General features: G+C 44.1%; 2 protein-coding genes across 11 annotated transcripts; both read right to left on the bottom strand.

Annotated features, from left to right (window-relative positions):
• Positions 1–9,004: 9,004 nt before the first annotated feature.
• LOC118389774 (hepatitis A virus cellular receptor 2 homolog) lies at positions 9,005–16,206 on the bottom strand. Of its 7 annotated transcripts, XM_052529388.1 has the most exons (10): positions 13,879–14,150; positions 13,383–13,606; positions 12,689–13,259; positions 12,479–12,630; positions 11,516–12,442; positions 11,064–11,126; positions 10,225–10,301; positions 9,984–10,095; positions 9,707–9,740; positions 9,005–9,532 (listed from the first exon to the last, which is right to left on the bottom strand). In XM_052529388.1, exons 5-10 carry the CDS (start codon positions 11,820–11,822, stop codon positions 9,448–9,450), a joined length of 678 nt encoding a protein of 225 aa, XP_052385348.1. In that variant the 5' UTR covers positions 11,823–12,442; positions 12,479–12,630; positions 12,689–13,259; positions 13,383–13,606; positions 13,879–14,150; the 3' UTR covers positions 9,005–9,447. The 7 variants fall into 7 exon arrangements, with proteins under 7 accessions (XP_052385348.1, XP_052385353.1, XP_052385354.1 ...); XM_052529393.1 differs by lacking the exons at positions 13,383–13,606; positions 13,879–14,150 and adding an exon at positions 15,462–16,206 and having other exon boundaries at positions 12,689–12,963; XM_052529394.1 differs by lacking the exons at positions 13,383–13,606; positions 13,879–14,150 and adding an exon at positions 15,715–16,206 and having other exon boundaries at positions 12,689–13,324.
• A 3,902-nt stretch (positions 16,207–20,108) lies between these two features.
• Positions 20,109–36,243, bottom strand: LOC118389773 (hepatitis A virus cellular receptor 1 homolog). Of its 4 annotated transcripts, none has more exons than XM_035779619.2 (9): positions 36,205–36,239; positions 36,007–36,083; positions 30,222–30,967; positions 29,781–30,119; positions 29,563–29,637; positions 29,374–29,435; positions 29,191–29,278; positions 29,074–29,110; positions 20,109–20,340 (listed from the first exon to the last, which is right to left on the bottom strand). In XM_035779619.2, the coding sequence occupies exons 3-9, from the start codon at positions 30,268–30,270 to the stop codon at positions 20,319–20,321; spliced, it is 672 nt and encodes a 223-aa protein (XP_035635512.1). In that variant the 5' UTR covers positions 30,271–30,967; positions 36,007–36,083; positions 36,205–36,239; the 3' UTR covers positions 20,109–20,318. The 4 variants fall into 4 exon arrangements, with proteins under 4 accessions (XP_035635512.1, XP_035635513.1, XP_035635511.1 ...); XM_035779620.2 differs by having other exon boundaries at positions 20,109–20,381; positions 36,205–36,238; XM_035779618.2 differs by lacking the exon at positions 20,109–20,340 and adding an exon at positions 21,809–22,771 and having other exon boundaries at positions 36,205–36,226.
• Positions 36,244–69,539: the final 33,296 nt, after the last annotated feature.

Genomic DNA, 69,539 nt, shown 5'->3' with positions numbered 1-69,539 from the left:
CCAATAAAATGTGATTTAATTGTGATATGTGGTTGTCTCACCTAACTATCTGAAGATGAATCCCCTGTAAAACGATCTGGATAACATCATCTACTAAATTACTAAAATGTCAAAACCCCTTTTCAAATATTAACGTCACAAATGTATAATTTGCACAGTTCTTTAAAAAATATATACATTTGTCACATTTGATTGTGTAAAAACCTGACAGTACCACTTACTTATCTGAGAATGAGGCGGATATGTAGCGTTTTGCAACAAAACATGAAATAGATTCCGAACCAATACACTACAGGTCAAACGTTTTAAAACACCAACTCATTCAAACGTTTTAAAACACCAACTCATTCAAACGTTTTAAAACACCAACTCATTCAAGGGTTTTTCTTTATTTTTTACTTTTTTTCTACATTGTAGAATAATAGTGAAGACATCAAAACTATTAAATAACACATATGGAATCATGTAGTAACCAACAAAGTGTTAAACAAATCGAAATATATTTTATATATATATAGTAGCCAAAGGGTGGCTACTTCTTCAAAGTAGCCATCCTTTGCCTTGATGACACCCTTAGAATTCTCTCAACCAGCTTCATGGGGTAGTCACCTGGAATGCATTTCAATTAACAGGTGTGCCTTGTCAAAAGTACATTTGCGGAATTTCTTTCCTTCTTAATGCGTTTTAGCCAATCAGTTGTGTTGTGACAGAAGATAGACCTATTTGGTAAAAGATCATGGAGACGTATTCTCGTGGGTGTACCAAGCAAGAAGGCAGTAACTGTTGTCTAGGGTCAGAGGTCATGTCAGAGGTCAGGGTCAATATGAATCAAACATTACCTCAGAGTAAGACAACAGATAACCACATTTCCACTGATCTGCCTACAATTAATTAACTCTTTCATATGTTCTTAAACAGTAAAATGCTAATTTACAAACATTTCTGAAAATAGATATGTAGCATTTTGGAATGAAACTCTTAATTTATTTGATCAATCTGATCGCTCAATGATGTGTACACGTTATAAGAGTATGAAGTGTAATACTGTAATTCTGCATTAAAAAGTATGTCAACAAGTATATGCTTTTGGAAGAGAAGAGAGGGAAACACCTTTTTCCATGCTGAAGAGTTGGGTCAGTGACCTACACGTTACAAAGCTCAATGTGGTGGTGCAACAGAACAGACCGGTGTGGTGACTGTGGCCTAGCTCCACTCCAGCAGGTGTCGGGTTATCTCAGGGAAGTGCTCTATCCGGATATATATCCTGGTGTGTCTTGAGAGGACAACTCACCCTCAAACACCTCATAGGGACAGTCAGTTGATATGCTATCGCTATCACACTATTTTTTAAACACATCAAATCCTGTGTTTCTATGTCAAACAGTTTTGTTAGATTTCAGTCTTCCGTGACGTATATAAAGTGTAATGTTGGGATGCAAGTGCAAAATGTAATACATTTCAACTCTATATCTGACATGGTACAGGTGTCTTCTTTTTTTTAAGACCATAACCATGTGTGTGAGGTCTATACTTTTATTTAAAAGTAGATTTGTTTAAGACTACCAAGAAACACGGTGTGACCCTGACTTAGCCCCCAAAAGGTTAAAGAGAACATGAGACATCTGATTTCCTAAAGCGTTGGAGAGATAATGTAGTCTCATTGTAAGTTTTGTCTTCCCGAGAGACACAGTGGTAGCATTTGTGACTGCCTCAAAAGCTCTACTTGTTAGTTATTATGTGTTGTACAACATTGCGTTCCTCTTGTTAAATCACAATGTTACTTCCTGATGACCTTTGTGTTGTGTCTGTTCCTGATGTATTTGTTTATGATGAGTCAACAAACTGCCCGGCTGAATCTCTCTCATTTAAAGCCACCACTTCAGAGGAACAGAGCACTGCTGCTTTATGCTCAGATTTTGCTTTGACGGCAGATGAAAGAGATTTAATCCTTTGTTCTGATTTATTAAAGTAGAAGGGTATTGACAAATTGATCACACTGAAATAACTGACAAATCCTTATGACATTCATTTTTAAAGAGGAAGTGAAATCCACGTGGAGAGGAAATGAAACCCCATGCAGCTGTCTGCTGATGTTTATGATTCGTTTCATGTGACTATTTGAGAATTTCATTGCTTCCTTGTGTACAGTATGTAACGTAGTCAATGTATTCAGTATGTCAGGTCTGGCATTTCGGTTACTTGAGAGTCAATTACTTTTTTTTATGGTCTCTTTAATCGTCCCCTCCCAATTTTAATTGTAATTTCAATCTGTTCCCTGGCCTCCAATGACTCCAGGCCTCTCCCATCTGGGCTACCAAGTCACATCTGGCTTCTCCTCTGGGCCTCGCTGGGCAGGGTGTGTGTGTGTGTGTTTGCGTGTCTGCTGCTGTGCATGTGTGTGTGTGTGTATGTGCATGTGTGTCTGTTTGTCTGTCTGTCTAGTCCTGTGGCCAGGCTCCCGTTCTCCAATGGGGCCCAGACTAGTTGTGTGGCACATCCTGTCCCTGTTCCCCACTTCCTGTTCCATGTTATTCCATGGTTGATTCCCCACTTCCCTTCATGTGATTCCATGGTTGATTCCCCACTTCCCTTCATGTGATTCCATGGTTGATTCCCCAAGTCCCTTCATGTGATTCTCCACTTCCCTTCATGTGATTCCATGGTTGATTCTCCACTTCCCTTCATGTGATTCCATGGTTGATTCCCCACTTCCCTTCATGTGATTCCATGGTTGATTCCCCACTTCCCTTCATGTGATTCCATGGTTGATTCCCCACTTCCCTTCATGTGATTCCATGGTTGATTCCCCACTTCCCTTCATGTGATTCCATGGTTGATTCCCCACTTCCCTTCATGTGATTCTCCACCGCTCTTCATGTGATTCCATGGTTGATTCCCCACTTCCCTTCATGTGATTCCATGGTTGATTCCCCACTTCCCTTCATGTTATTCCTTGGTTTATTCTCCACTTCCCTTCATGTGATTCCATGGTTGATTCCCCACTTCTCTTCATGTGATTCCAAGGTTGATTCCCCACTTCCCTTCATGTGATTCCATGGTTGATTCCCCACTTCCCTTCATGTGATTCCATGGTTGATTCCCCACTTCTCTTCATGTGATTCCATGGTTGATTCCCCACTTCCCTTCATGTGATTCCATGGTTGATTCCCCACTTCCCTTCATGTGATTCTCCACTTCTCTTCATGTGATTCCATGGTTGATTCCCCACTTCCCTTCATGTGATTCCATGGTTGATTCCCCACTTCCCTTCATGTGATTCCATGGTTGATTCTCCACATCTCTTCATGTGATTCCATGGTTGATTCCCCACTTCCCTTCATGTGATTCCCCACTTCCCTTCATGTTATTCCATGGTTGATTCCCCACTTCCCTTCATGTGATTCCATGGTTGATTCCCCACTTCCCTTCATGTGATTCCATGGTTGATTCCCCACTTCCCTTCATGTGATTCTCCACTTCCCTTCATGTGATTCCATGGTTGATTCCCCACTTCCCTTCATGTGATTCCATGGTTGATTCCCCACTTCCCTTCATGTGATTCCATGGTTGATTCCCCACTTCCCTTCATGTGATTCCATGGTTGATTCCCCACTTCCCTTCATGTGATTCCATGGTTGATTCCCCACTTCCCTTCATGTGATTCCATGGTTGATTCCCCACTTCCCTTCATGTTATTCCATGGTTTATTCTCCACTTCCCTTCATGTGATTCCATGGTTGATTCTCCACTTCTCTTCATGTGATTCCAAGGTTGATTCCCCACTTCCCTTCATGTTATTCCATGGTTTATTCTCCACATCTCTTCATGTGATTCCATGGTTGATTCCCCACTTCCCTTCATGTGATTCTCCACTTCCCTTCATGTGATTCCATGGTTGATTCTCCACTTCCCTTCATGTGATTCCATGGTTGATTCCCCACTTCCCTTCATGTGATTCCATGGTTGATTCCCCACTTCCCTTCATGTGATTCTCCACTTCTCTTCATGTGATTCCATGGTTGATTCCCCACTTCCCTTCATGTGATTCCATGGTTGATTCCCCACTTCCCTTCATGTGATTCTCCACTTCTCTTCATGTGATTCCATGGTTGATTCCCCACTTCCCTTCATGTGATTCCATGGTTGATTCCCCACTTCTCTTCATGTGATTCTCCACTTCTCTTCATGTGATTCCATGGTTGATTCCCCACTTCCCTTCATGTTATTCTCCACTTCCCTTCATGTTATTCCATGGTTGATTCCCCACTTCCCTTCATGTGATTCCATGGTTGATTCCCCACTTCCCTTCATGTGATTCCATGGTTGATTCCCCACTTCCCTTCATGTGATTCCATGGTTGATTCCCCACTTCCCTTCATGTGATTATCCACTTCTCTTCATGTGATTCCCCACTTCCCTTCATGTGATTCCATGGTTGATTCTCCACTTCCCTTCATGTGATTCCATGGTTGATTCTCCACTTCCTTCATGTGATTCCATGGTTGATTCCCCACTTCCCTTCATGTTATTCCATGGTTGATTCCCCATTTCCCTTCATGTGATTCTCCACTTCCCTTCATGTGATTCCATGGTTGATTCCCCACTTCTCTTCATGTGATTCCATGGTTGATTCCCCACTTCCCTTCATGTGATTCTCCCTTCTCTTCATGTGATTCCAAGGTTGATTCCCCAAGTCCCTTCATGTGATTCTCCACCGCTCTTCATGTGATTCCATGGTTGATTCCCCACTTCCCTTCATGTCCATGGTTGATTCCCCACTTCCCTTCATGTTATTCCATGGTTTATTCTCCACTTCCCTTCATGTGATTCCATGGTTGATTCCCCACTTCCCTTCATGTTATTCCATGTTGATTCCATTTCCCTTGTGATTCTCCACTTCCCTTCATGTGATTCCATGGTTGATTCCCCATTTCCCTTCATGTGATTCTCCACTTCCCTTCATTTCCATGGTTGATTCCCCACTTCCCTTCATGTTATTCCATGGTTGATTCCCCATTTCCCTTCATGTGATTCTCCACTTCCCTTCATGTGATTCCATGGTTGATTCCCCACTTCCCTTCATGTTATTCCATGGTTTATTCTCCACTTCCCTTCATGTGATTCCATGGTTGATTCCCCACTTCCCTTCATGTTATTCCATGGTTGATTCCCCACTTCCCTTCATGTGATTCCATGGTTGATTCCCCACTTCCCTTCATGTGATTCCCCACTTCCCTTCATGTGATTCCATGGTTGATTCCCCACTTCCCTTCATGTTATTCCATGGTTGATTCCCCACTTCCCTTCATGTGATTCCATGGTTGATTCCCCACTTCCCTTCATGTGATTCTCCACTTCCCTTCATTCCCCATGGTTGATTCCCAAGTCCCTTCATTGATTCCATGGTTGATTCCCCACTTCATGTGATTCCATGGTTGATTCCCCACTTCCCTTCATGTGATTCCATGGTTGATTCCCACTTCTCTTCATGTGATTCCATGGTTGATTCCCCACTTCCCTTCATGTGATTCCATGTTGATTCCCCACTTCCATGTGATTCCATGTTCTCCACATCTCTTCATGTGATTCCATGGTTGATTCCCCACTTCCCTTCATGTGATTCCATGGTTGATTCCCCACTTCCCTTCATGTTATTCCATGGTTTATTCTCCACATCTCTTCATGTGATTCCATGGTTGATTCCCACTTCCCTTCATGTGATTCCCCACTTCCCTTCATGTTATTCCATGGTTGATTCCCCCACTTCCATGTTATTCCATGGTTGATTCCCCACTTCCCTTCATGTGATTCCATGGTTGATTCCCCACTTCCCTTCATGTGATTCTCCACTTCCCTTCATGTGATTCCATGGTTGATTCCCCACTTCCCTTCATGTGATTCCATGGTTGATTTCTCCACTTCCCTTCATGTGATTCCATGGTTGATTCTCCACTTCCCTTCATGTGATTCCATGGTTGATTCTCCCCACTTCATGTTCATTTGGTTGATTCCCACTTCTCTTCATTCTCCACTCTTCATGTGATTCCATGGTTGATTCCCCACTTCCTTCATTTAATTCTCCACTTCCCTTCATGTGATTCCATGGTTGATTCTCCACTTCCCTTCATGTGATTCCATGGTTGATTCCCCACTTCTCTTCATGTGATTCCAAGGTTGATTCCCCACTTCCCTTCATGTGATTCCATGGTTGATTCCCCACTTCCCTTCATGTGATTCTCCACTTCTCTTCATGTGATTCCCCACTTCCCTTCATGTGATTCCATGGTTGATTCCCCACTTCCCTTCATGTGATTCCATGGTTGATTCCCCACTTCCCTTCATGTGATTCCATGGTTGATTCCCCACTTCCCTTCATGTGATTCCATGGTTGATTCCCCAATTCCCTTCATGTGATTCTCCACTTCCCTTCATGTGATTCCATGGTTGATTCCCCACTTCCCTTCATGTGATTCCATGGTTGATTCCCCACTTCCCTTCATGTGATTCCATGGTTGATTCCCCACTTCCCTTCATGTGATTCCATGGTTGATTCCCCACTTCCCTTCATGTGATTCCATGGTTGATTCCCCACTTCCCTTCATGTGATTCTCCACTTCCCTTCATGTGATTCCATGGTTGATTCTCCACTTCTCTTCATGTGATTCCAAGGTTGATTCCCCACTTCCCTTCATGTGATTCTCCATTCTCTTCATGTGATTCCAAGGTTGATTCCCCAAGTCCCTTCATGTGATTCTCCACCGCTCTTCATGTGATTCCATGGTTGATTCCCCACTTCCCTTCATGTGATTCCATGGTTGATTCCCCACTTCCCTTCATGTTATTCCATGGTTTATTCTCCACATCTCTTCATGTGATTCCATGGTTGATTCCCCACTTCCCTTCATGTGATTCCATGGTTGATTCCCCACTTCCCTTCATGTGATTCCATGGTTGATTCCCCACTTCCCTTCATGTTATTCCATGGTTTATTCTCCACATCTCTTCATGTGATTCCATGGTTGATTCCCCACTTCCCTTCATGTGATTCCATGGTTGATTCCCCACTTCCCTTCATGTGATTCCATGGTTGATTCTCCACTTCCCTTCATGTGATTCCATGGTTGATTCCCCACTTCCCTTCATGTGATTCCATGGTTGATTCCCCACTTCCCTTCATGTTATTCTCCACTTCTCTTCATGTGATTCCATGGTTGATTCCCCACTTCCCTTCATGTGATTCCATGGTTGATTCCCCACTTCCCTTCATGTGATTCCATGGTTGATTCTCCACTTCCCTTCATGTGATTCCATGGTTGATTCCCCACTTCCCTTCATGTGATTCCATGGTTGATTCCCCACTTCCCTTCATGTTATTCCATGGTTGATTCCCCACTTCCCTTCATGTGATTCTCCACTTCCCTTCATGTTATTCCATGGTTGATTCCCCACTTCCCTTCATGTGATTCCATGGTTGATTCCCCACTTCCCTTCATGTGATTCTCCACTTCCCTTCATGTTATTCCATGGTTGATTCCCCACTTCCCTTCATGTTATTCCATGGTTGATTCCCCACTTCCCTTCATGTTATTCCATGGTTGATTCCCCACTTCCCTTCATGTGGTTCCATGGTTGAGCGTTGATTTATCTCCCATCTCTCAGTGGCGGCTGCTGCTGCTGCCCACCTGGCTGCCTGATCTCCTTCCAGTACACGACTGTGTTTCTGCGGATTAATCTGAGGAGCAATGTTTTTGATTCACATAATTCATATAGTTTGCCACTGAGGCTTTTGAGCTCACTCTGATCTGACACATCCAGACAGGAGTTAAATTGGTCGGTATGGCTGTCACAATCACAACCCACTGGGCACGGACGTCAATTCAATGTCTATTCCACGTTGGTTCAATGTAATTTCATTGAAAATAAGTGCAGGACAACGTTGATTCAACCAGTGTGTGTGCAGTGGAAATGAGCTGGATGATAGTAGCCAGATCTGGCAAACATTATAGATCCAACAATGAATCCTAAAAAATTGGGTGAGTATCCTCAACTGATAGGGGCTGCAGGGTAGCCTAGTGGTTAGAGCATTGGACTAGTAACCGAAAGGTTGAAAGTTTAAATCCCTGAGCTGACAAGGTACAAATCTGCCGTTCTGCCCCAGAACAAGGCAGTTAACCCACTGTTCCCAGGCCGTCATTGAAAATAAGAATTTGTTCTTAACTGACTTTCCTAGTTAAATAAAAAACTGTCTAACAGAAGTGCCTTCAGGAGATTTCATGTTCATGGCAAAAGGAAGCATAGGGGAATGTAAAGAAACACACAGCTAAGAAAAATATCCCCAGGGTGACACAAATCCTTCAGTTTTGACATACATTTGACAGGGAGACAAACTTGCACAAACATTGATAGCCTACCGAACGCTCAGTTAAGAGAGTGCTGCCATCATGTGGGCAGAAATAATATTGCATTGCATGTAGTCATGTCCTGACTCCTGACACAAAATCATGCCGATCAAGAATTTACTACCACTGTCATCATAAAACATGTATAAAACTCATAAAGGAGACCATTGATTTATCTTTAAAATAAGTGGCTGTGAATCAGAATTTATCAGGAGAATTTTGCATATCACATTTCCCTCTCTCATTATGCTTCTGCCTTTGTTATAAAAAGAGACAACCGAAGGATCTTTGTTCTCTGTTTTCACAGGTGAGTAGTCTCTGGAAACACCAATAGGGGCGGCAGGTAAGCTAGTGATTAAGAGCGTTGGGCCAGTAACCGAAAGGCTGCTGGTTTAAAATCCCTGAGAGAAATCTGCCAAGGTGGAAAAACGTTCTGCCCTTGAGCAAGCTAGTAAACTCCAAACAACAACTGTTCCCCGGGCGCCGATGACATCGATTAAGGAAGCCCCCACCTCCACCACCTCTTTGATTCAGAGGGGTTGGGTTAAATACGGAAGACACATTTCGGTTAAATGCATTCAGTTGTGCCTAAAATGTTGAATCATGAACAAAATGACTTGTTGGGTTTTTACTTTTAGGTCGTTTTGTTTAATTAGAAAGAGGCATAACTTAGACCGCTTGTGATAACAACCAATACTGTGCATCTAAAAAACATCACACCACTACATAATAACAATATATAAAAAAGGTGAATCCATTTTACATAGGGGGGGGACTCCCATTGATACCATAAGTGAAAGTAGAGCCTCTGAGAGAGATGATCATTCTGACAGCAGCTGTCAGGCAACAGCGATCCGTCCAATAGATAGATGGCTGTTAAAAAGATAGTGAGGACAGCCAGACTGATGTCTGTGTGTCACAGTGGGTGTGTCCCATAAGGCACCCTGTGGGACGCACCCACTGTGACAAAACAGACATCAGTCTGGCTGTCCTCACTATCATGTTAACAGCCGTCAATTGGACAGATCAGCGCTCTGGCTCTTCCACCCTAGTCCAGAGTATAGATGTTCTCCTCCACAGGTCTCCTCATGCGGATCTCATAGATGATGTGAGGCGGCTCTTTGGCTGACAAACTAGAGGGACACAACATCATCACGCATTGATCATTCCTAATCAATGATAAGTAATTGGACTAATTGAAGCCTATACATTCTTCGTTCATTTATATGTCAAATTTGTCTTTGTAATTTAACACAAAAAAAAACAATGTTTACACATCAGTCGTGTTTTATCATGTGTCTGCTTACCAGCCTGTCTTTAAAGCTCTTCTGTGAATCCCTCCTAGAGAAGAAAAGAAATAGTTGAAATCAACTCAAATCTAAGTTTATTCGTCAATATGCATAGGAGGATACAGCATATTCAGCACATTGTAAACACCACAATGAAATACTTACTCTCAATTAGTTAGCGGTAATACACTGCTAAATGGGCAAACATTTCACATCACAGCAAGATGTCTGAATACGTGAGCATTACCACACTGGGCTTTTTCTCGACAGAGGATGTGAGTTTGCAGTTACATACGTTTAAACCCCAATATCACCAAAGCCCCCATTATAAGTAGGAGCAGACTGAGGGAGAGAGAGAGCACTGGGATGTTGATCTGGAGAGAGAAGCTGGGAAGAGGCTCCTCCATCTGGTTACAGAGCACAGAGAGAAGAAGAAGGGTTAAACTCTTGGAGGGATTTGTTAGGCTTTCATATGGTGAGTAATGTTCGGTTATATGCCAGTGGCGTTACTATATAGTAGTGTATAAAATACTCACAAGTGTTTGCGAAGGGAAAAGACTGGTGTTCTGTCTTGGAATGGCTAGATGTGATGATTCAACAGCTCTCCAGTGTTCTAGAAAAGGAGACACCTCACAATGAAGATGTGGAAGGATGGTAAAATCTCCCACTTGGCAGGACATTCTGACGTTCAATCACCCCTGAGACACCATCAACCACTGCTACTTGATTCTCTCGAAATGAAAAGTGTCATTTCAACACTTGCCCCCCATCCCTTTGTTTATGGTTTCCGATGAAATACACGGAGGTCTGCATTGCACTGAGCAGCGCAATGTGATTCAAGATAATACTGCATAGTATAAAACATGTGTTTAAAATGTTTGAGGCTCTTTGTGATTAAACAGCCATAGAAAACGAGTTAGAATCTTGGTCAGAAACTATTCTCTGAGAGGGAAGTGTCCTCATTTTGAAAATGAAAGTTTGTAAGGCATGTAAGGAACTGTTAACATCATTTTTTCCCTCTCCATTTGATTTGTAAGCACACTGAGCAACTTTGCGAGGCAAAAGATCCAGGGAGTTTTGATCATTGATGTCATAACACTGGGAGTGTGAATAAAGGGTGATCGTCCGTTTTCATTCCCATCTAGTTAGGATTTCTCAATGTTTAACCACACATGAATCATCATTACGACCGTCAACACAACCCAAGAGGTTAAGAGGTCAGGCCTAGGTTCCTCTAGGGTTAGCATGAGATTAATACGATCTATTTATTCTATGTCTTTGATCTATTTATTGTACATCTTTGATAGGAAATACACATCTCACATGCATCAGGATCCCATGAGTTCACCCCTTTCTCTATTATACACTGACTCACCTGTGGTGGGAGGAGCTTCTGTAACATGTACAGTGGTGCTTGTTGGCAAAACGGTCACTGGAGCTAAGAAAACAATTCACAAATTCAAAACATACATTTTGGGAGAGTGAATTGCATTATGGGCCAGTTTTGAGTTAATTACGTGCCATACAACATTTAACATTACATTTACATTTAAGTCATTTAGCAGACGCTCTTATCCAGAGCGACTTACAAATTGGTGCATTCACCTTATGACATCCAGTAGAATAGTCACTTTACAATACTGGATCTAAATCTTAAAGGGGGAGGGGGGGTGAGAAGGATTACTTATCCTATCCTACAACAAATAGGACCGGCGTGTTTGTTTTGTGGACGAGAAAGCTAGACTAAGAAAGACTAAGTTAATTGATTCCCATTGTTGCCCAAGAGTGTAGAGTAGTGAAAATAAATTATATCTCGCCACAAATTACCTTTCATGACCCTTAAGTTTTGAATAATTTTTTTGTCGTTGAAAATGCCATCTATGTCCACTCTGCAACAATATGGCCCACCGTCTGTCCGCTTGACGTCGAGAATTCCCAGGTCCATTTCTCCCGCGAGGACATCACCTGCCAGTCTGTACCTGTCCGACACCTTGGAGATGACGCCATGTTTGTCTGTCTGCGCGAGGATGTTGTTGCACCAGAACGTGCCACATTCTCGTCCCCAGCACACGCGGCTCAAACCCAAACGGCTCACTGAATATTGACAGGACAATGTCGCAGTAGCACCTTCCATCACCTTGAATGCTGACACTGAACACCTGGCTGTTGAGCAGGGGGAAATAAACACAGGTATGACAAGGCTATTTCCTCCTTCCAAAGGTTCCGTTCACATCTTAACAACATCCCAAGGTCAACCACGAAACTTTCTCAAAGGGCTATATTTTGTAGCTTGCTACGCATCTCAATTCGGTTGCTATAATCATAGTAAAAGTATGGTAGTCTTCGAAACAGTAGGCCTATGTAGGTATGGAAAAACTAATACACAACCATGTCGAATAACTCAAAGTAACACCAAAACACATTATTGTATGAAAACAGCCATGTATAACGTTGAACAGTTAGACCTACTCAATGTAGCTGTGAACGTTGAACAGTTAGACCTACTCAATGTAGCTGTGAACAGTTAGACCTACTCAATGTAGCTGTGAACGTTGAACAGTTAGACCTACTCAATGTAGCTGTGAACAGTTAGACCTACTCAATGTAGCTGTGAACAGTTAGACCTACTCAATGTAGCTGTGAACGTTGAACAGTTAGACCTACTCAATGTAGCTGCGAACGTTGAACAGTTAGACCTACTCAATGTAGCTGTGAACAGTTAGACCTACTCAATGTAGCTGTGAACAGTTAGGCCTACTCAATGTAGCTGCGGACATGGAACAGTTAGACCTACTCAATGTAGCTGTGAACAGTTAGACCTACTCAATGTAGCTGTGAACAGTTAGACCTACTCAATGTAGCTGTGAACAGTTAGGCCTACTCAATGTAGCTGTGAACGTTGAACAGTTAGACCTACTCAATGTAGCTGTGAACAGTTAGACCTACTCAATGTAGCTGTGAACAGTTAGACATACTCAATGTAGCTGTGAACAGTTAGACCTACTCAATGTAGCTGTGAACAGTTAGACCTACTCAATGTAGCTGTGAACAGTTAGACCTACTCAATGTAGCTGTGAACGTTGAACAGTTAGACCTACTCAATGTAGCTGTGAACAGTTAGACCTACTCAATGTAGCTGTGAACAGTTAGGCCTACTCAATGTAGCTGTGAACAGTTAGACATACTCAATGTAGCTGTGAACAGTTAGACCTACTCAATGTAGCTGTGAACAGTTAGGCCTACTCAATGTAGCTGTGAACGTTGAACAGTTAGACCTACACAAAGTAGCTGTGAACAGTTAGACCTACTCAATGTAGCTGTGAACAGTTAGGCCTACTCAATGTAGCTGCGGAAATGGAACAGTTAGACCTACTCAATGTAGCTGCGAACGTTGAACAGTTAGACCTACTCAATGTAGCTGCGGACATGGAACAGTTAGACCTACTCAATGTAGCTGTGAACGTTGAACAGTTAGAACTACTCAATGTAGCTGTGAACAGTTAGACCTACTGAATGTAGCTGTGAACAGTTAGACCTACTCAATGTAGCTGCGGACATGGAACAGTTAGACCTACTCAATGTAGCTGTGAACGTTGAACAGTTAGACCTACTCAATGTAGCTGTGAACAGTTAGACCTACTCAATGTAGCTGTGAACAGTTAGACCTACTCAATGTAGCTGTGAACAGTTAGACCTACTCAATGTAGCTGTGAACGTCGAACAGTTAGACCTACACAATGTAGCTGTGAACAGTTAGACCTACTCAATGTAGCTGTGAACGTTGAACAGTTAGACCTACACAATGTAGCTGTGAACAGTTAGACCTACTCAATGTAGCTGTGAACAGTTAGGCCTACTCAATGTAGCTGTGAACAGTTAGACCTACTCAATGTAGCTGTGAACGTTGAACAGTTAGACCTACTCAATGTAGCTGTGAACAGTTAGACCTACACAATGTAGCTGTGAACAGTTAGACCTACTCAATGTAGCTGTGAACAGTTAGGCCTACTCAATGTAGCTGTGAACAGTTAGACCTACTCAATGTAATATAATAATAATAATATAATAATAATAATAATAATAATAATAATAATAATAATAATAATAATAATAATAATAATAATATAATAATAATATAATAATAAATAATAATAATACTCAATGTAGCTGTGAACGTTGAACAGTTAGACCTACTCAATGTAGCTGTGAACGTTGAACAGTTAGACCTACTCAATGTAGCTGTGAACAGTTAGACCTACTCAATGTAGCTGTGAACAGTTAGACCTACTCAATGTAGCTGCGAACGTTGAACAGTTAGACCTACTCAATGTAGCTGTGAACAGTTAGACCTACTCAATGTAGCTGTGAACAGTTAGGCCTACTCAATGTAGCTGTGAACAGTTAGACCTACTCAATGTAGCTGTGAACAGTTAGACCTACTCAATGTAGCTGTGAACAGTTAGGCCTACTCAATGTAGCTGTGAACGTTGAACAGTTAGACCTACTCAATGTAGCTGTGAACAGTTAGACCTACTCAATGTAGCTGTGAACAGTTAGACCTACTCAATGTAGCTGTGAACAGTTAGACCTACTCAATGTAGCTGTGAACGTTGAACAGTTAGACCTACTCAATGTAGCTGTGAACAGTTAGACCTACTCAATGTAGCTGTGAACAGTTAGACCTACTCAATGTAGCTGCGGACATGGAACAGTTAGACCTACTCAATGTAGCTGTGAACGTTGAACAGTTAGAACTACTCAATGTAGCTGTGAACAGTTAGACCTACTGAATGTAGCTGTGAACAGTTAGATCTACTCAATGTAGCTGCGGACATGGAACAGTTAGACCTACTCAATGTAGCTGTGAACGTTGAACAGTTAGACCTACTCAATGTAGCTGTGAACAGTTAGACCTACTCAATGTAGCTGTGAACGTTGAACAGTGAGACCTACTCAATGTAGCTGTGAACAGTTAGACCTACTCAATGTAGCTGTGAACAGTTAGACCTACTCAATGTAGCTGTGAACAGTTAGACATACTCAATGTAGCTGTGAACAGTTAGGCCTACTCAATGTAGCTGTGAACGTCGAACAGTTAGACCTACTCAATGTAGCTATGAACAGTTAGACCTACTCAATGTAGCTGTGAACGTTGAACAGTTAGACCTACTCAATGTAGCTGTGAACAGTTAGACCTACACAATGTAGCTGTGAACAGTTAGACCTACTCAATGTAGCTGTGAACAGTTAGGCCTACTCAATGTAGCTGCGGACATGGAACAGTTAGACCTACTCAATGTAGCTGTGAACGTTGAACAGTTAGACCTACTCAATGTAGCTGCGAACGTTGAACAGTTAGACCTACTCAATGTAGCTGTGAACAGTTAGACCTACTCAATGTAGCTGTGAACAGTTAGACCTACTCAATGTAGCTGTGAACAGTTAGACCTACTCAATGTAGCTGCGGACATGGAACAGTTAGACCTACTCAATGTAGCTGTGAACGTTGAACAGTTAGACCTACTCAATGTAGCTGTGAACAGTTAGACCTACTCAATGCAGCTGCGGACATGGAACAGTTAGACCTACTCAATGTAGCTGTGAACGTTGAACAGTTAGAACTACTCAATGTAGCTGTGAACAGTTAGACCTACTGAATGTAGCTGTGAACAGTTAGACCTACTCAATGTAGCTGTGAACAGTTAGACCTACTCAATGTAGCTGTGAACAGTTAGACCTACTCAATGTAGCTGTGAACGTTGAACAGTTAGACCTACACAATGTAGCTGTGAACAGTTAGACCTACTCAATGTAGCTGTGAACAGTTAGGCCTACTCAATGTAGCTGCGGACATGGAACAGTTAGACCTACTCAATGTAGCTGTGAACGTTGAACAGTTAGACCTACTCAATGTAGCTGCGAACGTTGAACAGTTAGACCTACTCAATGTAGCTGTGAACAGTTAGACCTACTCAATGTAGCTGTGAACAGTTAGACCTACTCAATGTAGCTGTGAACAGTTAGACCTACTCAATGTAGCTGCGGACATGGAACAGTTAGACCTACTCAATGTAGCTGTGAACGTTGAACAGTTAGACCTACTCAATGTAGCTGTGAACAGTTAGACCTACTCAATGTAGCTGCGGACATGGAACAGTTAGACCTACTCAATGTAGCTGTGAACGTTGAACAGTTAGAACTACTCAATGTAGCTGTGAACAGTTAGACCTACTGAATGTAGCTGTGAACAGTTAGACCTACTCAATGTAGCTGCGGACATGGAACAGTTAGACCTACTCAATGTAGCTGTGAACGTTGAACAGTTAGACCTACTCAATGTAGCTGTGAACAGTTAGACCTACTCAATGTAGCTGTGAACAGTTAGACCTACTCAATGTAGCTGCGGACAGTTAGACCTACTCAATGTAGCTGTGAACGTTGAACAGTGAGACCTACTCAATGTAGCTGTGAACAGTTAGACCTACTCAATGTAGCTGTGAACAGTTAGACCTACTCAATGTAGCTGTGAACAGTTAGACCTACTCAATGTAGCTGTGAACGTTGAACAGTTAGATCTACTCAATTTAGCTGTGAACAGTTAGACCTACTCAATGTAGCTGCGGACATGGAACAGTTAGACCTACTCAATGTAGCTGTGAACGTTGAACAGTTAGATCTACTCAATTTAGCTGTGAACAGTTAGACCTACTCAATGTAGCTGTGAACGTTGAACAGTTAGACCTACTCAATGTAGCTGTGAACAGTTAGACCTACTCAATGTAGCTGTGAACAGTTAGACCTACTCAATGTAGCTGTGAACAGTTAGACCTACTCAATGTAGCTGTGAACAGTTAGACCTACTCAATGTAGCTGTGAACAGTTAGACCTACTCAATGTAGCTGTGAACGCTGAACAGTTAGACCTACTCAATGTAGCTGTGAACAGTTAGACCTACTCAATGTAGCTGTGAACAGTTAGACCTACTCAATGTAGCTGCGAACAGTTAGACCTACTCAATGTAGCTGTGAACAGTTAGACCTACTCAATGTAGCTGCGGACATGGAACAGTTAGACCTACTCAATGTAGCTGTGAACAGTTAGACCTACTCAATGTAGCTGCGGACAGTTAGACCTACTCAATGTAGCTGTGAACGTTGAACAGTTAGACCTACTAAATGTAGCTGTGAACAGTTAGACCTACTCAATGTAGCTGTGAACGTTGAACAGTTAGACCTACTCAATGTAGCTGTGAATGTTGAACAGTTAGACCTACTCAATGTAGCTGTGAATGTTGAACAGTTAGACCTACTCAATGTAGCTGTGAACGTTGAACAGTTAGACCTACTCAATGTAGCTGTGAATGTTGAACAGTTAGACCTACTCAATGTAGCTGTGAATGTTGAACAGTTAGACCTACTCAATGTAGCTGTGAACAGTTAGACCTACTCAATGTAGCTGTGAACGTTGAACAGTTAGACCTACTAAATGTAGCTGTGAACAGTTAGACCTACTCAATGTAGCTGTGAACAGTTAGACCTACTCAATGTAGCTGTGAACGTTGAACAGTTAGACCTACTCAATGTAGCTGTGAACGTTGAACAGTTAGACCTACTCAATGTAGCTGCGAACAGTTAGACCTACTCAATGTAGCTGTGAACAGTTAGACCTACTCAATGTAGCTGTGAACGTTGAACAGTTAGACCTACTCAATGTAGCTGCGAACAGTTAGACCTACTCAATGTAGCTGTGAACAGTTAGACCTACTCAATGTAGCTGCGGACAGTTAGACCTACTCAATGTAGCTGTGAACGTTGAACAGTTAGACCTACTCAATGTAGCTGCGAACAGTTAGACCTACTCAATGTAGCTGCGAACGTTGAACAATTAGACCTACTCAATGTAGCTGCGGACATCGAACAGTTAGACCTACTCAATGTAGCTGTGAACGTTGAACAGTTAGACCTACTCAATTTAGCTGTGAACAGTTAGACCTACTCAATGTAGCTGTGAACAGTTAGACCTACTCAATGTAGCTGTGAACGTTGAACAGTTAGACCTACTCAATGTAGCTGCGAACAGTTAGACCTACTCAATGTAGCTGTGAACAGTTAGACCTACTCAATGTAGCTGTGAACAGTTAGACCTACTCAATGTAGCTGTGAACGTTGAACAGTTAGACCTACTCAATGTAGCTGCGAACAGTTAGACCTACTCAATGTAGCTGTGAACAGTTAGACCTACTCAATGTAGCTGTGAACGTTGAACAGTTAGACCTACTCAATGTAGCTGCGAACAGTTAGACCTACTCAATGTAGCTGTGAACAGTTAGACCTACTCAATGTAGCTGCGGACAGTTAGACCTACTCAATGTAGCTGTGAACGTTGAACAGTTAGACCTACTCAATGTAGCTGCGAACAGTTAGACCTACTCAATGTAGCTGCGAACAACAGTTAGACCTACTCAATGTAGCTGCGAACGTTGAACAGTTAGACCTACTCAATTTAGCTGTGAACAGTTAGACCTACTCAATGTAGCTGTGAACAGTTAGACCTACTCAATGTAGCTGTGAACGTTGAACAGTTAGACCTACTCAATTTAGCTGTGAACAGTTAGACCTACTCAATGTAGCTGTGAACAGTTAGATCTACTCAATGTAGCTGTGAACAGTTAGACCTACTCAATGTAGCTGCGGACATCGAACAGTTAGACCTACTCAATGTAGCTGTGAACAGTTAGACCTACTCAATGTAGCTGTGAACGTTGAACAGTTAGACCTACTCAATTTAGCTGTGAACAGTTAGACCTACTCAATGTAGCTGTGAACAGTTAGATCTACTCAATGTAGCTGTGAACAGTTAGACCTACTCAATGTAGCTGCGGACATCGAACAGTTAGACCTACTCAATGTAGCTGTGAACGTTGAACAGTTAGACCTACTCAATTTAGCTGTGAACAGTTAGACCTACTCAATGTAGCTGCGAACAGTTAGACCTACTCAATGTAGCTGTGAACAGTTAGACCTACTCAATGTAGCTGTGAACAGTTAGACCTACTCAATGTAGCTGTGAACGTTGAACAGTTAGACCTACTCAATGTAGCTGCGAACAGTTAGACCTACTCAATGTAGCTGTGAACAGTTAGACCTACTCAATGTAGCTGTGAACGTTGAACAGTTAGACCTACTCAATGTAGCTGCGAACAGTTAGACCTACTCAATGTAGCTGTGAACAGTTAGACCTACTCAATGTAGCTGCGGACAGTTAGACCTACTCAATGTAGCTGTGAACGTTGAACAGTTAGACCTACTCAATGTAGCTGCGAACAGTTAGACCTACTCAATGTAGCTGCGAACAGTTAGACCTACTCAATGTAGCTGCGAACGTTGAACAGTTAGACCTACTCAATTTAGCTGTGAACAGTTAGACCTACTCAATGTAGCTGTGAACAGTTAGACCTACTCAATGTAGCTGTGAACGTTGAACAGTTAGACCTACTCAATTTAGCTGTGAACAGTTAGACCTACTCAATGTAGCTGTGAACAGTTAGACCTACTCAATGTAGCTGTGAACAGTTAGACCTACTCAATGTAGCTGCGGACATCGAACAGTTAGACCTACTCAATGTAGCTGTGAACGTTGAACAGTTAGACCTACTCAATTTAGCTGTGAACAGTTAGACCAACTCAATGTAGCTGTGAACAGTTAGACCTACTCAATGTAGCTGTGAACGTTGAACAGTTAGACCTACTCAATGTAGCTGCGAACAGTTAGACCTACTGAATGTAGCTGCGAACGTTGAACAGTTAGACCTACTCAATGTAGCTGCGAACAGTTAGACCTACTCAATGTAGCTGTGAACAGTTAGACCTACTCAATGTAGCTGTGAACAGTTAAACCTACTCAATGTAGCTGTGAACGGTGAACAGTTAGACCTACTCAATGTAGCTGCGAACGTTGAACAGTTAGACCTACTCAATGTAGCTGCGAACGTTGAACAGTTAGACCTACTCAATGTAGCTGTGAACGTTGAACAGTTAGACCTACTCAATGTAGCTGTGAACAGTTAGACCTACTCAATGTAGCTGCGGACAGTTAGACCTACTCAATCTAGCTGCGAACGTTGAACAGTTAGACCTACTCAATGTAGCTGTGAACAGTTCGACCTACTCAATGTAGCTGCGGACAGTACACCTCCAGCCAAGGCCAAAGCTGCCAACCTGTCTAGAACAAAGCCGTTGGAGACCCGTGTCACTCTTGTTGTAAACAAAGGACACACAAAGAGTGAGGCTGTTTCTGTGGTGTTAGTCAGATTGTGGGGGCGGGGCATCCAACTCGAACTACACCCATGTAACCAATCATTCAACAGCCTAAACTCCAATTATTTGTACTTGTTTTAGAAAACGTTTCCTTGCCTGAAAATGTTAGGAGGACGAGGATCCAACGACGGGGGGAAAACGGTCCAGAACTAGCAGCCATCTTGTGTATCCAGTGTGGAGGAGTCGAGGGTGTGTGCTGGGAATGGGCAGGGTGGCTCAGAGACAGGGCATCTGAATGGGCAGCTGTGTTCTCGTGGGGGCCACTGCTGGTGACATCTCCAGGCAGGACAGCCACAGCCACTGTGACCCCTCTGCTAACCTCCTCCTATGGCAGGGCTGGGATCGAAGAAAAGGCCCATTGTTGATGGAATTTTCATCTGCATATACCAGAGTAAACAAACTGATGATTTAGGAGGCTCATCTCCCAGGGTACACAATGTGTTTTTAAAAGCTAACCCGTAGCCAAAGGTTCCCAAAATAGCCAGTTCCCAAAATCCTTAAATTGATGTTGTAAGGCTTTTAGTAGTTTTTAACAATGTATTAGTGGAAAAACAATTGTGTAGCCAATGAAGAATTAGACACATTAGAATTTCAAGTTAGAATTTTTATTATCATGCAACAGATTGGGTTTGAACAAGACAATATACCCCAAAATTGGGTAAAGAAGACCATTTTCCGAAGAATGTCACGATTATGTGTGACTTTTCATTGCCTTTGTATGCCTGGGTGATGTTGCAGATGGGTGTAGCTAAATGTCCTGGTTAGAGGACATGGAGAGCATAGAAAACCATAGCACACTTCCTGCTAAGTCATTGCTTTTCATTTCATCAGGCATTAAAGCTGATGCCATTTTTATTTTGGTCACTTTTAGGCTATTACATAAAAAAATGATCTGGTCATCATAATCAATTGAAACATACACTGTTAACAAATCCAATGAAATGTAATTGGTGACATACACATGGTTAGCAGATGTTATTGGTGACATGCACATGGTTAGGAGATGTTATTGGTGACATGCACATGGTTAGCAGATGTTATTGGTGACATGCACATGGTTAGCAGATGTTATTGGTGACATACACATGACTAGCAGATGTTATTGGTGACATGCACATGACTAGCAGATGTTATTGGTGACATACACATGGTTAGCAGATGTTATTGGTGACATGCACATGGTTAGCAGATGTTATTGGTGACATACACACAGTTAGCAGATGTTATTGGTGACATGCACATGGTTAGCAGATGTTATTGGTGACATGCACATGGCTAGCAGATGTTATTGGTGACATGCACATGGCTAGCAGATGTTATTGGTGACATGCACATGGCTAGCAGATGTTATTGGTGACATGCACATGGTTAGCAGATGTTATTGGTGACATGCACATGGTTAGCAGATGTTATTGGTGACATGCACATGGTTAGCAGATGTTATTGGTGACATGCACATGGTTAGCAGATGTTATTGGTGACATGCACATGGTTAGCAGATGTTATTGGTGACATGCACATGGTTAGCAGATGTTATTGGTGACATGCACATGGTTAGCAGATGTTATTGGTGACATGCACATGGTTAGCAGATGTTATTGGTGACATGCACATGGTTAGCAGATGTTATTGGTGACATGCACATGGTTAGCAGATGTTATTGGTCACATGCACATGGTTAGCAGATGTTATTGGTGACATGCACATGGTTAGCAGATGTTATTGGTGACATGCACATGGTTAGCAGATGTTATTGGTGACATGCACATGCACATGGTTAACAGATGTTATTGACATACAGATGTTATTGGTGACATGCACATGGTTAGCAGATGTTATTGGTCACATACACATGGTTAGCAGATGTTATTGGTCACATACACATGGTTAGCAGATGTTATTGGTGACATGCACATGGTTAGCAGATGTTATTGGTCACATACACATGGTTAGCAGATGTTATTGGTGACATGCACATGGTTAGCAGATGTTATTGGTCACATACACATGGTTAGCAGATGTTATTGGTGACATGCACATGGTTAACAGATGTTATTGGTCACATGCACATGGTTAGAAGATGTTATTGGTGACATGCACATGGTTAGCAGATGTTATTGGTCACATACACATGGTTAGCAGATGTTATTGGTCACATGCACATGGTTAGCAGATGTTATTGGTGACATGCACATGGTTAGCAGATGTTATTGGTGACATGCACATGGTTAGCAGATGTTATTGGTGACATGCACATGGTTAGCAGATGTTATTGGTGACATGCACATGGTTAGCAGATGTTATTGCGAGTGTAGTGAAATGCTTGTGCTTCTAGTGTTAGTGCTGAATACACAAAGGAAGCCATGTTAGTAAGGCCCTTTTTTTGTTGTTCAAATAAACCTTTCAATAACACAAATCAACTGTTTGGTTTCACTTATCAGCAAACACTACTGATTCTGTAGTGACTTTTGTCTTGTGCGGCTGAATCATTAGCCTGTAAGTCAACCTCAGCCTTGTAACACATAGCTACTGCACTACTGCACTACTGCACTATACTGCACTATACTGCACTATACTGCACTATACAACGTGTTAACAGCGTGAGCGTGGTGGCGAAGTGTCCGTGCTCCGTCAGTGGATATCCTCATAGTCGTCTCTCTCGTTGTCCTCTATCTGATAGACGTTCTCTACAGCCATCTCTCGAGTGTGCAGGCCCAAGCTGGACACTGAGTTTCTGTACAGGACTGAGCCGCCAGAGCGCTGTGGTCTGACAAAGGAAAGACCAATAAATGCAGAGCTAAGCGAGACGCTGTAGCTTGACATACTGTATTGTCCTTCTACATTATACTACTTAGTTTCTGATCCAGTTGAATTTATGCTGAGAAAAGTTTTGGAGTGTTGGTGTAAAATCTGACATAGCAAATACAGTTTGTATTGATTGTATTGATTTAGGACAGGGTTACTTGTTTTGTACTGTATTGAGAATCCCATATATTTTTCAGCTGTGATGTTTCACAAAAAGTTCTGAACCTTTCTATTCTCATGGTTTCTACAGATTGTAAAGAAACACATTTTTTAGGTAAGACTATTATTATACTATTGATCCATTGACCAATACTTTTCACATCACCCAGCAGTGCTATTCGCAGAGTTCACTCCCAGTTCTCCAGACGTTCCTGAACCTGTGATCAAAAACTAGAACCCGGCGTCATTTTGGGTATCAGTTCATAAACCATGTGCCATGGAATCAGTATATCGAACATCTCTACCCATCTATTTTTCACTCTATATGGTACAGCTGTCAAATGTTTGGCTCCTAAAGGAAACTGGTATACTCTCCCCCTTCCACTTGCCTCTTCCATTTTTGTGGTAATGATGCAATTAGTTGGTTGTAATTTTGGGTAGAGCAGACATTTCCATATATTTTTGTTAGTTGCACGTGTGACATAACTCCACCATTCCTATTTATGATATAATTTACAAAGATTATACAGTTTTAAAAAATAATGTTTTTTTTTTTTAAATCAGTTAGTATATTTGAGTTTAACTATAATATTTGTTGTAACATTTTGTTCTGTCTTTTCTGGTGGATTAAAATGAAATTGCAACCAACTTTCAATGGCTTGTTTTAAAATAGTGATGTGGACTGGATCTTTGCATTCACCACTTGGGTCCCGTTTCAGGAATAATGAAACCTTCTGGTTGAGTATCTGATGTTCTACCATTTGTACAGGAGTGGTTAAAACATAATAAAACATAATAATGGTCATCTGATTACATCAAGAAAAGTTTGGTATACTTCAACTGGTATACTTCAACTGGTGTACTTCAACTGGTGTACTTCAACTGGTGTACTTCAACTGGTGTACTTCAACTGGTGTACTTCAACTGGTGTACTTCAACTGGTGTACTTCAACTGGTGTACTTCAACTGGTGTACTTCAACTGGTGTACTTCAACTGGTGTACTTCAACTGGTGTACTTCAACTGGTATACTTCAACTGGTGTACTTCAACTGGTGTACTTCAACTGGTGTACTTCAACTGGTGTACTTCAACTGGTACTTACTTCAACTGGTATACTTCAACTGGTGTACTTCAACTGGTGTACTTCAACTGGTGTACTTCAACTGGTGTACTTCAACTGGTGTACTTCAACTGGTGTACTTCAACTGGTGTACTTCAACTGGTGTACTTCAACTGGTGTACTTCAACTGGTGTACTTCAACTGGTATACTTCAACTGGTATACTTCAACTGGTGTACTTCAACTGGTGTACTTCAACTGGTGTACTTCAACTGGTGTACTTCAACTGGTGTACTTCAACTGGTGTACTTCAACTGGTGTACTTCAACTGGTGTACTTCAACTGGTGTACTTCAACTGGTGTACTTCAACTGGTATACTTCAACTGGTATACTTCAACTGGTATACTTCAACTGGTGTACTTCAACTGGTGTACTTCAACTGGTATACTTCAACTGGTGTACTTCAACTGGTATACTTCAACTGGTGTACTTCAACTGGTGTACTTCAACTGGTGTACTTCAACTGGTGTACTTCAACTGGTGTACTTCAACTGGTGTACTTCAACTGGTGTACTTCAACTGGTATACTTCAACTGGTATACTTCAACTGGTGTACTTCAACTGGTGTACTTCAACTGGTATACTTCAACTGGTGTACTTCAACTGGTATACTTCAACTGGTGTACTTCAACTGGTGTACTTCAACTGGTATACTTCAACTGGTGTACTTCAACTGGTATACTTCAACTGGTGTACTTCAACTGGTATACTTCAACTGGTATACTTCAACTGGTGTACTTCAACTGGTATACTTCAACTGGTATACTTCAACTGGTGTACTTCAACTGGTGTACTTCAACTGGTATACTTCAACTGGTATACTTCAACTGGTGTACTTCAACTGGTGTACTTCAACTGGTATACTTCAACTGGTATACTTCAACTGGTGTACTTCAACTGGTATACTTCAACTGGTATACTTCAACTGGTGTACTTCAACTGGTATACTTCAACTGGTATACTTCAACTGGTATACTTCAACTGGTGTACTTCAACTGGTGTACTTCAACTGGTGTACTTCAACTGGTATACTTCAACTGGTGTACTTCAACTGGTATACTTCAACTGGTATACTTCAACTGGTGTACTTCAACTGGTGTACTTCAACTGGTATACTTCAACTGGTATACTTCAACTGGAATACCATCCAGCCCTGGAGTTTTCCCAGACTTTAATTGCATCAAGTTCATCCTCTGTAATTTGTCTTTCACACGAGTCTTTCTGTACAGCTGTTCATTTTACATTATTAATAGAGAATAAATCCTTGCAATTAACTTTGGTTAGTGGAGATGGAGGAGACTGAAACGAAAACATGTGCTTAAAGTACTTTGCTTCCTCTTTCAAATGATCGTTTGGTGAGTTATGGGTGACTCCGTTATTTGTAAGTTTCAGTAAATTAGTTTCAGTAAATTATTTTTGGTAAAATTTCTATGCTGAAGATTAAAAAACAATTTGGTGCATTTTTCCCAATATCCAGTTTGCTTTATTTTATCATATATTCCACTCCATCTTTCTTGAATAAGTTCCTCCATTTATTTTAGTTACAATAAGCGATCTGCTGTACGTATGTTATGACAGAAAAAGTCCCTTATAAATTAATTCTGTCCTGGTTAAAAACAACTTGTCACCCAATGGGATTTGATTAAATTTCCAAATTCCTCGCCCACGTGGAAATAATGTAAGAATAATGTACAGTGCATTTGGAAAGTATTCAGACCCCTTAACTTTTTCATCATTTTGTTACGTTACAGCCTTGTTCTAACATTGATTAAATCGTTTTTTTCCCCCTCATCAATCTACATACAATACCACATAATGACAAAGCAAAAACAGTTTTAGACATTTTTACAAATAGAATAAAATAATAATATGGAAATATTGGAAATAATACTTTGTTGAAGCACCTTTGGCAGCGATTACGGCCTCAAATCTTCTTGGGCGAAGTGACCATCGGGTTCTTGGTCACATCCCTGACCAAGGCCCTTCTCCCCCGATTGCTCTGGCGGTCAGCTCTAGGAAGAGTCCTGGTGGTTCCAAACTTCTTCCATTTAAGAATGATGGAGGTCGCTGTGTTCTTGGAGACCTTCAATGCTGCAGGTACCCTTCCCCGGATCTGTGCCTCGAACACAATCATGTCTCGGCACTCTACGGACAATTCCTTTGATGTCATGGCTTGGTTATTGGTCTGATATGCAATGTCAACTGTGGGAACTTATATAGACAGGTGTGTGCCTGTCCAAATCATGTCCAATCAATTACATTTACCACAGCTGGACTCAAATAAAGTTGTAGAAACATCTCAAGGATGATCAATGGAAACAGGATTCACCCGAGCTCAATTTCACGTCTCATATCAAAAGGTCTGAATACTTGTGTAAATGAGGTATTTCTGTTTTTTTTTGTTTTTAATACATTAGCAAAAAATTGGGGTACTGTGTGTAGATTTGTGAGTCACATTTTTATCTAATCCATTTTCCAATAAGGCTGTAACATAACACAATGTGGAAAAGTCAAGGGGTCTGAATACTTTCTGAATGCACTGTATGTCCAAACTACTGAGCTACAGAAACCACTGTATATGCCAATTATTTGATGGTCTGACCGCATTCTGTCATCTATCAACACAGCGAGAAAATCTATACAGTACCAGTCCAAAATTTGGCCACACCTACTCATTCAAGGGTTTTTCTTTATTTTTTAAAAACTTTTTTGTACATTGTAAAATAATAGTGAAGACATCAAAACTATGAAATAACACATATGGAGTCATGTAGTAACCAAAAAAAGTGTTAAACGAGATTCTTCAAACTAGCTACCCTTTGCCTTGATGACAGCTTTTCACACTCTTGGCATTCTCTCAATCAGCTTCACCTGGAATGCTTTTCCAACTGTCTTGAAGGTGTTCCCACATATGCTGAGCACTTGTTGGCTGCTTTTCCTCCACTCTGCAGTCCAACTCATCCCAAGCCATCTCAATTGGGTTGAGGTCAGGTGATTGTGGAGGTCAGGTCATCTGATGCAACATTCCATCACTCTGTTGCTTGGTCAAATAGCCCTTACACAGCCTGGAAGTGTGTTGGGTCATTGTCCTGTTGAAAAACAAATGATAGTCTCACTAAGCGCAAACCAGATGGGATGGTGTATCGCTGCAGAATGCTGAGGTGGCCATGCCGGTAAAGTGTGCCTTGAATTATAAATTATATCACAGAGAGTGTCACCAGCAAAGCACCCCCACACACCACACCTCCTCCTCCATGCTTCACGGGGGTAACCACACATGCAAAGATCATCCGTTCACCTACACTCCGTCTCACAAAGACACGGCGGTTGGAAACCAAAATCTCATCAGACCAAAGAACAGATTTCCACTGGTCTAATGTCCATGGCTCATGTTTCTTGGCCCAAGCAAGTCTCTTCTTATTATTGGTGTCCTTTAGTAGTGGTTTCTTTGCAGTAATTCGACCATGAAGGCCTGATTCACGCAGTCTCCTCTGAACAGTTGATGTTGAGATGTGTCTGTTACTTGAAATCTGGGAGGTGCAATTTGAGGTGCAGTTAATTGCAGATTTCTGAGGTTGGTAAATCGAATTAACTTATCCTCTGCAGCAGAGGTAACTCTGGGTCTTCCATTCCTGTAACGGTCCTCATGAGAGCCAGTTTCATCATAGCGCTTGATGGTTTTTGCGACTGCACTTGAAGAAACTTTCAAGGTTTTTTAAATTTTCCGCATTGACTGACCTTCATGTCTTAAAATAATGGTTGCCTGTTCTTTCTCTGAGCTTATTTAAGCGGTTCTTGCCATAATATTTGGTATTTTATCAAATGGGGCTGTCTTCTGTATACCACCCTGCATAACACAACTGATTGGCTCAAACGCATTAAGGAAAGAAATTCCACAAATGAACTTTTAACAAGGCACATCTGTTACTTGGCTGGTAGCCTAGTGGTTAGAACATTGGACTAGTAAATGAAAGGTTGCAAGATTGAGTCCCTGAGCTGACAAGGTAAAAATCTGTCGTTTTGCCCCTGAACAAGGCAGTTAACCCACTGTCCCTAAGCCATAATTTAAAATAATAATTTGTTCTTAACTGACATGCCTAGTTAAATAAAGGAAAAATAAATTAAATTGAAATGCATTCCAGGTGACTACCCCATGAAGCTGGTTGAGAGAATGCCAAGAGTGTGCAAAGCTGTCATCAAGGCAAAGGGTGGCTACTTTGTAGAATCTCAAATATAAAATATATAACACTTTTTTGGTTACTACATGATTCCATATGTGTTATTTCACAGCTTTAATGTCTTCACTATTATTATACAATGTAGAAAATAGTAGAAATAAAGAAAAACCTTGGAATGAGTAGGTGTGTCCAAACTTTTGACTGGTACTGTATATCTCACTAGATCATAATGTTTACGCCTCCATTTATCTGCTAGTTCCAATATATCTATGATATTCGTGATTTCCTTAAGTGCATGAGGGTGATTGATCACGGATCATCTTGTCTTATTATCTGCTAAGCCATTACACTTATAACTGGCCATACTTATTTCACCATCTGCCATAATGAGATACACATTTCAATTCTATTTATCATTATATATGTTTGTAAACTTACCATTAAAAAGTACCATAATGATTGAGTGTCCATGTAGCTGTATCATGTTATTTGCACTGCTACTGAGTAAACTTCCAATTGTTCTCCACTATTCCAGCCACTAAAGCCTCCTTATTGTTTCACTTCCTCAGTCAGTTGTGGTCTTGGGTCACTTCCTCAATCTGTTGTGGTCTTGGGTCTCATTAGTCATAATTACAGTATTACCTCACAGACATTTACCATAGACCTAATGGTTTTGCTAATTAGGCCTACATGTCCCATCGATAGATATTGCACAGTGATTCAGTCATTCTCTTGGCATATCGTGATGATTCAACGTACTGTATCAGTTGGAAGAGTTATATTAGTCATGATAACAGTCTACTTACATTTGGAGTCCCATGGCAACTCTTCCCCATCGCTTTCCTGCAATTACATCGGTAAGATGTTCACTGAGAGAATTCATTCTTATTATACAGGCAATGGTATAGATACTGTGTACTTACTCATGATGAGTACAGACACAATCCCCACCCCTGTCAGAACAAGCAGAATGGACCCCAGGATCACAGCCAGGTTGTGGCCTCTCGTCTCCTGTAGACATCACAGATTCATATCAGTTAAAAACGGCAACTCACAGCAGTGTTTCTTTTTTTTTTGCAGGAATTGCAGTATGTTGTCAAGCTTACTGATTTTGATTCGCTGTAATATAGCGGGGATGAATACTCAGTGGATGTTGTGGTCACAGGACCTACACAATGAGGAAGTAAAAGTATGTTTTCACATGTAAGAATAATACTGCAATAAATTTAAAAAACGATATAAAATAAGACTTCTATGGACTGACATGACGTTATTTGGTAGGCTGTGTTCCGTACCGTGGTCATGGTTGTCCATGGTCTGTGGGGTTATGGTTACATTGGCAGATGTCTGGGATGTTGTCGGGACACGTGCTGAACTCAGACAGTAAAAACATACTAACTGCTCAGCTTGAACAAGTATACATGCTGTGAAATCATACTATTCCATAGTAGAGGCTCACAATTGTCATCCGATAAGCATGAAGTTATATCCTGGCCTGTCGTGCGTTCTTTACCTTTCTCAATGGTCAAGCTGACGTGATATTTCTCATCGTTGAACCATCCAACGTACTGCACTCGACATCCATACGTTCCAGAGTCTTTCTCTGTGATATTGGAGATGGTTAGAGTGACGTCCCCCGTCTTCAGCTCACCCAATAACTGATACCTAACCGACGATCTACGTGTCACTTCAAACCCATCAGTTGAGATTATTTCATTGTCACAACCACCAGAGCTCGGGATGATTCCTTTCCCCCAGCAAATGTGTTGTAGACCATGAGATTTGGCATCATATTTAAATGGCAGAGTGATATTCTGACCCTCAATACCAATGATTTGACTGCATTCACTGACTGAAAATGAGAGAGAAGAAGTAGTGAGAACTGAATTTTATTTTAAATCCTATTCATTTACTTATTAACCAGGCTAAAATAGATATATCGAGCATCACTAACCTGAAAGTAGACAGAGGAGAAACCAGCCTGAAATGCACCGAGTCACCATGATCGCGTTTTGTCACTTTCTCACTCTCATGTGTCAGGTCTTTAATAAACTCAAATCAAATGGCCTGGTCACATGACTTCCTCTCCTTCTCTGACAGCTGTTTCCTTTGCGCTCGGATAAGCAGAGGGTCAGTGTTCTTCTGTTTTACCCTTCCAAAAATTGCACACAGACTTGCACATGTTTTAGGCAAGTTCACATCATTCATAATTTATTGAAAATAAATTAAATCCAGTGTATGATTGTATGAAATACATCCACAGGTACACCTCCAATTGACTCAAATTATGTCAATTAGCCTATCAGAAGATTCTATAGCCATGACATCATTTCCCAAGCTGTTTAAAGGCACAGTATGAACCACTGGAATTGTGATATCGTGAATTATAAGTGAAATAATCTGTCTGTAAACAATTGTTGGGAAAATTACTTGTGTCATGCACAAAGTAGATGCCAAAACTATAGTTTGTTAACAAGAAATTTGTGGAGAGGTTGAAAAACGAGTTTTAATGACTCCAACCTAAGTGTATGTAAACTTCCGACTTCAAGTGTATGTTTGGATCACCCTATATGTCTGTAGGATCTGAACGGTGTCTTAAGTCCTCTCACATGGGTTCTTTCACTGGGGTGTTCCTGCTGCAGACACTGGGGGAACTGGCAGGTTCTCCTCTGGTGCGGCTATTCCTTGACAGTCTCCGACCTATAGATGCACAGTGGCAGTGCATAGAAAGAGAGAGGTGGGGGCAGACAATGTTTCAACAGTCATTATTAGTAATGGCCCAAGGTAGCAGACCTGGGTTTCAAACAATATTTGAAATCTTTCAAATACTTTACTTTAGCCGTCCTGGAGTTTAAGGTGAGCAGGGTGTTTCTATTGGTTTCATTGCAACAGGCTCAATCAAGCACAGACATTATTGGTATGAGAATGGCACAGCTGTTTTATGGGCTCCTGACTAATTCTGCTATTTATTTATTTATTTATTTATTTCTTATTACCAAAAATAGCTTCTGGACATCAGAACAGCGATCACTAACCTTGATTTATATGAAGATTTCTACTTCATCGAGTTGGAGACACAGGACATACTGCTCCCACCGGACCGGGCCCTAATCCCTGAGACGTAGGACATACTGCTCCCCCTGGACCGGGCCCTAATCCCTGAGACGTAGGACATACTGCTCCCCCGGGCCAGGCCCTAATCCCTGAGACGTAGGACATACTGCTCCCCCGGACCGGGCCCTAATCCCTGAGACGTAGGACATACTGCTCCCCCGGACCAGGCCCTAATCCCTGAGACGTAGGACATACTGCTCCCCTGGGCCAGGCCCTAATCCCTGAGACGTAGGATATACTGCTCCCACCGGACCGGGCCCTAATCCCTGAGACGTAGGACATACTGCTCCCCCTGGACCGGGCCCTAATCCCTGAGACGTAGGACATACTGCTCCCCCTGGACCGGGCCCTAATCCCTGAGACGTAGGACATACTGCTCCCACCGGACCAGGCCCTAATCCCTGAGACGTAGGACATACTGCTCCCCCCGGACCAGGCCCTAATCCCTGAGACGTAGGACATACTGCTCCCCCCGGACCGGGCCCTAATCCCTGAGACGTAGGACATACTGCTCCCCCGGACCGGGCCCTAATCCCTGAGACGTAGGACATACTGCTCCCCCTGGACCAGGCCCTAATCCCTGAGATGTAGAACATACTGCTCCCCCTGGGCCAGGCCCTAATCCCTGAGACGTAGGACATACTGCTCCCACCGGACCGGGCCCTAATCCCTGAGACGTAGGACATACTGCTCCCCCTGGACCGGGCCCTAATCCCTGAGACGTAGGACATACTGCTCCCCCTGGACCGGGCCCTAATCCCTGAGACGTAGGACATACTGCTCCCCCCGGACCAGGCCCTAATCCCTGAGACGTAGGACATACTGCTCCCCCTGGACCGGGCCCTAATCCCTGAGACGTAGGACATACTGCTCCCCCCGGACCGGGCCCTAATCCCTGAGACGTAGGACATACTGCTCCCCCGGACCGGGCCCTAATCCCTGAGACGTAGGACATACTGCTCCCCCCGGACCAGGCCCTAATCCCTGAGACGTAGGACATACTGCTCCCCCTGGGCCAGGCCCTAATCCCTGAGACGTAGGACATACTGCTCCCACCGGACCGGGCCCTAATCCCTGAGACGTAGGACATACTGCTCCCCCGGACCAGGCCCTAATCCCTGAGACGTAGGACATACTGCTCCCCCTGGGCCAGGCCCTAATCCCTGAGACGTAGGACATACTGCTCCCCGGACCAGGCCCTAATCCCTGAGACGTAGGACATACTGCTCCCCCGGACCAGGCCCTAATCCCTGAGACGTAGGACATACTGCTCCCCCGGACCAGGCCCTAATCCCTGAGACGTAGGACATACGGCTCCCCGTGGCCCAGGCCCTAATCCCTGAGACGCAGGACATACTGCTCCAACCGGACCAGTCCTTAATCCCTGAGAAGCAGGACATACTGCTCCCCCGAGACCAGGCCCTAATCCCTGAGACGCAGGACATACTGCTCCCCCCGGACCAGGCCCTAATCCCTGAGACGCAGGACATACTGCTCCCCCGGACCAGGCCCTAATCCCTGAGAAGCAGGACATACTGCTCCCCCAGACCAGGCCCTAATCCCTGAGAAGCAGGATTTACTGCTCCCCCGGACCAGGCCCTAATCCCTGAGACGTAGGACATACTGCTCCCCCCGGACCAGGCCCTAATCCCTGAGACGTAGGACACACTGCTCCCCCTGGGCCAGGCCCTAATCCCTGAGGCGTAGGACATACTGCTCCCACCGGACCGGGCCCTAATCCCTGAGAAGCAGGACATACTGCTCCCCCCGGACCAGTCCTTAATCCCTGAGAAGCAGGACATACTGCTCCCCCCGGACCAGTCCTTAATCCCTGAGAAGCAGGACATACTGCTCCCCCCGGACCAGGCCCTAATCCCTGAGACGCAGGACATACTGCTCCCCCAGACCAGGCCCTAATCCCTGAGAAGCAGGACATACTGCTCCCCCCGGACCAGTCCTTAATCCCTGAGAAGCAGGACATACTGCTCCCCGGACCAGGCCCTAATCCCTGAGAAGCAGGACATACTGCTCCCCCAGACCAGGCCCTAATCCCTGAGACGTAGGACCTACTGCTCCCCCGGACCAGGCCCAAATCCCTGAGACGTAGGACATACTGCTCCCCCGAGACCAGGCCCTAATCCCTGAGAAGCAGGACATACTGCTCCCCCCGGACCAGTCCTTAATCCCTGAGAAGCAGGACATACTGCTCCCCCCAGACCAGGCCCTAATCCCTGAGAAGCAGGACACACTGCTCCCCCCGGACCAGGCCCTAATCCCTGAGAAGCAGGACATACTGCTCCCCCCGGACCAATCCTTAATCCCTGAGAAGCAGGACACACTGCTCCCCCCAGACCAGGCCTTAATCCCTGAGACGCACGACATACTTCTCCACCGGGACCAGGCCCTAATCCCTGAGACTCAGAAAATAAAAAGGCGGCGTAAGAGAGGCCGATGTGCGAGCACCCTGACAAAACTAAATCGGCGAGTAGATAAACCGCCTCGACTCTCTAATCTATTGGCGAACGTACAATCTCTGGAGAACAAACAGGACGAGCTCCATTCGAGACTTTCCTATTGACCGAACCTGAAAAACTGTTATATCCTATGTTTCTCAGAGTCGTGGCTGGGACATGGATAATATACATCTAGCTGTTTTTTCTATGCATCAGCAGGACAGAACGGAAGAGTCGGAAAAGCTCAAGGGGGAGGGGTGTCTCTTTGTTATTAACATTATACAATATTAAGGAAATCTCAAGGGGGGAGGGGTGTCTCTTTGTTAACATTGTACAATATTAAGGAAATCTCAAGGTTCTGCTCGTCTGAGTTAGAATACCTCATGATAAACTGGAGACCATACTTTTTACCAAGGGAGTTTTCATCAATATTTTTCGTAGCTGTCTATTTACCACAACATCACAATGCTGTCACTCGCACTCAACAAGCTGTATCAGGCCATAATGCAAACAAGAAAATGCTCATCCAGAGGCGGCGCTCCTAGTGGCTGGTGATTTTAATGCAGGGAAACTGAAATTAGTTTTACCCCATTTCGAGCACCATGTCACCTGTGCAACTAGAGGCAAAAAAACAACAACTGTAGATCACCTTTCCTCCACACACAGAAACATATACAAAGCTCTCCCTTGTATTTGGCAAAACTGACCATAACTCTATCCTTCTGATTCCTGCTTACAAGCAAAAACTCAAACAGGAAGTAACGGTGACGCACTCAATACAAAAGTGGTCCAATGAAACGGATGCTTATTTTACCTCATTTGCACACACACACATTGTATATAGACTTTTCTGTTGTTATTGACTGTTCCTTTGTTTATTCCATGTGTAACTCTGTATTGTTGTTTATTCCATGTGTAACTCTGTATTGTTGTTTATTCCATGTGTAACTTTGTATTGTTGTTTATTCCATGTGTAACTCTGTATTGTTGTTTATTCCATGTGTATCTCTGTGTTGTTGTTTATTCCATGTGTAACTCTGTGTTGTTGTTTATTCCATGTGTAACTCTGTGTTGTTGTTTATTCCATGTGTAACTCTGTATTGTTGTTTATTCCATGTGTAACTCTGTATTGTTGTTTATTCCATGTGTAACTCTGTATTGTTGTTTATTCCATGTGTAACTCTGTATTGTTGTTTATTCCATGTGTAACTCTGTATTGTTGTTTATTCCATGTGTAACTCTGTATTGTTGTTTATTCCATGTGTAACTCTGTATTGTTGTTTATTCCATGTGTAACTCTGTGTTGTTGTTTATTCCATGTGTAACTCTGTATTGTTGTTTATTCCATGTGTAACTCTGTATTGTTGTTTATTCCATGTGTAACTCTGTATTGTTGTTTATTCCATGTGTAACTCTGTATTGTTGTTTATTCCATGTGTAACTCTGTATTGTTTTTTGTGTTGTACTGCTTTGCTTTATCTTGGCCAGGTCGCAGTTGTAAATTACAACTTGTTCTCAACTGGCCTACCTGGTTAAATAAAGGTGAAATTAAAAGAAAAGAAAAATGTTATTTCATAGTTTTGATATCTTCACTATTATTCTAATAAATTGGTGTGTCCAAAATGTTGACTGGTACTGTAAGTATTTACACCACTGATTAACCTTTGGCAGTGATTACAGCTGTGAGACATTCTGGGCGAGTCTCTAAGAGCTTTGCACACCTGGATTGTACAATATTCGCACATTATTCTTTAAAAAAAATCTTTAAGCACTGTCAAATTGGTTGTTGATCATTGCTAAACAGCCATTTTCAAGTCTTGCCATAGATTTTCAAGTAAATTGAATTCAAACCGTAACTAGGCCACTCAGGAACATTCAATATCATCTTGGTAATCAACTCCAGTGTCTATTTGGGCTTGTGTCTTAGGTTATTGTTCTTCCTGACAGGCCAACCCCAGGTGGTGAGAGTATGCAACACCATATCCACTACGCTAACTCACAACACGGGGGCCCCTCAGGGGTGCATGCTTAGTCCCCTCCTGTACTCCCTGTTCACCCATGGAGAGAGGGAGAGGGAGAGGGAGAGAGAGACTTTCCATTGTAATGATGAATTAACTTGTTATTAACTTGATAACCAGCCTAAAAGAGACAGGGCCATCGTGCATCGCTTACCTGAAAGTAGACTGTGGAGAATCCAGCCTTAAATGCAGCGAGTCTCCATGACGGATTGATGTAAAGTTGAAATGCGGCTGAGATGCAAAAATATACTTAATTTAATTCCATTCTCGAAATAATAAAAAAAAGTACAAAAAATTAAAATCTTTTTTTTTTTTTAAATGACAATGTGGACAAGATCAGGACGCATATTACTGTAGCTCCAGGTATAAATGGGGCGTCAGATGTGTGTCAGGTGACTTCCTTCCCATCTGCTGTCAGTTGTTTCCCATGCAGTGTTTTCCCATGCAATCAGAAAGGCAGAGAAGGTCAGTGTGATTTCTAATGCAACCAAGAGGTTGAAGCGCGAGGCTAAACTTCTCCACTGTTTTGACCCCACAGCTAGTTTCACTTCTATAATAATATTGTGCGTGTAATTAACCGCTTTCTCTTGTCAATTCTGTGGAAGGACGCAGTCTACCACTTTGTTTAGAATCAAGTCTCAGGGACAGGGGTCTCTTGGGTAATATTACATTTAATAACAATAAAAAAACTATGCACAGTCAGCAGAAATAGCAGAAATATTGAGTCACCTCTTTCACTTCCACTCTGAGAGACAAACTGTTGAAACAGCTAAATTTATCGCTGCCAATATTAGCCCCCGAACAAAGAATTGTTAAACTAGAACTCAGAGTAGACAGTTGCAACACACGGATTGAGCTAATGCCCGAATTGAAGAAGACAAGTAACAAGTAACATATAATGATTGAAGGAAAATATTTTAAATTCTCCCGACAGTTTAAAAATGCTTCACCATTCACTGAGAAGAAGTGCTAGGATCAAAACAGGGATGGAGACGATTGCTCCCACTCTCACTGTGTGCCCTATGTACCTTTCCAGGGATGGAGATGCCATGTTCTGCTGTGGGTTATAGTCATCGTTTTTGTTTCAGGCATTGTGGTTGAAGAGAAAGTTGAAATAGAAAATGTATTTTTAAGATTTGCATTTTGCAACATAAAAATATTTACGAAAGGCATTTATTTTTATGTAAAATATTCTGGTTGTATGTATCCTTAGCTTTGGCACACTGTGGATAAGATCTACTTCATACCCGCTACAGTACCTTGATTCTCTTGACAAAACCTATTACAGGGGCCTGTAGTGATGTCATAAAGGGTGGCAGGTAGCTTAGCGCTTTAGAGCGTTGGCACACTAACCGAAAGGTTGCTGGTTTGAACCCCCGAGCTGACTAGGTGATAAATCTGTCAATGTGCCCTCGAGCAAGGCACTAAACCCTAATTGCTCCTGTATGTCACTCTGGATAAGAGCGTCTGCTAAATGTAAAAAAAAATAATAATAAAGGATATTTTTCAAAGAAAGAAAGATCCACTATATTTTCGACTGTATTGTTGTTTTGATCTGAATGTGCAATACAGGTTTATCATCTTCATAATGATAATGATAGTGATGGTGTTAAGGTCACATACCTTGTCTACTCCTCTCTGGTGTGAGACAGTGGGTGTGCTGAGACAGTGGGTGTGCTGAGACAGTGGGTGTGCTGGGGCAGTGGTCTACTGAGACAGTGGGTGTGCTGAGACAGTGGGTGTGCTGAGACAGTGGGTGTGCTGAGACAGTGGGTCTGCTGAGACAGTGGGTCTGCTGAGACAGTGGGTGTGCTGAGACAGTGGGTGTGCTGAGACAGTGGGTGTGCTGAGACAGTGGGTCTGCTGGAGCAGTGGTCTACTGAGACAGTGGGTGTGCTGAGACAGGGTGTGCTGGGGCAGTGGTCTGCTAAGACAGTGGGTCTGCTAAGACAGGGTGTGCTGGGGCAGTGGTCTGCTGAGACAGAGGGTCTGCTGAGACAGTGGGTGTGCTGAGACAGTGGGTGTGCTGGGGCAGTGGTCTGCTGAGACAGTGGGTGTGCTGAGACAGTGGGTGTGCTGAGACAGTGGGTGTGCTGAGACAGTGGGTCTGCTGAGACAGTGGGTCTGCTGAGACAGTGGGTCTGCTGAGACAGTTGGAACAACTGGTGTTACAGGACAACAACAACATATTTATGTTTAAAAGCTCATCAAATAAGGTGACATTACAGATGTTTTCAAAATGATGGTCTTTACAGGCTTGTTGTTTCTCGAAAAAGTACATATTTTGCATAGTAGCTAGCGATGGCTTTTAGTGTAATGAAATAATCATTCATGATTTCACTTGCATCAACGAATCAGAAGCCACACCTTTATATTCACGATTCCAGTTGTATATTCTCACCTTGTCGAACAATTAAACAAACGGTGTGCGTCAGGTCGGTGTGCGTCAGGTCGGTGTGCGTCAGGTCGGTGTGCGTCAGGTCGGTGTGCGTCAGTTCGTTGTGCGTCAGTTCGTTGTGCGTCAGGTCGGTGTGCGTCAGGTCGGTGTGCGTCAGGTCGGTGTGCGTCAGTTCGTTGTGCGTCAGTTCGTTGTGCGTCAGGTCGGTGTGCGTCAGGTCGTTGTGCGTCAGGTCGGTGTGCGTCAGGTCGGTGTGCGTCAGGTCGGTGTGCGTCAGGTCGGTGTGCGTCAGGTCGGTGTGCGTCAGTTCGTTGTGCGTCAGTTCGTTGTGCGTCAGGTCGGTGTGCGTCAGGTCGTTGTGCGTCAGGTCGGTGTGCGTCAGGTCGGTGTGCGTCAGGTCGGTGTGCGTCAGGTCGGTGTGCGTCAGGTCGTTGAACAGTTCTGGCAGCTCCACGCGGCAGTAGTACAGTCTCCCTCTCTGGCGTTGTAAGTCGAGACATGTGTGAGGAACGCCCTCGCACACTGCAGGAACGCCCTCGCACACTGCGGGCAGGAACGCCCTCGCACACTGCGGGCAGGAACGCCCTCGCACACTGCGGGCAGGAACGCCCTCGCACACTGCGGGCAGGAACGCCCTCGCACATTGCGGGCAGGAACGCCCTCGCACACTGCGGGCAGGAACGCCCTCGCACACTGCGGGCAGGAACGCCCTCACACACTGCGGGCAGGAACGCCCTCGCACACTGCGGGCAGGAACGCCCTCGCACACTGCGGGCAGGAACGCCCTCGCACACTGCGGGCAGGAACGCCCTCGCACACTGCGGGCAGGAACGCCCTCGCACACTGCGGGCAGGAACGCCCTCACACACTGCAGGAACGCCCTCACACACTGCAGGCAGGAACGCCCTCACACACTGCGGGCAGGAACGCCCTCACACACTGCGGGCAGGAACGCCCTCGCACACTGCGGGCAGGAACGCCCTCACACACTGCGGGCAGGAACGCCCTCACACACTGCGGGCAGGAACGCCCTCACACACTGCAGGCAGGAACGCCCTCACACACTGCAGGAACGCCCTCACACACTGCGGGCAGGAACGCCCTCACACACTGCAGGAACGCCCTCACACACTGCAGGCAGGAACGCCCTCACACACTGCGGGCAGGAACGCCCTCACACACTGCGGGCAGGAACGCCCTCGCACACTGCGGGCAGGAACGCCCTCACACACTGCGGGCAGGAACGCCCTCACACACTGCGGGCAGGAACGCCCTCACACACTGCGGGCAGGAACGCCCTCACACACTGCGGGCAGGAACGCCCTCACACACTGCAGGAACGCCCTCGCACACTGCGGGCAGGAACGCCCTCACACACTGCAGGAACGCCCTCACACACTGCAGGCAGGAACGCCCTCGCACACTGCGGGCAGGAACGCCCTCGCACACTGCGGGCAGGAACGCCCTCGCACACTGCGGGCAGGAACGCCCTCGCACACTGCGGGCAGGAACGCCCTCGCACACTGCGGGCAGGAACGCCCTCGCACACTGCGGGCAGGAACGCCCTCGCACACTGCGGGCAGGAACGCCCTCACACACTGCAGGAACGCCCTCACACACTGCAGGCAGGAACGCCCTCACACACTGCGGGCAGGAACGCCCTCACACACTGCGGGCAGGAACGCCCTCGCACACTGCGGGCAGGAACGCCCTCACACACTGCGGGCAGGAACGCCCTCACACACTGCGGGCAGGAACGCCCTCACACACTGCGGGCAGGAACGCCCTCACACACTGCAGGAACGCCCTCACACACTGCGGGCAGGAACGCCCTCACACACTGCAGGAACGCCCTCACACACTGCAGGCAGGAACGCCCTCACACACTGCAGGAACGCCCTCACACACTGCGGGCAGGAACGCCCTCGCACACTGCGGGCAGGAACGCCCTCACACACTGCGGGCAGGAACGCCCTCTCACACTGCGGGCAGGAACGCCCTCTCACACTGCAGGAACGCCCTCACACACTGCAGGCAGGAACGCCCTCACACACTGCGGGCAGGAACGCCCTCTCACACTGCGGGCAGGAACGCCCTCACACACTGCGGGCAGGAACGCCCTCTCACACTGCGGGCAGGAACGCCCTCTCACACTGCGGGCAGGAACGCCCTCTCACACTGCGGGCAGGAACGCCCTCTCACACTGAGGGCAGGAACGCCCTCGCACACTGCGGGCAGGAACGCCCTCACACACTGCGGGCAGGAACGCCCTCTCACACTGCAGGAACGCCCTCGCACACTGCGGGCAGGAACGCCCTCACACACTGCAGGAACGCCCTCACACACTGCAGGCAGGAACGCCCTCACACACTGCAGGAACGCCCTCACACACTGCGGGCAGGAACGCCCTCGCACACTGCGGGCAGGAACGCCCTCACACACTGCGGGCAGGAACGCCCTCACACACTGCGGGCAGGAACGCCCTCACACACTGCGGGCAGGAACGCCCTCACACACTGCGGGCAGGAACGCCCTCACACACTGCGGGCAGGAACGCCCTCACACACTGCAGGCAGGAACGCCCTCACACACTGCAGGAACGCCCTCACACACTGCGGGCAGGAACGCCCTCGCACACTGCGGGCAGGAACGCCCTCACACACTGCGGGCAGGAACGCCCTCTCACACTGCGGGCAGGAACGCCCTCTCACACTGCAGGAACGCCCTCACACACTGCGGGCAGGAACGCCCTCACACACTGCGGGCAGGAACGCCCTCTCACACTGCGGGCAGGAACGCCCTCACACACTGCGGGCAGGAACGCCCTCTCACACTGCGGGCAGGAACGCCCTCTCACACTGCGGGCAGGAACGCCCTCTCACACTGCGGGCAGGAACGCCCTCTCACACTGCGGGCAGGAACGCCCTCTCACACTGCGGGCAGGAACGCCCTCTCACACTGCGGGCAGGAACGCCCTCTCACACTGCGGGCAGGAACGCCCTCTCACACTGCGGGCAGGAACGCCCTCTCACACTGCGGGCAGGAACGCCCTCTCACACTGCGGGCAGGAACGCCCTCTCACACTGCGGGCAGGAACGCCCTCTCACACTGCGGGCAGGAACGCCCTCGCACACTGCGGGCAGGAACGCCCTCACACACTGCGGGCAGGAACGCCCTCTCACACTGCAGGAACGCCCTCGCACACTGCGGGCAGGAACGCCCTCACACACTGCAGGAACGCCCTCACACACTGCAGGCAGGAACGCCCTCACACACTGCAGGAACGCCCTCACACACTGCGGGCAGGAACGCCCTCGCACACTGCGGGCAGGAACGCCCTCACACACTGCGGGCAGGAACGCCCTCACACACTGCGGGCAGGAACGCCCTCACACACTGCGGGCAGGAACGCCCTCGCACACTGCGGGCAGGAACGCCCTCGCACACTGCGGGCAGGAACGCCCTCGCACACTGCGGGCAGGAACGCCCTCGCACACTGCGGGCAGGAACGCCCTCGCACACTGCGGGCAGGAACGCCCTCGCACTGCGGGCAGGAACGCCCTCGCACACTGCGGGCAGGGAACGCCCTCACACTGCGGGCAGGAACGCCCTCACACACTGCAGGAACGCCCTCGCACACTGCGGGCAGGAACGCCCTCACACACTGCAGGAACGCCCTCGCACACTGCGGGCAGGAACGCCCTCACACACTGCAGGAACGCCCTCACACACTGCGGGCAGGAACGCCCTCGCACACTGCGGGCAGGAACGCCCTCGCACACTGCGGGCAGGAACGCCCTCGCACACTGCGGGCAGGAACGCCCTCGCACACTGCGGGCAGGAACGCCCTCGCACACTGCGGGCAGGAACGCCCTCGCACACTGCGGGCAGGAACGCCCTCACACACTGCAGGAACGCCCTCACACACTGCAGGCAGGAACGCCCTCACACACTGCAGGAACGCCCTCACACACTGCGGGCAGGAACGCCCTCACACACTGCAGGAACGCCCTCACACACTGCGGGCAGGAACGCCCTCGCACACTGCGGGCAGGAACGCCCTCACACACTGCGGGCAGGAACGCCCTCTCACACTGCGGGCAGGAACGCCCTCTCACACTGCAGGAACGCCCTCACACACTGCGGGCAGGAACGCCCTCACACACTGCGGGCAGGAACGCCCTCTCACACTGCGGGCAGGAACGCCCTCACACACTGCGGGCAGGAACGCCCTCTCACACTGCGGGCAGGAACGCCCTCTCACACTGCGGGCAGGAACGCCCTCTCACACTGCGGGCAGGAACGCCCTCTCACACTGCGGGCAGGAACGCCCTCTCACACTGCGGGCAGGAACGCCCTCTCACACTGCGGGCAGGAACGCCCTCGCACACTGCGGGCAGGAACGCCCTCACACACTGCGGGCAGGAACGCCCTCTCACACTGCAGGAACGCCCTCACACACTGCGGGCAGGAACGCCCTCACACACTGCGGGCAGGAACGCCCTCACACACTGCAGGCAGGAACGCCCTCACACACTGCGGGCAGGAACGCCCTCACACACTGCGGGCAGGAACGCCCTCACACACTGCGGGCAGGAACGCCCTCACACACTGCGGGCAGGAACGCCCTCACACACTGCGGGCAGGAACGCCCTCACACACTGCGGGCAGGAACGCCCTCGCACACTGCGGGCAGGATATACACAATCACACATGTTAAATGGGACTTCAACGCCAGTCTCAGACAAACAGAAGAGTGTGTAGAGATTTCCTTGTTTTTGATAGATCTGTTTTACCTGACTGTGGTTAATGTCTGACAGAGAGTGAAACAGACAGGACTCACACGTAAACAGAGAGACCGCGAGGAAGGTATTAACTTATTGATACTATGAAGTATAGACAGCAGTGTCGTTGTGTTCAACGAAACCAAACAGAGACAAATCAGTTTTGTCTCACTATCTCGTACTACTTCCCTTTATAACTGATTATTAAAAGCCTCTCTAAGATCTGTGTCACAGTCAATTGGATGTGCAAATCAAGCCTCAAACACCGCACCACTTCTCTGGCATCGCCCACAAGCCTGGCCAAGATCTCAGAATTCACACACCAGGGGGAGTAGTGAGACTGCTTTTTAAGTCTGTCAAATACTCTTAAAAATCAGCATTACTGTTCAAACATGGACTTGTGGATCGTAAGTGAAGTGAATAAGTGAATAATAATAGTAATAATAATATATATATATATTATTACTATTAATACTATTATACTACTATTATATATATATATATATTTGGTTATCTCTATGAATATGATTTGCCAAATTATCTGTCTGTCATAGTGTCCTTGTGAAGTGATTTCCCATGGTAACTATGTATGTAGTTTCCAACCTGCGGTTTGTTTGGACATTCAGCCAGGGATAAAATCCCCTATCGTCTCAATCCCCTATCATCTCAATCACCTATCGTCTCAATCCCCTATCATCTCAATCACCTATCGTCTCAATCACCTATCATCTCAATCACCTATCATCTCAATCACCTATCATCTCAATCACCTATCATCTCAATCACCTATCATCTCAATCCCCTATCATCTCAATCCCCTATCATCTCAATCACCTATCATCTCAATCCCCTATCATCTCAATCCCCTATCATCTCAATCACCTATCATCTCAATCACCTATCATCTCAATCACCTATCATCTCAATCCCCTATCATCTCAATCACCTATCATCTCAATCACCTATCATCTCAATCACCTATCATCTCAATCCCCTATCATCTCAATCCCCTATCATCTCAATCACCTATCGTCTCAATCCCCTATCATCTCAATCACCTATCATCTCAATCACCTATCATCTCAATCCCCTATCATCTCAATCCCCTATCATCTCAATCACCTATCATCTCAATCCCCTATCATCTCAATCCCCTATCATCTCAATCCCCTATCGTCTCAATCCCCTATCATCTCAATCACCTATCATCTCAATCACCTATCATCACAATCCCCTATCATCTCAATCCCCTATCGTCTCAATCACCTATCGTCTCAATCCCCTATCATCTCAATCACCTATCATCTCAATCACCTATCATCTCAATCCCCTATCATCTCAATCACCTATCATCTCAATCACCTATCATCTCAATCCCTATCATCTCAATCCCTATCGTCTCAATCCCTATCATCTCAATCACCCATCATCTCAATCACCTATCGTCTCAATCCCTATCATCTCAATCACCTATCATCTCAATCACCTATCATCTCAATCCCCTATCATCTCAATCCCCTATCGTCTCAATCCCTATCATCTCAATCCCTATCATCTCAATCACCTATCATCTCAATCACCTATCATCTCAATCCCCTATCATCTCAATCACCTATCATCTCAATCCCCTATCATCTCAATCACCTATCATCTCAATCCCCTATCATCTCAATCCCCTATCATCTCAATCCCCTATCATCTCAATCACCTATCATCTCAATCACCTATCATCTCAATCCCCTATCGTCTCAATCCCCTATCATCTCAATCCCCTATCATCTCAATCCCTATCATCTCAATCCCCTATCATCTCAATCCCCTATCATCTCAATCACCTATCATCTCAATCCCCTATCGTCTCAATCCCCTATCGTCTCAATCACCTATCATCTCAATCCCCTATCATCTCAATCCCCTATCATCTCAATCACCTATCATCTCAATCACCTATCATCTCAATCCCCTATCATCTCAATCCCCTATCATCTCAATCCCTATCGTCTCAATCCCTATCATCTCAATCACCTATCATCTCAATCACCTATCATCACAATCCCCTATCATCTCAATCCCTATCGTCTCAATCACCTATCGTCTCAATCCCCTATCATCTCAATCACCTATCATCTCAATCACCTATCATCTCAATCCCCTATCATCTCAATCACCTATCATCTCAATCACCTATCATCTCAATCCCTATCGTCTCAATCCCCTATCGTCTCAATCCCCTATCGTCTCAATCACCTATCGTCTCAATCCCCTATCGTCTCAATCCCCTATCATCTCAATCACCTATCATCTCAATCACCTATCATCTCAATCCCCTATCATCTCAATCCCCTATCATCTCAATCCCCTATCATCTCAATCCCCTATCATCTCAATCACCTATCATCTCAATCACCTATCATCTCAATCCCCTATCATCTCAATCACCTATCATCTCAATCCCCTATCATCTCAATCACCTATCATCTCAATCCCCTATCATCTCAATCCCCTATCATCTCAATCCCCTATCATCTCAATCACCTATCATCTCAATCACCTATCATCTCAATCCCTATCGTCTCAATCCCCTATCATCTCAATCACCTATCATCTCAATCCCCTATCATCTCAATCCCTATCATCTCAATCACCTATCATCTCAATCACCTATCATCTCAATCCCTATCGTCTCAATCCCCTATCGTCTCAATCACCTATCATCTCAATCCCTATCATCTCAATCCCTATCGTCTCAATCCCTATCGTCTCAATCACCTATCATCTCAATCCCTATCATCTCAATCCCTATCATCTCAATCCCTATCATCTCAATCACCTATCATCTCAATAAACCTATCATCTCAATCACCTATCATCTCAATCACCTATCATCTCAATCCCCTATCGTCTCAATCCCCTATCATCTCAATCACCTATCTCTCAATCCCCTATCATCTCAATCACCTATCGTCTCAATCACCTATCGTCTCAATCACCTATCATCTCAATCACCTATCATCTCAATCACCTATCATCTCAATCACCTATCATCTCAATCCATCTCAATCCCCTATCATCTCAATCACCTATCATCTCAATCCCTATCATCTCAATCCCCTATCATCTCAATCCCCTATCATCTCAATCACCTATCATCTCAATCCCCTATCATCTCAATCCCTATCATCTCAATCACCTATCATCTCAATCACCTATCATCTCAATCACCTATCATCTCAATCCCTATCATCTCAATCACCTATCGTCTCAATCCCTATCATCTCAATCACCTATCATCTCAATCACCTATCATCTCAATCCCTATCATCTCAATCACCTATCATCTCAATCACCTATCATCTCAATCCCCTATCATCTCAATCCCCTATCATCTCAATCCCTATCGTCTCAATCCCCTATCATCTCAATCACCTATCATCTCAATCACCTATCATCACAATCCCCTATCATCTCAATCCCTATCGTCTCAATCACCTATCGTCTCAATCCCTATCATCTCAATCACCTATCATCTCAATCACCTATCATCTCAATCCCCTATCATCTCAATCACCTATCATCTCAATCACCTATCATCTCAATCCCCTATCATCTCAATCCCTATCGTCTCAATCCCTATCATCTCAATCACCCATCATCTCAATCACCTATCGTCTCAATCCCTATCATCTCAATCACCTATCATCTCAATCACCTATCATCTCAATCCCCTATCATCTCAATCCCTATCGTCTCAATCCCCTATCATCTCAATCCCTATCATCTCAATCACCTATCATCTCAATCACCTATCATCTCAATCCCTATCATCTCAATCACCTATCATCTCAATCCCCTATCATCTCAATCACCTATCATCTCAATCCCTATCATCTCAATCCCTATCATCTCAATCCCTATCATCTCAATCACCTATCATCTCAATCACCTATCATCTCAATCCCTATCGTCTCAATCCCCTATCATCTCAATCCCTATCATCTCAATCCCTATCATCTCAATCCCTATCATCTCAATCACCTATCATCTCAATCACCTATCATCTCAATCCCTATCCTCAATCCCTATCGTCTCAATCACCTATCGTCTCAATCCCCTATCATCTCAATCCCTATCATCTCAATCCCTATCGTCTCAATCACCTATCATCTCAATCACCTATCGTCTCAATCCCTATCGTCTCAATCCCTATCGTCTCAATCACCTATCATCTCAATCCCCTATCGTCTCAATCCCTATCGTCTCAATCACCTATCATCTCAATCCCTATCATCTCAATCCCTATCATCTCAATCCCTATCATCTCAATCACCTATCATCTCAATAAACCTATCATCTCAATCACCTATCATCTCAATCACCTATCATCTCAATCCCTATCGTCTCAATCACCTATCATCTCAATCACCTATCATCTCAATCACCTATCATCTCAATCCCTATCGTCTCAATCACCTATCATCTCAATCACCTATCATCTCAATCCCTATCGTCTCAATCACCTATCATCTCAATCCCCTATCATCTCAATCCCTATCGTCTCAATCACCTATCATCTCAATCACCTATCATCTCAATCACCTATCATCTCAATCACCTATCATCTCAATCACCTATCATCTCAATCCCCTATCATCTCAATCCCCTATCGTCTCAATCCCCTATCATCTCAATCACCTATTGTCTCAATCCCTATCATCTCAATCCCTATCATCTCAATCCCCTATCGTCTCAATCCCCTATCATCTCAATCACCTATCATCTCAATCACCTATCATCTCAATCACCTATCATCACAATCCCCTATCATCTCAATCCCCTATCGTCTCAATCACCTATCGTCTCAATCCCCTATCATCTCAATCACCTATCATCTCAATCACCTATCATCTCAATCCCTATCATCTCAATCACCTATCATCTCAATCACCTATCATCTCAATCCCCTATCATCTCAATCCCTATCGTCTCAATCCCTATCATCTCAATCACCCATCATCTCAATCCCTATCATCTCAATCCCTATCATCTCAATCCCCTATCATCTCAATCACCTATCATCTCAATCCCCTATCATCTCAATCCCTATCGTCTCAATCCCTATCATCTCAATCCCTATCATCTCAATCACCTATCATCTCAATCACCTATCATCTCAATCCCCTATCATCTCAATCACCTATCATCTCAATCCCTATCATCTCAATCACCTATCATCTCAATCCCTATCATCTCAATCCCTATCATCTCAATCCCTATCATCTCAATCACCTATCATCTCAATCACCTATCATCTCAATCCCCTATCGTCTCAATCCCCTATCATCTCAATCCCCTATCATCTCAATCCCTATCATCTCAATCCCTATCATCTCAATCACCTATCATCTCAATCACCTATCATCTCAATCCCTATCGTCTCAATCCCTATCGTCTCAATCACCTATCATCTCAATCCCTATCATCTCAATCCCCTATCATCTCAATCCCTATCATCTCAATCACCTATCATCTCAATCACCTATCATCTCAATCCCCTATCGTCTCAATCCCTATCATCTCAATCCCCTATCATCTCAATCCCTATCATCTCAATCCCCTATCATCTCAATCACCTATCATCTCAATCACCTATCATCTCAATCCCTATCATCTCAATCCCTATCATCTCAATCCCCTATCATCTCAATCCCTATCGTCTCAATCCCCTATCATCTCAATCCCTATCATCTCAATCCCTATCATCTCAATCCCCTATCATCTCAATCCCTATCATCTCAATCCCTATCATCTCAATCCCTATCATCTCAATCACCTATCATCTCAATCACCTATCATCTCAATCCCCTATCATCTCAATCCCTATCATCTCAATCCCTATCATCTCAATCCCTATCGTCTCAATCCCTATCATCTCAATCCCTATCATCTCAATCCCCTATCATCTCAATCCCTATCGTCTCAATCACCTATCATCTCAATCACCTATCATCTCAATCCCTATCATCTCAATCCCCTATCATCTCAATCACCTATCATCTCAATCCCCTATCATCTCAATCCCTATCGTCTCAATCACCTATCATCTCAATCCCCTATCATCTCAATCCCTATCATCTCAATCCCCTATCATCTCAATCCCTATCATCTCAATCCCCTATCATCTCAATCACCTATCATCTCAATCACCTATCATCTCAATCCCTATCATCTCAATCCCCTATCATCTCAATCCCCTATCATCTCAATCCCCTATCATCTCAATCCCCTATCATCTCAATCACCTATCGTCTCAATCCCCTATCGTCTCAATCACCTATCATCTCAATCCCCTATCATCTCAATCCCCTATCATCTCAATCCCCTATCGTCTCAATCACCTATCGTCTCAATCCCCTATCGTCTCAATCCCCTATCGTCTCAATCCCCTATCGTCTCAATCCCCTATCGTCTCAATCCCCTATCGTCTCAATCACCTATCATCTCAATCACCTATCATCTCAATCACCTATCATCTCAATCACCTATCATCTCAATCACCTATCATCTCAATCACCTATCATCTCAATCCCTATCATCTCAATCCCTATCGTCTCAATCCCTATCATCTCAATCCCTATCATCTCAATCCCTATCATCTCAATCCCTATCATCTCAATCACCTATCATCTCAATCACCTATCATCTCAATCCCTATCATCTCAATCCCTATCATCTCAATCCCCTATCATCTCAATCCCCTATCATCTCAATCCCTATCATCTCAATCCCTATCATCTCAATCACCTATCATCTCAATCCCTATCATCTCAATCCCTATCTCTCAATCCCTATCGTCTCAATCCCTATCGTCTCAATCACCTATCATCTCAATCCCTATCATCTCAATCCCCTATCATCTCAATCACCTATCATCTCAATCCCCTATCGTCTCAATCCCCTATCATCTCAATCCCTATCATCTCAATCACCTATCGTCTCAATCACCTATCGTCTCAATCCCTATCGTCTCAATCCCTATCGTCTCAATCCCTATCGTCTCAATCCCTATCGTCTCAATCACCCATCGTCTCAATCACCCATCGTCTCAATCACCCATCGTCTCAATCACCCATCGTCTCAATCACCCATCTTCTCAATCACCCATCTTCTCAATCACCCATCTTCTCAATCACCCATCTTCTCAATCACCCATCGTCTCAATCACCCATCGTCTCAATCACCCATCTTCTCAATCACCCATCGTCTCAATCACCCATCGTCTCAATCACCCATCGTCTCAATCACCCATCTTCTCAATCACCCATCGTCTCAATCACCCATCTTCTCAATCACCCATCTTCTCAATCACCCATCTTCTCAATCACCCATCTTCTCAATCACCTATCGTCTCAATCACCTATCGTCTCAATCCCCTATCGTCTCAATCACCTATCGTCTCAATCCCCTATCGTCTCAATCACCTATCGTCTCAATCCCCTATCGTCTCAATCACCTATCGTCTCAATCCCCTATCGTCTCAATCACCTATCGTCTCAATCACCTATCGTCTCAATCACCTATCGTCTCAATCACCTATCGTCTCAATCACCTATCGTCTCAATCCCTATCGTCTCAATCCCCTATCGTCTCAATCCCCTATCGTCTCAATCACCCATCGTCTCAATCACCCATCGTCTCAATCACCCATCGTCTCAATCACCCATCTTCTCAATCACCTATCGTCTCAATCACCTATCGTCTCAATCCCCTATCGTCTCAATCCCCTATCGTCTCAATCACCCATCGTCTCAATCACCCATCGTCTCAATCACCCATCGTCTCAATCACCCATCTTCTCAATCACCCATCTTCTCAATCACCCATCTTCTCAATCACCCATCTTCTCAATCACCCATCGTCTCAATCACCCATCGTCTCAATCACCCATCGTCTCAATCACCCATCGTCTCAATCACCCATCGTCTCAATCACCCATCGTCTCAATCACCCCTCGTCTCAATCACCCATCGTCTCAATCACCCATCGTCTCAATCACCCATCGTCTCAATCACCCATCTTCTCAATCACCCATCTTCTCAATCACCCATCTTCTCAATTACCCATCGTCTCAATCCCCTATCGTCTCAATCACCTATCGTCTCAATCCCCTATCGTCTCAATCCCCTATCGTCTCAATCACCCATCTTCTCAATCACCCATCTTCTCAATCACCCATCTTCTCAATCACCCATCTTCTCAATCACCTATCGTCTATTTATTACATCACTAGGGAGGAGTGGAACTAAGATAGGAAGACATGTCGGCTACAAATGTTTGCCTTGTGCTTTTCATCGTAGTAACGTGGGGACAGGATATTAAAACGAGTGCAGTAAAAGTCTCACCTTAAAAGCACTTTCACAAAAAATGCAGTGATCATAATAACAAGAGGTAATAATACTAGAAAATAGAATATAAATTTAAAGAGAAGGGAAAAAAATCACACAAGAACTGCATTGAGAGTTAGAGAACAGTAGAGTGCAACAGGTGTAAAATAATACAGGCAAATCCTTACCTTGAAAGCTCTTTCCCAACAATGCAGTGATCATATTAATAATAATAATAATAAGAGATAATAATACTAGAAAATAGAATAAAAATGTAAAGTAAGAATAAAAACCACACAGGAACTAAATTGAGAGTTAAAGAACAGGAGAATGCAATGTATTAATGTGCATCGATAGGTATTCAAAAGAGGGGAAAAACGAAAACAAAGTCTGATTCTTTGTAAAGAGTAAGTCCCCATCCCCAAAGATGGTTTAACATACTCTAAATAGCCCTTGTCTAATGTGACTGGTCTACTTATTGAAATCTGTCCAGCTGTTGCACCATTTGATGATTTAAGTAGGAGAGCAGACCTAGAGGCTACGTGGGATAGATGTAGCCTTACTGTGGATCTACACCGAGGCCCAGCATGCCAGCGCTACGCAGTACGCACACAGTTCCAAATGAACACTCTGAGGGAGTTGTGGAGAAGCGATCTATGAATAGATCTGTTGTTTACAGGGTCGGTTGTTTTCCTAGTCACTGAAAAGCAGTAGGTCTAGGTCCCTGTTCTGAGAAAGAAGTTAAGAGGGGGGGGGGGGGGTCTTAGATGGGTCATGAAAGTTGGTGTCTCCAACTGGATTTTACTGGATTTGAGAGTGTTTTACAGTCAGTTGCTAACAGTGAATGTCTTGCTCATTTCATGGTTCCACAATGCACACAGTGTACTCTGTATTAATATACTGTAGTCACAGTCACACAGGCTAAGGATACAGCGGCAGGTTGAACAGCACTATGTAGAACACACTGTACAGCAGGGTACTATGTAGAACACATTGTACAGCATGGTACTATGTAGAACACACTGTACAGCAGGGTACTATGTAGAACACACTGTACAGCAGGGTACTATGTAGAACACACTGTACAGCAGGGTACTATGTAGAACACACTGTACAGCAGGGTACTATGTAGAACACACTGTCAGCAGGTACTATGTAGAACACACTGTACAGCAGGGTCACACTGTACAGCAGGGTACTATGTAGAACACACTGTACAGCAGGGTACTATGTAGAACACACTGTACAATACTATGTAGAACACACTGTACAGCAGGGTACTATGTAGAACACACTGTACAGCAGGGTACTCACACTATGTACATGTAGAACACACTGTACAGCAGGGTACTATGTATGTACAGCATGGTACTATGTAGAACACACTGTACAGCATGGTAATGTAGAACACACTGTACAGCATGGTACTATGTAGAACACACTGTACAGCAGGGTACTATGTAGAACACACTGTACAGCATGGTACTATGCAGAACACACTGTACAGCAGGGTACTATCGAACACACTGTACAGCATGGTACTATGTAGAACACACTGTACATGGTACTATGGTGTACTACTATGTAGAACACTGTACAGCATGGTACTATATAGAACACACTGTACAGCATGGTACTATCAGAACACACTGTATCATGGCACTATGTAGAACACACTGTACAGCATGGCTATGTAGAACACACTGTACAGCATACTATGTAAACACACTGTATAGCATGGCACTATGTAGAACACACTGTACAGCATGGTACTATGTAGAACACACTGTACAGCATGGCACTATGTAGAACACACTGTACAGCATGGTACTATGTAGAACACACTGTATAGCATGGCACTATGTAGAACACACTGTACAGCATGGCACTATGTAGAACACACTGTACAGCAGGGTACTATGTAGAACACACTGTACAGCAGGGCACTATGTAGAACACACTGTACAGCATGGTACTATGTAGAACACACTGTACAGCATGGTACTATGTAGAACACACTGTACAGCAGGGCACTATGTAGAACACACTGTACAGCAGGGTACTATGGAACACACTGTACAGCAGGGTACTATGTAGAACACACTGTACAGCATGGTACTATGTAGAACACACTGTACAGCATGGTACTATGTAGAACACACTGTACAGCAGGGCACTATGTAGAACACACTGTACAGCAGGGTACTATGTAGAACACACTGTACAGCAGGGCACTATGTAGAACACACTGTACAGCAGGGTACTATGCAGAACACACTGTACAGCAGGGTACTATGTAGAACACACTGTACAGCAGGGTACTATGTAGAACACACTGTACAGCATCTTACTATGTAGAACACACTGTACAGCATGGTACTATGTAGAACACACTGTACAGCAGGGTACTATGTAGAACACACTGTACAGCAGGGTACTATGTAGAACACACTGTACAGCAGGGTACTATGTAGAACACACTGTACAGCAGGGTACTATGTAGAACACACTGTACAGCAGGGTACTATGTAGAACACACTGTACAGCAGGGTACTATGTAGAACACACTGTACAGCAGGGTACTATGTAGAACACACTGTACAGCATGGTACTATGTAGAACACACTGTACAGCAGGGTACTATGTAGAACACACTGTACAGCAGGGTACTATGTAGAACACACTGTACAGCAGGGTACTATGTAGAACACACTGTACAGCAGGGTACTATGTAGAACACACTGTACAGCATGGTACTATGTAGAACACACTGTACAGCAGGGTACTATGTAGAACACACTGTACAGCATGGTACTATGTAGAACACACTGTATAGCATGGCACTATGTAGAACACACTGTATAGCATGGCACTATGTAGAACACACTGTACAGCAGGGTACTATGTAGAACACACTGTATAGCATGGCACTATGTAGAACACACTGTACAGCATGGTACTATGTAGAACACACTGTACAGCATGGTACTATGTAGAACACACTGTACAGCATGGTACTATGTAGAACACACTGTATAGCATGGCACTATGTAGAACACACTGTAAGGCACTATGTAGAACACACTGTACAGCAGGGTACTATGTAGAACACACTGTACAGCAGGGTACTATAAGAACACACTGTACAGCAGGGTACTATGTAAACACACTGTAAGCATGGTACTATGTAGAACACACTGAAGCAGGGCACTATGTAGAACACACTGTACAGCAGGGTACTATGTAGAACACACTGTACAGCAGGGTACTATGTAGAACACACTGTACAGCAGGGTACTATGTAGAACACACTGTACAGCAGGGTACTATGTAGAACACACTGTACAGCAGGGCACTATGTAGAACACACTGTACAGCAGGGTACTATGTAGAACACACTGTACAGCAGGGTACTATGCAGAACACACTGTACAGCAGGGTACTATGTAGAACACACTGTACAGCAGGGTACTATGTAGAACACACTGTACAGCAGGGTACTATGTAGAACACACTGTACAGCATGGTACTATGTAGAACACACTGTACAGCAGGTATATGTAGAACACACTGTACAGCAGGGTACTATGCACACTGTACAGCAGGGTACTATGTAGAAACACTGTACAGCAGGGTACTATGTAGAACACACTGTACAGCAGGGTACTATGTAGAACACACTGTACAGCAGGGTACTAAAACACACTGTACAGCAGGGTACTATGCAGAACACACTGTACAGCATGGTACTATGTAGAACACACTGTACAGAACTATGTAGAACACACTGTACAGCAGGGTACTATGTAGAACACACTGTACAGCAGGGTACTATGTAGAACACACTGTACAGCAGGGTACTATGTAGAACACACTGTACAGCATGGTACTATGTAGAACACACTGTACTATGCAGAACACACTGTACAGCATGGTACTATGTAGAACACACTGTACAGCATGGTACTATGTAGAACACACTGTACAGCATGGTACTATGTAGAACACACTGTACAGCAGGTGACTATGTAGAACACACTGTACAGCATGGTACTATGTAGAACACACTGTACAGCAGAGTACTATGTAGAACACACTGTACACTATGTAGAACACACTGTACAGCAGGTACTATGTAGAACACACTGTACAGCATGGTACTATGTAGAACACACTGTACAGCCCAGGGTACTATGTAGAGCACTGTACAGCAGGGTACTATGTAGAACACACTGTACAGCATGGTACTATGTAGAACACACTGTACAGCAGGGTACTATGTAGAACACACTGTACAGCAGGGTACTATGTAGAACACACTGTACAGCATGGTACTATGTAGAACACACTGTACAGCATGGTACTATGTAGAACACACTGTACAGCATGGTACTATGTAGAACACACTGTACAGCAGGGTACTATGTAGAACACACTGTACAGCAGGGTACTATGTAGAACACACTGTACAGCAGGGTACTATGTAGAACACACTGTACAGCAGGGTACTATGTAGAACACACTGTACAGCAGGGTACTATGTAGAACACACTGTACAGATGGTACACACACTGTACAGCATGGTACTATGTAGAACACACTGTACAGCATGGTACTATGTAGAACACATTGTACAGCAGGTACTATGTAGAACACACTGTACAGCATGGTACTATGTACACACTGTACAGCATGTACTATGTAGAACACACTGTACAGCATGGTACTATGTAGAACACACTGTACAGCATGGTACAGCATGGTACTATGTAGAACACACTGTACAGCAGGTACTATGTAGAACACACTGTACAGCAGGGTACTATGTTAAGGGTACTATGTAGAACACACTGAACACACTGTACAGCATGGTACTATGTAGAACACACTGTACAGCAGGGTACTATGTAGAACACACTGTACAGCAGGGTACTATGTAGAACACACTGTACAGCATGGTACTATGTAGAACACACTGTACAGCAGGGTACTATGTAGAACACACTGTACAGCAGGGTACTATGTAGAACACACTGTACAGCATGGTACTATGTAGAACACACTGTACAGCAGGTACTATGTAGAACACACTGTACAGGGTACTATGTAGAACACACTGTACAGCAGGGTACTATGTAGAACACACTGTACAGCAGGGTACTATGTAGAACACACTGTACAGCAGGGTACTATGTACACTGTACAGGGTACTATGTAGAACACACTGTACAGCAGGGTACTATGTAGAACACACTGTACAGCAGGGTACTATGTAGAACACACTGTACAGCATGGTACTATGTAGAACACACTGTACAGCATGGTACTATGTAGAACACACTGTACAGCATGGTACTATGTAGAACACACTGTACAGCAGGGTACTATGAAACACACTGTACAGCATGGTACTATGTAGAACACACTGTACAGCATGGTACTATGTAGAACACACTGTACAGCAGGGTACTATGTAGAACACACTGTACAGCAGGGTACTATGTAGAACACACTGTACAGCATGGTACTATGTAGAACACACTGTACAGCATGGTACTATGTAGAACACACTGTACAGCAGGGTACTATGTAGAACACACTGTACAGCAGGGTACTATGTAGAACACACTGTACAGCAGGGTACTATGTAGAACACACTGTACAGCAGGGCACTATGTAGAACACACTGTACAGCATGGTACTATGTAGAACACACTGTACAGCAGGGTACTATGTAGAACACACTGTACAGCAGGGTACTATGTAGAACACACTGTACAGCATGGTACTATGAAACACACTGTACAGCAGGGTACTATGTAGAACACACTGTACAGCAGGGTACTATGTAGAACACACTGTACAGCATGGTACTATGTAGAACACACTGTACAGCATGGTACTATGTAGAACACACTGTACAGCATGGTACTATGTAGAACACACTGTACAGCAGGGTACTATGTAGAACACACTGTACAGCAGGGTACTATGTAGAACACACTGTACAGCAGGGTACTATGTAGAACACACTGTACAGCATGGTACTATGTAGAACACACTGTACAGCAGGGTACTATGTAGAACACACTGTACAGCATGGTACTATGTAGAACACACTGTACAGCATGGTACTATGCAGAACACACTGTACAGCAGGGTACTATGTAGAACACACTGTACAGCAGGGTACTATGTAGAACACACTGTACAGCAGGGTACTATGTAGAACACACTGTACAGCATGGTACTATGCAGAACACACTGTACAGCAGGGTACTATGTAGAACACACTGTACAGCATGGTACTATGTAGAACACACTGTACAGCATGGTACTATGCAGAACACACTGTACAGCATGGTACTATGTAGAACACACTGTACAGCAGGGTACTATGTAGAACACACTGTACAGCAGGGTACTATGTAGAACACACTGTACAGCAGGGTACTATGTAGAACACACTGTACAGCAGGGTACTATGTAGAACACACTGTACAGCATGGTACTATGCAGAACACACTGTACAGCATGGTACTATGCAGAACACACTGTACAGCATGGTACTATGTAGAACACACTGTACAGCAGGTGACTATGCAGAACACACTGTACAGCATGGTACTATGTAGAACACACTGTACTATGCAGAACACACTGTACTATGCAGAACACACTGTACAGCATGGTACTATGTAGAACACACTGTATAGCATGGTACTATGTAGAACACACTGTACTATGCAGAACACACTGTACAGCATGGTACTATGTAGAACACACTGTACAGCATGGTACTATGTAGAACACACTGTACAGCATGGTACTATGTAGACAGCATGGTACTATGTAGAACACACTGTATAGCATGGTACTATGTAGAACACACTGTACAGCATGGTGCTATGTAGAACACACTGTACAGCATGGTACTATGTAGAACACACTGTACAGCATGGTACTATGCAGAACACACATGGTACTATGCAGAACACACTGTACAGCAGGGTACTATGCAGAACACACTGTACAGCAGGGTACTATGTAGAACACACTGTACAGCATGGTACTGTACAGCATGGTACTATGAACACACTGTATAGCATGGTGCTATGCAGAACACACTGTACAGCATGGTACTATGTAGAACACACTGTATAGCATGGTACTATGTAGAACACACTGTACTATGCAGAACACACTGTACAGCATGGTACTATGTAGAACACACTGAACAGCATGGTACTATGCAGAACACACTGTACAGCATGGTGCTATGTAGAACACACTGTACAGCAGGTGACTATGTAGAACACACTGTACAGCATGGTACTATGTAGAACACACTGAACAGCATGGTACTATGTAGAACACACTGAACATCATGGTACTATGCAGAACACACTGATCAGTACAACTCTGTTAATTAAACCGTGTGTATTTTACACCAGCCATAGTATGTCATTTCACATTGGGGCTGTTATGTGAACTTCCTCCCTCTGTAGTCTGGGGATTGAAATTGTTTTCACCATTGTATGCCAAGCAATTATTCAACCTTTAGGACCCTATAGTCTCCATTCAGGATCCTCAACTAGATTTGTTTTCTCGAGTGGATGGTCAGGAGGCCGGAACGTAATTACAAATAACTTGTAGTAGACTGCATAATTGTCTGCAAGAAGCCCAAACGGATGTAATGTTTGACTAAAACATAATAATTTCAAACCTTGCTTACATGTGTCTACGATCACTTATCTCTCTATTATGCGTGGGATATACTTAGGAACAGATTTCTTAAATTAAAATCACTTGAGAGGGTTAGATGGACAAAGCCCTGGAGCAGACCCAGTATATATATCCCTGCTCTGGTCCTGTTTTTTCTCCTTTCTCTTGCTTCAGCAGTAAGCATCACAGAAACCCTAAGTCAGCTGTTATTGGGCTGGAACTTAGGTCACACTTCCTGAGTGGCCTTCAAGCAGGTAGCCTAGCGGTTAGAGCTCGGCGAGCAGGCAACTGGAGGGTTCGAAACCAAGGTCTGAGGGGGAAAATATGGTGGGAAGTGAGCTGGAAACCGCAGGGTTGTGGTATCAAATTCTAAATGCCATTGCCTGTCATTGTGCCTTTGAGCAAGACACTTAGTCCCCCACAACAACTCCTCCATTGGTGCCAAGTGTGGAAGCCCACTGCTCCACGCACACACACACACACACACACACACACACACACACACACACACACACACACACACACACACACACACGAGAAACACATGCAGCAGTCACACTCTCACTCTTGCTAATTACATAAAATTTGTAGAAACACATTAAGCAATTTTCGTAAACAGAACTTGAGACATTATTATCTTGAAAGGGATCTGTATCAGCAGTTTAACCTAATGAAGAAGACTAAGGCCACATGATGTGTCAGAGATTCATCTGGACAGAGGAACACGATGTAACAGTCAGGACACATTGTTGTTGTGGGGGACTAAGTGTCTTGCTCAAAGGCACAATGACAGGCAATGGCATTTAGAATTTGACAGGTTACAAAACACCTTTCTCCAACTAGAGAGAGATCAGTAACCAGAGACATTACAAACAAGAATATTGCTGACAATGAAAATAATCCACAACACCATGTCCCTTTATCCCTCTCCTTTTGATGTAGACTGTAGGATTGGACACCGTGAAACTGCCCTCTCCCGACTGTTAGTCCCACTAATCTGATTACATTCCTGGATAACAAGATCTGTCTGTCTGTCTGTCTGTCTGTCTGTCTGTCTGTCTGTCTGTCTGTCTGTCTGTCTGTCTGTCTGTCTGTCTGTCTGTCTGTCTGTCTCTTTCTCTTTCAGATCATTGGCTAATTCAATCATTTGTCCTCATATGTTTTATTAGGTAGTTGCATACTTGTGACTTTTCCTCTATTAAGTCCACTTATTATGCCAGTACAATGTACCACTGACATACTTCCTGGTAGGACACCATTCATCTGCAATAGTGATGGGTTCTCTAACAGATGTACTGTTGGTCTGCAATAGTGATGGGTTCTCTAACAGATGTACTGTTGGTCTGCAATAGTGATGGGTTCTCTAACAGATGTACTGTTGGTCTGCAGTAGTGATGGGTTCTCTAACATATGTACTGTTGGTCTGCAATAGTGATGGGTTCTCTAACAGATGTACTGTTGGTCTGCAGTAGTGATGGGTTCTCTAACAGCTTTACTGTTGGTCTGCAATAGTGATGGGTTCTCTAACAGATGTACTGTTGGTCTGCAATAGTGATGGGTTCTCTAACAGATGTACTGTTGGTCTGCAATAGTGATGGGTTCTCTAACAGATGTACTGTTGGTCTGCAGTAGTGATGGGTTCTCTAACAGATGTACTGTTGGTCTGCAATAGTGATGGGTTCTCTAACAGATGTACTGTTGGTCTGCAGTAGTGATGGGTTCTCTAACATATGTACTGTTGGTCTGCAGTAGTGATGGGTTCTCTAACAGATGTACTGTTGCCTAGAAGGCAGCATACCGGAGTCGCCTCTTCACTGTTGACGTTGAGACTGGTGTTTTGCGGGTACTAATTAATGAAGCTGCCAGTTGAGGACATGTGAGGGGTCTATTTCTCAAACTAGACACTCTAATGTACTTGTCCTCTTACTCAGTTGTGCACCGGGGCCTCCCACTCCACATTCTATTCTGGTTAGAGCCAGTTTGCACTGTTCTGTGAAGTGAGTAGTACACAGCGTTGTACGAGATCTTGAGTTTCTTGGCAATTTCTTGCATGGAATAGCCTTCATTTCTCAGAACAAGAATAGACTGATGAGTTTCAGAAGAAAGTTCTTTGTTTCTGGCCATTTTGAGCCTGTAATTGAACCCAAAAATGCTGATGCTCCAGATACTCAACTAGTCCAATTAGGCCAATTTTATTGCTTCTTTAATCAGAACAACAGTTTTAAGCTGTGCTAACATAATTGCAAAAGGGTTTTCTAATGATCAATTAGCCTTTTAAAATGACACACTTGGATTAGCTAACATAACGTGCCATTTGAGCACAGGAGTGATGGTCCCTGATAATGGGCCTCTGTCGATATTCCATTACAAATCAGCCGTTTCCAGCTACAATAGTCATTTACAACATTTCCACCTGAGATTGCTTATACCAACCTTAGGCCAGACATGGTACTCTGGTCCCCTTCACGAAAGGCTGTGTACATCATAGAGCTCACAGTCCCGTGGGAAAACTCTGTTGAAGAAGCATCTCGTCCCGTGTTTTATCATTCTTTAACAATGTCTCCATTGTATTTCTGATCAATATGATGTTATTTTAATGAACAAAAAAATTGCTTTACTTTCAAAAACAAGAACATTTCTAAGTGACCCCAAACCTTTGAACGCTACTGTATATAAAAAAATACAAATATATGTTTTTCAGTGTCAGGGACTGGGAGATTATTCAGGATCGAGGGACTGGGAGATTAGTCAGGATCGAGGGACTGGGAGATTAGTCAGGATCGAGGGACTGGGAGATTAGTCAGGATCGAGGGACTGGGAGATTAGTCAGGATCGAGGGACTGGGAGATTAGTCAGGATCGAGGTAAAGATTAACGGAGCAAACTACAGAGAGGTCCATGATGAAAACCTGCTCCAAAGCGCTCAGGACCTCAGACTGGGCAAAATTTCAGTTTAAAACTGGACGACGACCCTAAGCACACAGCCAAGACAACACAGGAGTGGTTTTGGGACAAGTCTATGAATGGCCTTGAGTGGCCCAGCCAGAGCCTGGACTTGAACCTGATTGAACATCTCTGGAGAGACCTGAAAATAGCTGTGCAGTGACACTCCCCATCCAACCTGACAGATCTTGAGAGAAAAATAAGAGAAACTCCCCAAATACAGGTTGCCAATCTTGTAGCGTCAAACCCAAGGAGACTCGAGGCTGTAATCGCTGCCAAAGATGCTTCAACAAAGTGCTGAGTAAAGGGTCTGAATACTTATGTAAATGTGATGTTTCAGTAGTTTCTTTTTATCAATTTGCAAAAATATCTAAGAACCTGTTTTTGTTTTGACATTATGGGATATTGTGTGTGGGTTGATGAGGGGGAAAAACTATATAATCCATTTAAGAATAAGGTTGTAACGTAACAAAATGTGAAAAAGTCAAGGGGTCTGAATACATTCCGAATGCACTGTAATGCATTTACTGTCATCTCCCTATCAGGCCACTGCATACTGTGACATGGGCTTGGATGGTGACACACTTCTTCAAGCTTCCTGACTGAGTCCTTAGCTTGTGTCCCATGCCCAATTAAGATGTCCCACGGGACTATGCAAGGCAGGGGCGTCCTCTTCCCTGAGCCAGCCCTCCAACTCCTCAAGTTGGAGGGATCTGAATTGGGTTCTCAGGGGGGTCATGAAGTTATAGCTCAGCAAGGGTCCTTCCGTTTGATCCAGGGTTCTTCTTTGGTTCCAGAAGCAAGGAACTTATCTGGGAGTACCTCAACAGTCTCTCTGTCTCACAGCCATTTTGTCAACATGTATTGTATATAACCACTTAAATTCATGCAAAATACAACGGACACAAGCACCAACTTAGAGTATGTTCACTTTGTCCCATTCTTTAATCTTGTCTGGGATATATATTCGAATTGAGACACCTGTATGATATATATGAATACAAATGTATTCACTCTTCAAATGAGACTTATTTTAGAACTTTTAAATCATAATCATATTTGTCTTGACGTTTAAGTTATCACAGAATTGAGTTCAAATGGATTATTGTTTGTTCAGATGGTGACGAAAGAAATATATACAAAAACTAAAGTACCAAAGGACATGACCCAAAACTAAAAACTAAAAAATTAACAAAAGCAAACAAAGACCGGCTGAGAGGCATCTGGCTTCCTCTCTGTGACGGCTTGACAAACATCCTCATTGCCAGCACCTGAGTGCACTTATCAAGGCCTGGCATCTTTTTTAATGTATTTTTTTATTTCACCTTTATTTAACCAGGTAGGCTAGTTGAGAACACCTTTATTTAACCAGGTAGGCTAGTTGAGAACACCTTTATTTAACCAGGTAGGCTAGTTGAGAACACCTTTATTTAACCAGGTGGGCTAGTTGAGAACACCTTTATTTAACCAGGTAGGCTAGTTGAGAACACCTTTATTTAACCAGGTAAGCTAGTTGATAACAAGTTCTCATTTGCAACTGTGATCTGGCCAAGATAAAGCATAGCAGTTCGACACAAACAACAACACAGAGTTACACATGGAATAAACAAAACATACAGTCAATAATACAGTAGAAAAAAATAAAACAAAGTCTATATACAGTGAGTAAAAATAAGGTAAAATAAGGGAGTTAAGGCAATAAATAGGCCATGGTGGTGAAGTAATTACAATATGGCAATTAAACACTGGAATGGTAGATGTGCAAAAGATGGATGTGCAAGTAGAGATACTGTGGTGCAAAAGGAGCAAAATAAATAAAAACAGTATGGGGATGAGGTAGATAGATGGGCTGTGTACAGATGGGCTATGAACAGGTGCAGTGATCTGTGAGCTGCTCTGACAGCTGGTTCTTAAAGCTAGTGAGGGAGATGGGAATCTTCAGTTTCAGTGATTTTTGCAGTTCGTTCCATTCAGTGGCAGCAGAGAACTGGAAGGAAAGGCGACCAAAGGGGGAATTGGCTTTGGGGGTGACCAGTGAGACATACCTGCTGGAGCGTGTGCTACGAGTGGGTGCTGCTATGGTGACCAGCGAGCTGAGATAGGGCGGGGCTTTTACCTAGCAGAGACTTGTAGATAACCTGTAGCCAGTGGGTTTGGCGACAAGTATGAAGCGAGGACCAACCAACGAGAGCGTACAAGTCGCAGTGGTGGGTAGTGTATGGGGCTTTGGTGACAAAATCTCCTGGACCAGTATGTCAAAGTAGTTAAGTGAGGTGAATGAGGTCTTATGGTAAAAAATGTATTTCATATATTTCTGTGTAAACTCACAATGTAGACTGATGGTCTCCTCATGATGTTATGTTGAAACAAGTGTGGAAGGACCACCAGATGGCAGGCTGGGCTCATGGATAGTAGCCCAACAAGGCATGGGAGACAAGGTAACCAGAGGCAATTAAGCACAGCTGACGGTACTAATGACATACTCTCCTTCCCCTATAAGAGAGAGAATGGAACCAGCAGAGAGAGAGGGGGGGGAACTATCTCTGGAAGATGGCCACCGAGAGAGAGGAGCTATCCAGGAAGAACCACTAATACGGTGACAATCCCGTGACCTTTTTGTTGTAGTTTAAAGATAAGCCTATTGTGTTCCTGTTTCATCTGGAGAAGAAGATGTATGTTTTTCCTTGGAAGATTTTCATTGATTATGTTGGAGTGTTTGTGTTGACCAAATGCCCTCAATAGAGAACTGTGTTAAATCAAGAGAACCTACTCCTGACTCGTTTATTCCACCTTCCCGCTTTAGAGTGACGCCCAATTACTTGGTCCGCTCACACAAGGAACCACTAAAACCAATCAAAACAAGTAATACATACAATTCAATCAATTCAATGATCTTAGAGCGAGAAAGACATTGACAACTTTCCAGAGAACTGCTGTACATGATATTGCCAATGTTTTCTACTTCGCAGAAACTGTGGGTGTAAATGTGAGAATTTCAGGACAAACCAACATCATGGTTCTGTCTGGATGGTGTGTCTGATCTACAGACTGAGGTACAGTAGATGCAGTATACAGTACCAGTCCAAAGTTTGGACACACCTACTCATTCCAGGGGTTTTCTTTATTTTGTACTATTTTCTATATTGTAGAATAATAGTGAAGACATCACAACTATGAAATAACACACACGGAATCATGTAGTAAACAATCACTATTATTGACTGGTACTGTATGTTATTTTTAACTGCTCTAGAGTTATAATTATTATTTGGATAACCTTATTTACTATTATGTATTGATTTGTATATTTAATTGTTTCACTCTTTATGCAATGCGCACAGCAGAGAACATTTGTAGAAGAATTATCACTGAATTCATCACCGGGAATTATTTTAATGTTTGTGTCAATTAATCCCATAAGGGATTGGTTGCCAACTGGCGATTCAACACGAAAATAAAATGTCATTCATTCATTGAGGTTTAGTGGCGGCAGGTAGCCTAGTGGTTAGAGCATTGGGCCAACAACTGAAAGGTTGCTGTATTGAATCCCAGAGCTGACAAGGTGTCAATCTGCCCCTGAACAAGGCAGTTAACCCACTGTACCCCAGTAGGCTGTCATCGTAAATAAGAATAGGGTTGGATCATGCACACATTAGGACAGCCCCTACTTTTGTGTTTCTCCACAAGCCGAACACAAGAGGATGTGTGTTATTCGTTACTAAGGGAACCCTTTCAGCCATTCACATGGTAGATTCATAGGAGCAACAGTCCAGTGGGTTTCATTGTACCCTGGTTATAGGATTTAAACATGTAACTGACCACAAGCAATGTAATAACTACAACCTCTGATCACATATATACTTGAGAATTTAAATTATTTCAATTTAACATGGTTATGTTACCTACGCTTTCATGATGAGAAACTTCGCTGGTCCTCTGTAGCTCAGTTGGTAGAGCATTGTGTTTATAGTACCAGGGTAGTGGGTTCAATTCCCAACACCACCTATATATAGGAACATGTATGCACTCATGACTTTAAGTTGCTATGGGTATATGACTGTTTGCTACAATACCTGTATATATTCTTGCCTGAGTGGAGTTTTGTCATTAAGCACGATTTGTACTTTTTTCCAAAAGATATTATCAAAGCAAGCTTTTGAAAATAGTCAGGTTGCCTACCAGCAAGGTTGCAGATGCTAATATAATGTTTAATATTTACAGTAGTATTCCGTAGCTAGATTTCAGACATAACAAATAAAAGCTACGAATAATCTAGACAATTTGGTGTTCTGTTGTTTATTTCCTCTTCTTGACCATCTTGAATCCTAAACAAAACTTAAAAGCCAATTTTCCGGGATGTTCTTTTCAAAGGCCTTGAACATTTTGTATTCCTGGGACCTGACACGTACCTGAATGAATTATGCTGTTCCTTAGAATCAGCCTTTACTGAGTTGAGCCTGAGCAGAATGTGTCATGCAGTGGAGTGAGGGTTATTTCATTGATTTCTCAACAAAAGGCCTGATAGAAGGTAAAAAAGACAAGTTAAGAAAAAGGTTATGTCGATTAACTTCATTCCATGTTGATCTTTTTTTGTCCAGCTCCTGTTCCAAGGTGGATGTGCATATATGCAATCTCCTTTATAAAAATACAAGTCTACAAGTCGGTATACTTGCAGGCAAAATGCAAGATGCAAATAATTTATCCTATTATCCTATATGTGTGAAAACAGTGCTGTGAGAATATTTGTGAAGAGCACATCCAGAACATCAGTCATTATTAAGCCTACTATTTTAATGGGAAATCAAACAGTGTTTGTTTACATTACTGTACTGCGTTCTATTGTATCTACCAACCTAATATTTGACAAGAGGAGTGGCTGGAGCGGTCCACCATCATGGACCTCTCTAATCATCCCTGTAACAGCAGAATTCACCTCCAAGATAATATGGACCTCTCTAATCATCCCTGTAACAGCAGAATTCACCTCCAAGATAATACGGTCCTCTAATCATCCCTGTAACAGCAGAATTCACCTCAAGATAATATGGTCCTCTAATCATCCCTGTAACAGCAGAATTCACCTCCAAGATAATATGGTCCTCTAATCATCCCTGTAACAGCAGAATTCACCCCCAAGATAATATGGTCCTCTAATCATCCCTGTAACAGCAGAATTCACCTCCAAGATAATATGGTCCTCTAATCATCCCTGTAACAGCAGAATTCAGGAGGAGACTGGTGTGAGTGACTCCACAGACGAATAACCACAACAGATGTGTAGCTTAACTCAATGTCACAACCAGCCCTGGGCCACACCGATAAATGGCTTAAGATGATCACCTACGGAGAAATATAGTAGCAAGACCATCAAATAAACCATCTTCACTTGTCATAACTACTTGTGCAGTTCCTTTTAATTTGGAAGCCTTCTCTCTGCCGTTGTTGTAGCCTAAATCAAATGGTGTTTATGGTAAATGTCTTAGAACACTCTTCGATATAATGTCATTTAGAGTCTGAGTTTCAAGTCTTCAGTGTTTTATTACGGAGCCCAAAACTACCTTTAGGGAAACTTTTTCCTTTCGGATCATAAAGGCTTCCTGTTATCCTGCCCCATCAAGATGTACAGGACTACCGGTGCCTGAACAGACACTTTACTACCGGTGCCTGAACAGACACTTTACTACCGGTGCCTGAACAGACACTTTACTACCGGTGCCTGAACAGACACTTTACTACCGGTGCCTGAACAGACACTTTACTACCGGTGCCTGTACAGACACTTTACTACCGGTGCCTGTACAGACACTTTACTACCGGTGCCTGAACAGACACTTTACTACCGGTGCCTGAACAGACACTTTACTACCGGTGCCTGTACAGACACTTTACTACCGGTGCCTGTACAGACACTTTACTACCGGTGCCTGTACAGACACTTTACTACCGGTGCCTGAACAGACACTTTACTACCGGTGCCTGAACAGACACTTTACTACCGGTGCCTGTACAGACACTTTACTACCGGTGCCTGTACAGACACTTTACTACCGGTGCCTGTACAGACATTTAATGCTACCTCTCGTGTTCTCTTGATAAGGTCGGTGACTCTACTTTCGTTCAGGCAGCAGCACACTGTTCCAGGTGAAGTAATTATGACAAGTAATTTCATCAGACCAGAGGACGATGGGGAGCTAGGGCACAACGCCATGAGAGGAGCAGTCTGTCAGTCACCCTGACTCTGCCCGTCTGTGGCTGCATGCTCCTGGCAGAGAGACAGTCGGTAGAGCATGGTGCTTACAACGCCAACGTTTTCCCGGGTTCGATTCCTGCTAGTGCCACACATATGTACTATTTATGCACGCTTGACTGTAAGTCGCTTTGGATAAAAGCTTCTGCTAAATGAGATATATTATTAATAACACACTATTTTCTGAGGGGAAACCAAAGTGAAAAACTGCTCAGGGGGACAACAGGGATGTCACGACTTCTGCCGAAGTTGGCTCCCCTGCCTGTTGGGATTGTCTTTGTTACTCTGTTGGATTGTGGTTTCCATGTGTGTGTTCTCCGGACTGTTTGGTCCTGTGTTTGGGCCGGTCGATGCGCCCTGTATGTTGGCGTGACCATTTTTTGGAGGAGAATAAATCACGATATACTGAACCCTGCTCTCTGCGCCTGATTCCAACCCACCACTCCTAGTATCCCCTGACAAGGGAGTTGTCAGATGCAGCACTGATCACTGAATGTAATCATCACCACGGTGACAAAATTACATCCTCGATGTTGGATGATTTAAGTCTGCACACGTAACTCAAATTTCTGCATAGACCATGCATTGATGTCAATGGGAGTCAGGATTTTTTTTTTTTATATTTCTGAAAAAAAACCTTTATGGCGCCTTAAAATCACACACTTGTATCTCTGTGTCACGTTTGGCGTTTGAGGGCGCCAGGCTGCCCTGCATCACGTACTCCTTCCATCTATTACGCACACCTGCCTCCCCTCGTCACGCGCTTCAGCGATATTGGACTCACCTGGACTCATTCATCATCTGTTTATTACCTCCCCTATATTTGTCAGTTCCCTGCTCTGTTCTCCACTACTGCATGACTTGTTTTTGGTTTGTATTACCTGTTTGACGCTGTTCCTGTCTGGTTCATTAATTGTTTGACTCCCCGTACCTGTTCCTGTCTGGTTCATTAATTGTTTGACTCCCCGTACCTGCTTCGTCTCTCCAGCGTCGTCCATGGAACACTCTGTCCATGTTCCTTTCATTTTCTATTGTGCATAAAGTTGATTTACTCACTTGGCATCCACTTTTTCTGGTATTTATTTGACCTTGTTTTATAATGAAGTTCCTTCCACTTCACACCACAGAGTAGTGTCCTTACCTGGAAGTTGTGTCATAAAGCCCACCATCCCTCCAGCCAACCACCGTTGGTGTCATAAAGCCCACCATC

This window comes from Oncorhynchus keta, chromosome 11 (genome assembly GCF_023373465.1).
Source record: "Oncorhynchus keta strain PuntledgeMale-10-30-2019 chromosome 11, Oket_V2, whole genome shotgun sequence".
Classification (NCBI taxonomy): Eukaryota; Metazoa; Chordata; class Actinopteri; order Salmoniformes; family Salmonidae; genus Oncorhynchus; species Oncorhynchus keta.
Note: the sequence above shows the minus strand (reverse complement) of the source record. Positions and strands in the feature narration are given on the sequence as shown.

Bases quoted from the DNA above. Each gene is read 5' to 3' on its own strand.
- LOC118389774 (XM_052529393.1), bottom strand. From the start codon at position 11,822: ATGGAAGGTGCTACTGCGACATTGTCCTGTCAATATTCAGTGAGCCGT. The intron at 10,302-11,063 runs GTGAGTCAGTGT...CTCCTTTTCTAG, and splicing joins AGAAGCTCCTCCCACCACAG to AACACTGGAGAGCTGTTGAA. The intron at 10,096-10,224 runs GTGAGTATTTTA...CTCTGTAACCAG, and splicing joins TTTTCCCTTCGCAAACACTT to ATGGAGGAGCCTCTTCCCAG.
- LOC118389773 (XM_035779618.2), bottom strand. From the start codon at position 30,270: ATGGTGACTCGGTGCATTTCAGGCTGGTTTCTCCTCTGTCTACTTTCA. The intron at 29,436-29,562 runs GTACGGAACACA...CTCATTGTGTAG, and splicing joins CATGGACAACCATGACCACG to GTCCTGTGACCACAACATCC. The intron at 29,279-29,373 runs GTAAGCTTGACA...TGATGTCTACAG, and splicing joins ATTACAGCGAATCAAAATCA to GAGACGAGAGGCCACAACCT.